The 70,785-nt window shown below is 42.7% G+C and overlaps 3 protein-coding genes across 5 annotated transcripts; 1 reads left to right on the forward strand and 2 right to left on the reverse strand.

Moving 5' to 3' along the window:
• The first annotated feature begins 4,014 nt into the window (after positions 1-4,014).
• Positions 4,015-17,435, forward strand: MEAK7 (MTOR associated protein, eak-7 homolog). Its single transcript, XM_065848416.2, has 8 exons — positions 4,015-4,102; positions 6,201-6,377; positions 9,004-9,234; positions 9,962-10,106; positions 10,721-11,161; positions 12,388-12,506; positions 13,683-13,862; positions 14,839-17,435. The coding sequence occupies exons 2-8, from the start codon at positions 6,210-6,212 to the stop codon at positions 14,965-14,967; spliced, it is 1,413 nt and encodes a 470-aa protein (XP_065704488.1). The 5' UTR covers positions 4,015-4,102; positions 6,201-6,209; the 3' UTR covers positions 14,968-17,435.
• On the reverse strand, positions 17,433-43,930 carry ATP2C2 (ATPase secretory pathway Ca2+ transporting 2). The gene is made up of 27 exons (XM_065848557.2): positions 43,409-43,930; positions 38,411-38,521; positions 37,022-37,138; positions 35,254-35,343; positions 35,136-35,171; positions 34,988-35,049; positions 33,702-33,810; positions 33,472-33,621; positions 33,308-33,376; positions 32,439-32,514; positions 31,965-32,031; positions 30,598-30,722; positions 28,523-28,620; positions 27,759-27,860; positions 26,846-26,935; positions 25,369-25,470; positions 24,625-24,781; positions 23,083-23,253; positions 22,400-22,497; positions 22,257-22,307; positions 21,387-21,553; positions 20,677-20,745; positions 20,476-20,592; positions 19,628-19,775; positions 18,988-19,083; positions 18,526-18,674; positions 17,433-17,853 (listed from the first exon to the last, which is right to left on the reverse strand). Exons 1-27 carry the CDS (start codon positions 43,505-43,507, stop codon positions 17,787-17,789), a joined length of 2,793 nt encoding a protein of 930 aa, XP_065704629.1. The 5' UTR covers positions 43,508-43,930; the 3' UTR covers positions 17,433-17,786.
• Positions 43,931-48,298: 4,368 nt separating this feature from the next.
• WFDC1 (WAP four-disulfide core domain 1) lies at positions 48,299-66,218 on the reverse strand. Of its 3 annotated transcripts, XM_065848524.2 has the most exons (8): positions 66,203-66,218; positions 63,163-63,448; positions 56,497-56,692; positions 55,839-55,922; positions 54,010-54,150; positions 52,783-52,824; positions 51,870-51,944; positions 48,299-50,963 (listed from the first exon to the last, which is right to left on the reverse strand). In XM_065848524.2, the coding sequence occupies exons 2-7, from the start codon at positions 63,307-63,309 to the stop codon at positions 51,886-51,888; spliced, it is 669 nt and encodes a 222-aa protein (XP_065704596.1). In that variant the 5' UTR covers positions 63,310-63,448; positions 66,203-66,218; the 3' UTR covers positions 48,299-50,963; positions 51,870-51,885. The 3 variants fall into 3 exon arrangements, with proteins under 3 accessions (XP_065704596.1, XP_071670277.1, XP_065704595.1); XM_071814176.1 differs by lacking the exon at positions 66,203-66,218 and having other exon boundaries at positions 51,880-51,944; positions 63,163-63,596; XM_065848523.2 differs by lacking the exon at positions 66,203-66,218 and having other exon boundaries at positions 63,163-63,596.
• Positions 66,219-70,785: the final 4,567 nt, after the last annotated feature.

Below are 70,785 nucleotides of genomic sequence, written 5' to 3' on the forward strand. Positions count from 1 at the left end.
AAAAGGCCATCACAGTGCAGGTTTGGACTATACCCTTTAAAGTCAAAGGAATTTTGTGCTGAGGTCACACTACAAGGTGATCAGTGGGCTCAGCCTACAACTAGTTTCATCAAATTACCAACATTTTTGCAGGATTTCTCTTTCTGTGACTGTAGATGGCTTGTAAAAATTCAAGTCTACAATCAAAACAGGAAACACAGAGCCTAACGGCATTAAGAAGAGGTACAATGACTTTGGTGTTTACTAGACCCTAAAATATGAACAAAGATCTTTTATAATTTAACTCTGCTGTTTTCACGAGGTCAAGTTTGACCTCTTTTGCAAAGGTCAGAATTCTGGAATATAATGTAACAAAAATGCCACAAAATTTCTCTCTGCTCTAAGTCAAGATAGGAAAAAAAAGACAGATGCGCTTGATATAAACACACAGCTGCTCAGCTCATAATTTATATTCTAGGTTGCTACCTTGCAATAATTTCCTTTAACTGAAACAGTACATTATTAGAATTACCTAGAACTAAGGCCATTTAGATTTTCTATAATCTTGGCAAACTAATAAAACAAAACCTAGTCCATTTTATGCAAGTCAAAAGTATACAGTGCTTTAAATAAAATAGTTTGGGGTTTTGTGGGTTTTTTTCTCTCTGCAAAGAAATACACATTTATCACTAGCTCACAAAATTAGCCACAATTGTTTCCAGAACCCTCTTGTGTCTTCTTCCTCTTTTTTTTATATACAAGTCTAATCTTCAATGTCCTTAAAAGGCTTCTTAATGTGCTCTCTCTTCTTACTGGCAGAAACAAAATCAGACACCAAACTAGTACAGCTAGAGCATCTCAGCACAAGGAAGTGACCAGTCATTTAAAGTGTGTTGCAAACTATTATCCTTATGGACCAGGTTTCTAGCTTGACTTTCTACACTCTCAGTGCAAAAAGGCTATGAAAGGGTGTTAGCCTGTGACCTGGAAATTCCCCCCCCAGGAGGAGCATAATCTATGCAATTTAGCTAGCATCTTGTGGCTTTAAGAGTAAATCTACCCTGCAGATTACAGCCCTGTGCTACAGGCAAGTGACAAAAGCCCATCCAGCAGCAGCAGGAAGCTCTGTTTAGATTGACAGGCAGGGGCAAATAAAGCCACAGTTTGCAGAGTCACCTCTGTTACAAATGGGCAAGACTTGAATTAAACAGGGTGAAGCAGCACACACCTTCTTCGCAAAAGTGGCTCCTTGGAGCTAAGGAAGGCTCAGTAGCTTTTGACTGGTTCTGAGCTCAATAGTTAAGAGAGGTCAGGAAGTCACCATATGTTTGTGAAGATGATACTGGGCAGCCAGTCTGCCAGTCAGTCTTAGCTGGCTGGCCGGCAGTCTTAGCGAAAGGTCAGTTAGACCAGAATCTCTACTCCTATATTTCCAGACTGAAAAACATCCTACAAAGCTACAGTATAAAATGGAAGCCTTAAAAAAAAAAAAAATAATAATCCAATTGCATGTGAAACAATACATCCACGGAAATAGTAGCCTTTAAAAATAAAGAAAACCTAACTTAAATTAAAAATCTTTGCTTTTCTTATTCTGCATGTTTCATATTTCTCCCCAAGCATCATATATTCATTAATACTGATATAAACCAAGTCATCACAGCAGACTTTTTCCAGGACCTGTTTACGTAGCCCAGGCCAGGAGCTTCACCCAGAACAGTTTTGTTCTCATGGTCCATATTATGTTTGCAGAGTTAATGGGAAAGGAATGAAACTAATTTCTCATAAGAGCTTTTACTTCTACACACATGCAGTCTATAAACATTGGAATCAAAATGCACTTTGAACAGTGTTGGAGCATCCAGGGCAGGCCCCAGATTTGACTTTCTAAACATACGATGCCATCGTGTGGACAAATAAGTCTCAAGCAGTTTCCAGCTGAGCTTTGCTGAATTTGCGTTCACACTACATGGACATCCCATTAATTTCCCCAGGTTTTACCCACCTTGTCCTGCTCCTGCTGATACAAGCTGGTTAAATTCCACGGCTCTAGTGATGCTCATAACGAATCTGAATCAGTATCTGTTTATTCAAATGTGACCATCTTGGAATTCTGGTCATTGTGTTTCTAACTCTGAGCTGGCAACAAGAAAAATATTCTACAGGTTTTTATGACGTTTTGCATATCATGAAGATTTTAAAAAATGAAAAAAGGATATTTTTGAACTTTTTCAGGATTTTTCCTTGGTGCAAAAGAACGGGAGAAAAAAAATGGGAGCTCTGCCATGGCTAGAACAGCTCATTTTCTTTCTTTTGCACATATAAAAGAACATAAATGCTTTCTGTGGAAAACAGACTGATCAGAGTATTACTGAAGGTTAAATGTCAAAGCTGCTAACCTGGTCCATGGTATCTGGTTGCAGGAACGCAAACAACATCAGCTTTTTGGGAATCTGCACATCTTCCCCTTGGCTAGAAGGAGCCTTCACACCAAGCTGTGATTGCAAACAAACCAACCGGAGTCAGACAAACCACAGAAAAACAAAGTGTCACCGCTACAAAGGCAAAGGCCTTGATGTGTTATAGAAATCAAACCCTGCAGCTGGAAGTACAAGGGGAGCGCTGCTGCAGTAACACAACTGAGATGGAAAGTTGTCGATGTGAAAATGTGAGTTCTGGGACCAGTTTTGTAACCACTGAAGCTATAATTTTCCTCCTAAGTATTTACATCTCTGACTGAAGGCACGGCCGGTCCCTCAGCACTGCCCTGTAACCCCACGTTTGTCCCTCAGCATTTTTACTTGTCTGCCTGCAGACTGGGGTGATTTTGCCAGCCACAAGACTGAAGTTTAACCTATTCATTGAGAAGCTTAACCTATTCATTGAGAATTTTAACCAATCCATTGAGAAGCTTAACCTGTTCATTGACAAGTTTAACCTATTCATTAAGGAGCTTAACCTATTCACTGAGGAGTTTAACCTGTTCTTTGACAAGTTTTTCTGTTTCCTCTCCACTCACTCCCTGTTCCCATGGAAATTCACCAGAGCCCGACTTGAAATTGACATGCATGTGCGTGTATTCATTACACACAGGCACACGTATTTTTCCTTGCCAAAAGCCAAGAGCTGTTTCCAGCACAGACCAGAGCCAGCAACGCCTTCACCCACAGACCCTTCTGGGACCTGCCTGGCACTTTTTAAAACCACTTCAGCACCGGGCACCCCGGCACTTCAGCTCTGACAAAGGCCGCTGAGGGTGGTCAGTCTGTCCCAGCTACAACTCTGAAATTTCACCACCTTTTTGAACCATGTTTTAGGGCCATGTGGTCTCAGAGAGAAAGGTTCCCTCAGGGAGAAGGGTGATAGAATGACAGAATCATTTCGGTTGGAAGGGACCCTTAAGATAAAGTCCAACCATAACCTAACTCTAGCACAAAACCATGTCCCTAACAGCCTCATCTATTCATCTTTTCAACGCTTCCAGGGATGGTGACTCCACCACTGCCCTGAGCAGCCTGTTCCCAACCTTTTCTGTGAAGAATTCTCATTTCCAACCTAAACATCCCCTGGTGCAACTTGAGGCCATTTCCTCTCATCCTATTGCTTGTTACTCAATAAAAAGACTCTGACCTCTCCTCACTACAACCTCCGTTCAGGCAGTTCAGAGATCAGAAGGTCTCCCCTCAGCTCCTGTTTTCCAGCTGAACTCCCCAGGTCCCTCAGCCGCTCCCATCACACTTGTGCTCCAGCCCCTCACCAGCTCCGTTCCCTTCTCTCAACTCAGTCCAGCACCTCAACGGCTCTCTTGGCGTGAGGGGCCCAACACTGAACACAGTCTTTGAGGTGCGGCCCCCAGCGCCGAGCACAAGGGGACGATCAGTTCCCTGCTCCTCGAGGGAGAGTTATCTTGGCCTCGGCGGGCCCCGGAGCTCGCAGGCCCCCTATTCCCCTCCCTCCACACCCGCCTCTCCTCGCCGCTCCCTCCCCAACCACCGCCCCAGGGGCGGGCACCGCTCGGCGCCATCCCCGCCGCGCTCCGCCCCCGCCGGCCGGCCCCGCAGCGCCGGGCCCGGGTGTTACAAATCCAAGTGCCGATCCAGGGGGGGCGAGAGGGGTTTTGTCGGTAAGCACCGGAGCCTCTGGCCTCACGCTCTGCCTTGTCGCCGCGATGGGGAGGGACACGCCAGGGCTGCTGCCAAGGGGATGGGGGGGGGGAGGACTGAGCATACCGGGAAATAAACCGGGCAAATGGCAAACGGCGGCCCTGGACCGAGCCCGCCTTCCCCCGCCTGTGCTTGTGCTTCCCCGGGCTGAGAGCGGCCAAGAAACCCCTTTTCTCAAGCGTTTCGCTGCTAAAATTAATGATGTCTCCACGGTTTGTCTTCCAGGTTACAGCCGTTTCTGTTAACCCTTTGGTGTTTACCCCACGACCCCCATCTTCCTTGTAGGAAACAATTACCTTGCCAATTTAATAGGCCTAGGCAGGATCACCCAGCAAAGCATATTTTATTAACCATTTTGCAAGACCGGGTGTTCTACCTAAAGGCAGGCACACGGAGTAGAGCAAAAAGCCCCTGCTTATATCCCTGAAATCCCGACCACAAATGCTCCCCCTGTTCCCCATCGGCTGGTACTTCAGGGTTTACAGACTACCTGACCATGCCTCAGTTTACCTGTCTCATTTGTCTAGCAACCCCTTCCCCTTGTTGGTTTATTTAAAATATGCATTCCTGGCTCTTTGGTTACCCTTCTCCCCAGCTGAGCTTTTTAAATAGACTAATCAGTTTGCACTCTGGGATTAGTTTGAAGAGACTTTGTTTTACATTAAGGATTCATAGTCTGATGTCTCTCAGTCCTTGCCCCCCACTGGGGTCAGGTACCAGATCAGTTGTAAAAACAACATTCCTTCGTTAAATGTTCCTTACACCTTCGGTGTTTACCCCACTATCCACATCTTGTTCATAGGTAAACAAGGTTTTTGGACCTGAACTGCTCAGTGAAGGTAAAGAAGCCCCAACTCAGCCTCTTATGCACAGTTATTTATCAAAGTCAACACCAGTTAATGATGGAAAGATTAGATTATGTTAAAAAAAGAGCCCTTCTGAAGCTGCTGGAGGGCCGTGTGACAGGCTTGGCTGCAGATGGAGATTTCTGTGCAACTGGGAATCCCAAACCAAAAGTGAGGTGCCTGAAAGGATGTGGAGTATGTGGAGAGAAAGCCACAAAAGGCTGTTTCGTTCTGCTTAAATTTTTTATATTGTCATCGCGTGGCTACCCCAGATGGATAGGAGGGTTATTTACAGGGGTGACTGTCACTGTGGTCATGGTGAAAATTTGGGATTTCAGGCCCTGCTGTGGCACTGTTACGTCCATGCTGTGCTGCTCTAGGGAGAAACCAGAGCCTGTGACCCAGACAACACTAAAAAATTATCACCACAATGCAGGTGAATGCTGAGACAGTGAGAAAAATCGTAGTTGTACCATTAAATGTGTAAAATGAACAAAAAAACAATCAAACAAAACCCCAAACTATTCCCCCACCAACCTTAATTCTGTGGATACCAGCTCTCAACAATTTATTGACTTCATATGAAGCTCTGTGTTTTTGAGACGTCTTGGTTCATCCTCCTAAAAGTTTTTGTCGCTGTGTTTCTTGGCAGCTTTTTGAATGTTTTTTTGTACTGTGTCCTTATAAAAAAACATTCTCATGTCATCTTCAGAGACTTTACAGTGATGGTGTTTTAGTGCCACATTATTGGCAGACTGAGCTTCAGTCCATTAATGCATCAGAAGGATGTAGCATAATATGTCATAAATAATCCATAATCAGCTATTCCCTTCACGTTACTGATGTATTCTGGCTGACAGACTCATGCTAACTTTGTACGAGCTAATTTAATCATTCAATCATATTGGTTTTTCCATTTGATAGGACTTGTATGAGGTTTGAACTGGTAGACAGGATGGTTTTAGCAAAGAGCCGTCGGACTGTCATTTTTTAAAGTATGGTTACTGTTCACGGATGTTCTTCAGTAATTCTCAGTGAATACAGAGACTAAACAGTAGTTTTAATAGTTTCCTTGAAGGCTGGTAATTTGCTGTTCTTGTAAAACTTCCACTGGTATGTTTGTTTGATATATTTGTCATGGCCATTGTGATACCTTTTTTGTGTTTACTGTTTTGTTGTTGTTGTTTTTTAAATTCCTTTTCCTTTGCTTCAGGTTGAAAAGATGGGGAATGCGGAAAGCAATGCCTATCAGAATCACCTTTCCCGATTTCTTCCTGAGGAGCAGTCTGACATTGATGGAGTATTTGATACCTTATCAGGATCGAGTGGCTCAGCTGGAGCAAAAAATGGCAAAGCTACAAAGAAGTCTGTCACTCTGGCAGCACTACAGGCAAGACAATTTATTATTCCTGATATATCTGGCATGTGGTGCATTAAACATAATTCCAGAAAGAATCTAAAGACGTGGCAATGGTTACTTTTGAAGGATTTAATACTTAACATTTTGGGGCAGGATGGATATTTAACTTTTTCTTACAGCTTAACATGCATGGTGACTTTCAGGATTGTGTTTATCTCCTAAATTGCACTGCTGGGTCAATTTACAGCTTTCCTGATTCTGAACTAAGTTGGCACGTGTGAAAATATTTTTACAGACACTTGAAAAATGGGAAGAATATTCTTCTCCCTGGAATCTATAGTGTGTGATTATGTACAGATTTTCTTGAGAAGCTGTCACAAAGTCGATTTGTATTTCGTTGTATCTCTCCCTCAATTGCATCACTGTCTCTAATCTTTTCACTCGCATTAAAAAGAGAGAACTCAAATTTGCTTGATTAAGCTGTAGTTCCGTGTTTTAGGCAATTAACATACATTATGCTTTCTGATTAACTTTGCATTCATTTTCTAATCAAGAAAGAAGAGGAAAATTATTTGTTGCAATGCTTGATAACTTCAGTTAGGCAGGAACCAAGCGGCCAAATTCATGTAGTATTAAAATTTAATTTTTATATATGTTACACAGTTAATGGAATCAAATTAAAACCCAAGGAAAGAAGCAGGTTATTTTAAGGTATTTAGCAATGCATCTGCATACAGACCAGCTTTAGCCTTTCTATAGCTGGGCTGTTTATGAGCTATCACCAGTTTGGAAACAGTGCTGCTGCTGCCCAGCTTAACAGCTGTAGTACATCCAAGAACCTGGTCCTTGGTGTCTGTTAGTTGATTGGGATGTGGAAGAGGTTCTCTGTCTTCGCGCCTAGATCAACGCAACATTTGAATGTTTGCCTTTTCCCTTGCTGCCTTTTTGTTTGCTAATTTAAATTAAAATCTTTTGAAAGGCTGCCTGTAGTGCAGGGACTGTTGCCTTGTAGGTGTCTATGCTCATGTCTGAGCTGGGTTGATATGAGGGAGGTTTGATCTAGCAACAGTCTGGTGATGTTAACAAGGCCCCAAATGTAACCTCATGTACTCTGCTTAGGCTCAGCGCTTTACTAGAAGGAAACCACGTGGCTTCTAGACCAGAACAGGCTGCCCTGCGTAGCTTGGAAAGCAGGTAGAGCAAGTATCTCTAGATACTTTCTTGGAGCCGTTTAAGACAAGGATTGTAAACTGTCAGAGGTGTGAGTCTGTTAGACATTTATTAAAGATTCCTTTTTTACAGTCCTTTTTTGCACCCTGTGTCTGTTGATTGAAATAGTTGTAACAAGAAGTTAGTGGTGGGTAGGGAATAGGTGGGTAATGCTGCAGTGGGAAGTAAAAAGCCCTCAAGAATAGTGTTTTTAATTGTTCCCTGCTGCTTCTCTCACTTCAGTATGATGTAGCACTTTCAGAAAGCCTAAAAGACAGCTGTACCACCTGTGACTGTCCCTCCCCCAAAATGAAGCACTCTGATGTGCAAGACGTTGGCTACTAATTCTGCTTCTACTGAAATCAATAGGAGTTTTACCACTGACGTCAACAAAAGCAGGAGAGAGCTTGGCATATTGGATCTCACCCTATATGCACCGCAACAGCCATTAACATTGAATAGGAACGGCCTCGGTGGCTCCAACAGGAGCCATGTTGAGCCAGCAATAGATCGGTAGTAGCAGCTCCACTGAGTAGAGCTGGAGTGCTTGCACGCAGGTGGAGCTCTGTTGATTTTGGCATAGTCCCCACTGGGTTACACCCCTCGATATCAGAGTCAAGTCTGGTTTTATGGACAGTGCTTGGTGCCGTGAAGATACTGTGTAATCATCTCTTAGTGTGTGGATGTATTTTAAATGATTTATTTTTAAACCATATAATTATCTTGAAGACTGTGAAAGTTTCTTGAATCCAGAGTCAGATCTTTCCCACAGCATTAGGATGTATGATGCTGTATAATATATCAGTTCAATTTCAATTCAAAGGGCCAGTAGTGCAGTTTGGATGAACAAGTTTTGATTTTGACTATCAAAATATCAGGGATGCCTTATAAAAATCAGGTGATCTCATTTTTGTTCTGTGCTTGAATGAGATGTTGCTATGCAGAGAAAAACTTCTGAGAATTGTTTCTACATGTGCATGTAGGGTTAAACACATTGCCTGCATTGTCTTGAGGCCAAAGCTGAGATATGGAAAAAACTTTCAATTTCTCTTTGTTTTTAAGTATCTGTGAGCTCCACTATCAAAAGCGGAGTTAAAACACAATTTTAAATGTTGAATTGGCAGAGTTGTAAACCTTTACAATGGAGTTATCATATGGAAATCCTTTGCTAATATTCTGCTAATGCTTTACATTTTTTTAAAATGGCATTTGTAGAAAAACAGTATCAATTTAAATCACTAAATAGTGATTGGGAAGGAGATTCTATAAAAATAGGGTTTTTTTTTCTCTTGGGAAAACTGTCCTTTGATATAAGTTTGTTGCTGATAGTAGATACTTGCTATTGAAATCCTTCATTCACAGCAGAGTATCTCAGCACAGATTAGCTGGAATATATTAGTTATTCTTAATTTGTAAAATGTGTTCTTTGCTGTTTTTCTCGTTGCAGGCCTATCTGCGGGAGCCAATACCAGAGCAAATGACTGTTCGGTTATACAGTGGAATGAAAAGTATTGACCTGACTGGGAAATCATCCGGGCTGAGTGAACGCATTGCTAAGAAGCAGTTTGTAATTTTTATGTCAAACCTCTTAAAAGGGAATGCAGATGAAAAGATTACCATAATAATGAGAATGATCTCCAAGACACAAGGGCCTGTGAAGGGCAAACAAATCCAAGAGGTAAACAGGCAGTTAAAAGTGTGTTGAGGGGACAGTGAGAGAACAGAGCTGGGTAATCTTTAGAGTGCAAGATTCAGCACAAGGATTCCTGAGTTTTGTATTTTTAAAATCTCTTTTACCACTAAATTCTGATCTGGGACAAACTGTAGGCAAACCAGGCTATATTTCAGCTGCGGGCTTTTCCCTGCTGACTCACCTGCTTTGAGAATCAGGATCTGGATTTTGTGGAGGGCACTGACTGGTTTTTGTCTGGTGGTTCACAGGCTCACTGAAGGGTGCAGAGCCTGGCTATATTTAAGAGTCAGCAATGGCTTTGGTGTGGCTGGTGCTTCTGGGAAGTGAGCAAGATGCTTTCTAGAGCTTTAGTTGGAGCAGAGATGTGTGAATCAAATACATAGCTTACAAAGTGGAAGAGTGGGTTCTCACAAAACAGTAATTTCCTGGCAGCTCCCACCACTGCAAAATTTGGATCTCCCCTCCCTCTTTGATGCCACATTTTATGGAGATGCTTTCTGAAGTAACGTGCAAAATATCTTGAAAAAGGATACCTTTCAAGACTTGTGACACTGAAATAGCATTTCTGTTACTTCTGACTCATCATGAGAAAATATGCTACTGCCATTGGAATTACAGCATCAGTACTACTTGACTTTATTCTCAGAAAATCCTTTGAAGCTCTTAGCAATTTTATTTAAGAAATGCCAAAATGATGTTTTAACCTTTTCAGTTCACAGAGGATCTGATCATGTCTGTCGTCCATGTACTGAACTACAGGAAGGAGCTGAAAGGTTGGAATTTGGAGAACACCAGGGATTCTGCAAGTGGCGTAAAGGCTCTGGCTTCTCAGCTGCTTTCAGAACTGAAGCTTGCAGGTAAGCAGCACTGATGTCGTATATCCCAGAACAGCAGAGAGCTCATGATCTCACAAGAATTTTTCTCTTCAGGTCACATCTTTGAAATTAAATGGTGAGACCAGTATTTCAAACGTAGTGCTTTGCGAATGACTGGGGAATTCTGTTTATTTTACCTTACCAACTTTCTCCTCTAAATTCAGGAGAGCTTTGGTTTGAAGTCGCAGTTTAAGCTGACATGCAAAACTATTTTTCGTACAACATGTCTATTTTACAAATACCTGGTTTGCAAACGACAGGCATTTATATGCGTGTGCATGTATTTATGACTGCATGTTCTTTTTACAAAGCACTGGTTTATCTTTGCACTGTTGTAATAATAGTTGTTACTGTCCTGGAAAGAACGCGTTGTAAGTTATAACTAGGATTTCATGTTCCTTAATTGTGACAGCCCAAACCATTCTATGATTCTAAGATCTGCTTAATACGGCTGACACTTTACTGTCACTGGCTCCTTTCATATGCGGTTTCATGTCCATTGAAATAACGGAATATTGTGTTTACACCTAAAAACCAACTGATTATTTTCCAGACTGAGAGAATTAACTACTGTTCCTGTGTATCTTATTATTTAGATGGGACAAAAGCTGCAGGTCCTCAGCTGATGGAGACAAATTTTGATCAAAGTGCCATTGAGGACTGGGTGTACCGAGTTCCACAGATCTCAGTTTTCCTCAGCGTTGTTATCAGGCAAGGCTTCCATGTTCTGCATTCTCTCCCAGATCAAACCAAAGACATTCTCAACCTGCTTCCAGTCTGCAAAGGCATCAAGAGAAGAGGACTTGTCAGTCTGTTTGACATCCCATCCATCATATACATCAACTCCCATCTGCCTGCAGAGCTACAGCACAAGTGGCAGCTTTTATTTTCTTCAAAGCTTCATGGAGAAAGCTTTTCACAGTTATGTGCGCATATAGTGAACAAAGGTCCTTGCATAGTGATCTTAAAGGACTCGGATGGTTATATCTTTGGTGGGTTTGCATCTCACTCCTGGGAGGTGAAGCCACAGTTTCAAGGTAAAACTCACTTCTCTTTTTTCTAGTATCTCATGGATCTGGTAAACATTATTTATTCTGTCCACTTAATGGATACAGTCATTTTATGTTCATGACACACAGTATTTCGTATACTTCCAAGTGTATTTTCCTGTTGCAAAAATAACACTGATTTTTGAAAAATAGACATGCCAAGTTATTTCTGCTTTGTACCCAGTGGGGCGCATTACTGTTTATAATTTCTCTGTTATTGGATAAGACTTTTAAAATTGCTGGACTTACTTATCATGGAACAAGTTTTCAGTGAAATCTTATCAACCCCTGTAGCTGCATAGGTTGAAAATGAAATGAAAATGAAGGAAATGCAGCATAGATGATGAATAAGAGTTTAAATTGATGTCCAGCAGATGGCAATCTTCCATCTCAGAACAGCTGAGCCAAGCACCAGGTTACGCCTCTTGCCATTTTTGCACTGGCTTTGTTTCACTTTTAAAATCCAGCAGTATCTTTCAATAAGATAAACTTTTTGTTGCCTTGAAGTGTCTGGGGAGAAGAGATTTTTTTTTTATATAATTCCTTGAAAAGAACTTCTGCGCTGGCTTTCTGAAAAAAAATGATGGACTCTGGATGATCTGTCCTCCTGGGAATCCTCACTTTTACTGCATTAAAAATTCAATTCCTATACTTAATTAGTACTTGATATTAGCACTCAAGTTAGTTAATATAATATTAGGTTATATTGATTACACAACACTTGCCTTGTATTTTCTCCTGCTAGAATAACACATGTAGCGTACTGGCCAATCACACCACGGGTCTCTCTAAATACCAAACTCGGCATAATGAAAATTGTGCTCTAAATAATCTAAACTGATCCATATGCCAATATAGTCAGAACTAAGGGTGTCAGTTTGTACGGGTGTAGCAGTTGGCTGGTTTTAGATGATACAACACAAGCCTGTGATGGGTGAACCCTTACACAGTATTATATTGTACTAGTAATGCCTCTGACTCTGCCCCTGGTCACAGCCATAGAATCACATTGATTTCTGTGACCTTGCACAGAGTTAACTGAGAATAAACAATAGGTCTAGATCGTGATGAGAGATAGGTATTGGCTTTCTGAGATTGCAGCTGCTGTCTTTGATTTATCCAGCTGCACTTCTTCAATATTTTTTTCCTATCCTATTTGTAGGCAAGTTTTTGCTTGGCTGGTTGTCTGACCTCAGATACTTTTCTGTTTACAGGTGACAACAGGTGCTTTCTGTTTTCCATTTTCCCCTCTGTTGCTGTATACACATACACAGGGTATAATGACCACTACATGTATTTGAACCATCACCAACAAACAATGCCAAATGGACTTGTAAGTATTAAGAAATGACAATATGGAAATGGAATTCATGGCTGGTGTTTGGAAGTGTTTTGTTTTATTTGCTTCTATTACTGTGAGCAGATTTATTCCACTTTTTATTCTCTGAGGAAGTTTTTATCTGTTCTCTGCGCTATTTGTGCCACACTTTTAGTAGGAGGAGATTTTTTTCTGTTTTTTGTGTTAAAGCATCAGTGTAAAGTGTGAACTACGAATAATCACAGAGAAGCACTTACAATAATGATTAGAATCTATACTTTTCTTTACAGTTGATATGTATAGTGAAGTACTGAATTAACTAACATAGAGTTTATTTGTGTCTGACCCTAGCAGGTGGGTTTTATGTAGATTAGATTTATGGAGGTTCAGGGGAGAAATGTTTTTGCCAAGTCTGGTTATCACAGAAGCCCTTGTGGCCGTTGTCCCTATTGTCTGACGAACTGACTGCAGGTATCCACATCACTGAAGCAGCACAAGCTGGTTGATCTGTGTAATTAAAGATCCTTCCAATGGCTATTCTCACTGCTACACTAACTGCTTTTTAAATTATGGAAGGCTGAGAAAGCCCGGCAGAATTAAAAAACTGCGTGTAGGTGGCTGCTGCTGTGTAATTACAGTGGCAGAAGCTCCTTTTACTCAAGCCCACAAATGAACTCTCCAGATGCAGAGGAGTTTCCACAGAGCTACAACACGTTGCCTGTTTTGGAAAGTGTTGTGCAGTTTTGTGGCATTATATGCCTATAACTTTGAGAATGGCAGCAGTCTGGAGTAAATTTGCTCTAAAGAAAGCAAATAGCATTATATTATTTGTTTCTGTAGGTACTTTTAAATGGAAAAGAGGCAGCAAAACTGAGCACTTTCACCCTGTTTAAAATGGAATGATTCATCAATAAACAAAAGCCAGTGAGCTAAATTTCTGGCTGAATTCCTTGCAGATACTGGTATTCCGTAAAGCACAGAGGGAGGGCAGTATCACTCAGGTAAATTCTTGTCTTCAGGAATCCTGGATTTTGGTACGGAAGCCCAGGTTCACTGAGCAAACCCTTTTCCACCTACCCATAGAAGCGTGGCATGGATATTGAAAATAGTGATTTATACTCTAGATTTCAGAACTTGCTCAGTCTGGTTTGTGTGTGCTGCAAGTGTTTAGTGTGTGGCTTTTGTTCCCAGGGGATGGGGGGACAACACGGTTACTTCGGACTCTGGATAGACAGTGACTACGGGAAGGGACACAGCAAAGCCAAACCTCGATGTACCACCTACAACAGCCCCCAGCTTGCAGCCAAAGAGGATTTTACACTGGATGCCATGGAAGTTTGGGCAGTGGGAGAGGTCCCTGAAAGTGCAGGGGTAGGTGAACAAATCTGAAACCTGTGAAATTGTGTCCTGATTGGAATGGGAAATGCAAATGCAAAACTTGCAGTGGCAGCTTTCTGATTAAACGCTATCTCTTCATTGGAATGAATAATATGTAACTGGCCTCATGATGCCATATATTTTGTAGCAAGTAAAAGGCAAAACTGGTGGAATTATTGAGGGTGCCAACAAGGAGTAACATCCAGAAGGGACCTCCTTAGAGGGGTTCATTAAAACCCAGTATTTGTAAAAAAGAATGCAAGCACTGGAAGCTCGAAAGTAAATACATAGTTCTCTATAGTTCAAGAAGAAGAAGAACCCAAAGTATTTATTTATCAGTAACTTTGAATTTACTGTAGTTTTACAGTAAATTTATGTCAATAGATTTATGCTAGTCTTTGTGCACCTGGTTTATCTCTGGGAATAAGTAGGAGACCTCTTTCCAGTGTCCTTTGTCCCTGTAATTTATTATTAAACTATCTGGTCTGCCTGTTTTAGTGGTGGTTTGTGGGTTGGCTTGTTTGTTTTTAATTTATTTCTTTTCATACTAAATTCATGTGCTCTGTCTGTTCAGAGGACACATAGCTCTACATAGAAACAGAACAAATTGTTTACAAACAAGGTTGAATTGTACTCGAATCGCTTCTTTATAAAAAAATTCACATCTGCACTTGAAGCTGAGGTCAAGTTAACCAGGATGTTCTGACTGGCTTGTAACCTGAATGGACTTGAAATAGTTCACTGTCATCTTAGGAAAATTTTATGACTATTTTGGGTAACTGCAATGAAAGTTGTTTGATGTATCGCAGTGAATCTTAAATGCTTTACTTGGAAAGTGCATATCCGTCATTGTGACGAGCTTGCAAACCAGGTTACTTGTGGACTTTTCAGTCTGTCTCTGTCTTTTAGCCTGATATTGATTCATTCATAATGACAATTTAAATTGACTATATGTTCTTCTGTTTTGAAGACAAAAGGTAAGAAGACTATCCTGGATGCAGATCCTGAGGCTCAGGCCTTATTAGAAATGACTGGAAGAAGTCGCCACAGTGAAGGTCTACGAGAACCTATTGGAGAGGATGATGATGATGACAACTGAAAGAAAACTGAAAGAATCACAGTAACATGAAAACCTTTTTTTGTTGTTTTTTCAATCCTGGGTGTTAATGTTCCTTGGACAGGGTATTTTTCCCTCTTTTTTTTATCCTTACATTTACCCATTTATCTGGGATGAAGCGTAAGCCTTATACTTATGTAATATTTAGGTGCAATACAATATTCTGGCTGAAAGGTTTTGTTTGGGGAGAACCAAAAAATTAACTTAGTACCTAATCATTAGACATCTCTAAGTTCTAGCTGAATATGAATTTGCTAGCATTCCTGATAGATCCTGTCTGCATACAGAATTAAAACCAGAAGATGTAGCTTTTCATAGTACGGCGTACTGACTTGGAGAATTTATATGTATTTATCTAAAGCCTGTTCAAGAAACTGATTAAGGTTCTTATACCTCAACTGTACATATTTATTTGTGTGCAATGAAATTAGTCAGTGAAGCTTGCAAACTGGAACGGTGTTTTACATTGCTAAACATAGAATACTCCATGTGATTCTGTACGATGGATGCTATTAATTTACATTGCTCCGGTCAAAGCATTAAATGTCATGTTTTCTAAGTCAGATTTTCAGCATGTTACTCTATATGGACTGTGAGATGTACGAAATGCTAAGCAGACAGTTTTATGATGTCACACTACACCTTAGTGCATTTCTTTTAAAAGATTTCTGCAGAAATTTGCCTATTGCTTAGAAGAACAGAGCCAGTGGGAGTCATTCAGATGTATTTATCCTAAGAATGGGCCATAACCTCCAGCAGAAGTTCTTTAGGGAATGTAACTTCTTCAGTAGCCTCACTAGAGACTGGAGTAAAAGATGAGGCTGTAAAAAAGGGTTAAGGAAGAAGCATCCACAGTTAATTTGGAACAGTATCTGCAGGCATCTTGTAAAAAAAAAAAAATCATCATGTTATGTCTGTACCATGTTTAAAGAAGGCTGCTGTACATTTTATTTCCACACAATCATTACTGTATTATGAAAAAAAATGCCCTTGATGTGAAATGTATCTGTTGGGTTTGGGGTTTGCTCTGGTTTGTTGGGTTCACCAGTCAGCACCAGTTTTGTCAGGGCTCTTGTACTCAGGGCTTTTTCTACTTTTTCTAATTACTCTCAGTAATTATTTGATGTTGCTAATCCTATGTGTAAAAAAATAACCCTAATTTCTACCAGGGACTGTCATTTCTAGCTCAGCAATTTTTGGTTATTAGTCTGTATGATTGCCAGTCTTTCTCCTCCTAAGGAGCAGGACTGTATCAAGTCCCCTTTGTCCTGACATCAGTTCGTCTTCTGTGCAGCTTAGAGCAAAAAATATGCTGTTACAGTCTATAAAATTACTGTGATTCCTCATCATGTAGCCTTCCTTCAAATTATTTATTTTTTTCTCTACATGATGTTTTTCATAGAGAACTGAATTTGAATATTCTGAATAATCTGCACTTGTGCCTTGATGTAGATCCCATTTAAAAAGAAATATTAAAGAATATGAATTTAGCCTTGAAAGGAGAGCATGAGGAAATCAATCCAGCCTGACATCCTAGAACTCAACTGTAAATTTTGTGTGCTGCATCTACTAATTATTGGGGCATATTTATGCTGTTTGTTCCAGTACAGAGTACGCTGTGAAAGGCCTGAGCTAATGTCCTTGTATTTCCTTAAATAAACCAAATAGTCTCCCAAGTTTGTAACACATAGGAAAAAAATGCAAGCATTAAAACAATTACACTGATACTTTTGTATAATTTTCTTCTCTGTGTATTGTAATAAGTATTTTAAATGGTTCAAATTAGGGAGTGCTATATAGGCAGCAAGTACCTGGTGCTCTGTAAGTGGGTGATGCTTTTGTTTTAACATTCTCAAACTCCCACCATAAGTCTCAGGGATTTTCTTCACTTAGCCACTAAGAATACTAAATATTTGAAGTGGAAGACATACAGACATGAGACAGTTGAATTTCTGCAGCTACACACAAAATAAGCAACTAGAATTTATTTTCCTTCTATTACAAGGCAGGGACTTTTCTTTGAGGGCTGAAACATTTTGCAAGGATTTTTAAAAAACAGGGCGAGCAGCCACCTTTGCAGCGTATATGTGAGGCAGGTGAATTGCACAAAGCTACTCTTCACCAAAAATATTTAAATGGCCAGGTTTTCTTTGATATAAAATAAATAAGGGTTGGCACTTCAGCTCCTCACAGTTTGTGTGACATCTCCCCACAGTTTCTGTGAGCATCTTGCTGAATCGAGGCTGGATATCTGGGAATCTAGAAATGCTATAACTGACTCTACGAAAAGAACTACTAGTGAGGTCCTTTCCATTCTGACTTAATATTAAAGGACAGGTCTAAATCAAGACTTTCGTACATACACTTGTCAGTAACATTTTAAAAATGTAGATTTTATTAGTAAAAATCATTTTGATTTAAATAAATAAAATTTGAATTTATGCACAATAGCTTTTTCTGTACAGGTGTGAAACTGCGTTATCTGGGACTGTCACAGCATTCTTGACATATAGATCAATGTTATAAAAATATACCTGATCTTGGTTTAAAACAGGAGGCACTTTGGAGGTTTCTGTAGGCAGCTCAGACAGCTTAGGTAGACTGTGTAGAAGTAGCAAACTCTACAGCGGGAAGAATTGTTGGTACAGATTCACTTGAGTGTCTTCAAAAAGGATGTGCGGCGTCAGAAAACGGTGCATTTGGATTATCCAGCATCATCGCTCCGTTCCAAGCGCATCTTTAGAGGGACTTTGCATCAGTTATGACATCACTTAGCGTGCTTTGCTCCACAGCAGCGTTTTTCACAGAGTTTGACGAGCTCGGACACGATGAAAACGGAGGAAGCCAGTCCGGTGAGAAACAGCAGGTCTGCCGAGGGGAAACAGAGCAAAGTGAGCACAGCTGGATTTTGTGCTGGGCAGGAACCCCAAGTTCAGGGTCTTGCTGCAGCAGATGTTTGTGCTGGTGTAACTCCATAGCATGGCCTGGCTGTGCTTTTGCTAGGTGTAAAATCAGGGAAATGAAGGCGGTAAACAGGCTGTTGGAATCGTCCACTTGAGTGGTAACCTCTACATCAATAACTTTGGATCAATGAGCCCTGCTTCTAACGAAGGGCCCAATGCAGATGCAACACAAAGGAGTGTGGTAGAGTTTGCTTGGATTAAAATGGTAAAACACGCATTGTGCTTCAGCTAGAGAACGTTTACCCCGCTTTTGCAAAATATACTGACTGCACAATGGTTCTACATAGATTTATGTAAAGAAATATCATCACACAGAGCTCATGGAAAACCTTGGTATGTCTGCAATTACATGCATTTATGTGCGGTAAATCAAAATTCAAAACCTAGGGCAGGATAATATAATTAAATACTAGTACTATTTGTGTATATATATATATGTATGTATGTATGTATAGGTATGGGAGCTGTTGATTGATTGTCCCTACCAGCAGTCTGCTGGGAGCTATCATATAACAGTTTGGCAATCCCATCTGCTTTTTAAAGTGGCTTTAAAGAAAAAATATATTGTTTATTTTACAACTTACCGAGCACTGCTAAGTTCTCTGTCTGGAAGATTTTTTGTAAAGGAGGGACATATATAACAGCCAGCTGTCCCAAAAATGACCCGAGCACAGAATACAAGAACATGCGGTTTCGAAAAAACCCTATTTCAAATATCAGCTTTGTCTAGAGAAGAGGAGGAAAAAAAAAAGAAATAAGAAAAATTTAAAAAAAAAAAGAGAAAGGTAACATTTCTCACCCGCCTGTTGGTACTTGAATGTCACACTGTTTCTTTGCATGTAAACTCTTCACTTTTTGAAGTTACATGAATGCTAATTTAGAGCTACATAATTGAAAGTGTAATTACAGTTGAACTATGACGGACAACTATTTATAAAGAAGATAAAAATCATGCTGCTTTAAATGACATTTAAAAAAAACTTCCCGTGCAAAATACTAGAATTCTAATGGTAGTGTTTTGCTGACAGAGCGATCTCACCTGAGAGCGGCATGTCAGGGCATTGAAGAGGTCAAAAAACACAAAACAGGTAAAAGTCATTGTTGTGGTTCGAGGAGTTATGCCACTTTTTGGATTCTGAAAGCACATGTCAAAATTCAGGGGTCAGTTAAGCCTTACAAAAATACATCAGTTCAACAGGTGACTTAAATATTCCCTTTAATGACCTCAGTCAATTTGAAGTGCAGTAAAGCAAAGGAATAAATCTATTAGAGATAGCATTAATTTCTCTCTGCTAGTTGTTGAGTTTATGATCTTATCAACCATGTTTTAAAGGGGAATATGAGGAAAGACTATTCTAAATGAAGTCACTTAAACTGTTATAGGAACAGTCCCTGTTTACAAACAGCAATCTATAGTACTAATGTATTTGGCATTTCTACTTCTATGGTGAGAGATGAAAAGTACCTTAAAGCACTGATACCGTATCAAGTAAGAGTTTTCCCATTTCAGATAGAAAATTGGAGGCAACACAAGACGCCAGAAGCAGAGGTAGGAGCTGACGCTGGTTTTTTAACCCTCTGGATGTATTTCAAAACATCCTTCCCATGCACTTCAGAAATTGCCCTTCACTTTGTTCTGCACCCTGAGGAGAACAAGATAGAACTGCAGATTTCCTCACCTCCTTCCAGAAGACAAAGAGGGTTCCACTGATGATAATTACCGCTGACATGAAGATTTTCAGGATCAACGATTTGCTGAGTATAGTGTCAGTGACACATCGGGGTGGCTGCTTGATGGTGTCTTTATCAACAGGTTCAACTCCCAAGCTGCCTCAAAGAGAAGCACAGGGACATGTTTAGACAATGCAGATCATCCTGAAATGGTACTGCTGATTGACCAGGATGCATCTGGAGGATGAAATTATTTGAAGTACAGCATGAGAGACACCAGTATTCTGGTGGGGCTACATAAGGCCCCAAATCTGCCAGCGAGACTTAAGGCAAAGCTCTTTTTTTCATGTAACAAGCTGTGAAAATGATTTATTAGACTACTATGGTGTATCATAGCGGTAGCCCATCCTAGACGGACAGCTAGCTGTGAGATCATGGCCAACAACCCTTCCATGCTTTGGAAGTAGTAATTGTAATTATCAGTATTTGTAATTAGCAGGTGGATGAGGTCCCTAAGTCTTGTGATTTTGGGGCATATGCCCCCTTAGTTACCCAGTGTTCCCTTGGCAGTCAGATCTGCAGGGCTGCTAGCCAGTGGCGCACTTAAGACAAAAGACCATTCGTTCTCAGAAACTGGAATGATTAAGGAATTCCAGCATAAAACAGGAATTAGTAAGACCTCAAGTAAACCTGAAATAAATGCTTTTGGAGGGACTGAGGGAACAAAAGTACAACTTGTCTTATCTAACCACCAAATCATGGGCACATTGATAAGAAATCATAACGGCTTGTGTTCCTAAACCAAATTCAGACATATTAAAACCAATAATATTTTGCTTATTTAACTCTTCCATACCTCTGGGCTGGTGGCCCATCCATGATGATGTTGATCCATAAAATCTGCATAGCATTGAGTGGATTTGGTAGGTTGAGCACTGTTGACAGAGTAATTAGGCTCAAAGCCGAAATGCTCCTACAAAGGACAAAAAAAGACATTATTCTGCACGGCCTCACCCAAAAGGTTCTTTCACTGGAATTGAAGGAAACAGGAGCTTACGTGCTCAACTGGAATCGGACAAAATTTTTTATGTTGTAAAATATTCCCTTTCCTTCTTCTATTGCACTCCTGAAAGGGAGAGAAGAGTTTATTAAATAACTAGCACTCGTGCTATTTTACATTGAGCTCCCTGTAACACTTAAAAGACGAGTTGTCTTCTCTAGCCCTTCTTTCAGTTGAAATTCAGACTCAGCCTGAGGAGTACATCAATGCAGCTTCTCAGTTAAAGTTACTTTATCAGGACTAGTAGATCTGAAAAGCCTGGTTTGTATGGCCAGGTCTTAGCTCACAAAGCAGGCACGTGAGCCTATATATATCCTCACTCTGCCTACTCTCTCTGTTATGAACCAACAGAGCATTGCAAATTATGTCTCTCCTCTGAGCTTCTTGGATGAAGCAGAGAGCACAAGTTATGATCTACCCAGACTTCAAGGCACTTTCAAATCCCCGATTAGCTACAGCAATGAGAAACCAGGGGTTTTAGATGAAAGGTGGCTTTGTCCCCACTGCTGGAAACAAAGAGAGTTATTCCCATGTATGCAGCTGAAAACGAGACAGACCCACACTGGGTATCTCCACTTACTGCCCGTTGGCTTCCATGTCCTGTGTCTTGTGTTATTTCTAGTCACACAGCAGACTTGTTGCAATGGACAGCCAAAAAGCAGCTGAAATGAGAAAGTGTCTGACAGCAAGAAAGTCGCTAAACTTACATTACTGTGGAGAAGTCATCGTCCACAAGGATCATGTTGGCAGCCTCTTTGCTGACGTCTGTACCAGCTTTTCCCATTGCGATCCCAATATCGGCAGATTTAAGGGCCACGGCGTCATTAACGCCGTCTCCTGTCATGGACACAACAGCACCCGTCCTCTGCAAAGCCTGTGAGAGTGGAGACATGAGAGCTCTGAAGCCAGGAGAAGATAATTAAGTTGACAGTCACAGGATTTGCACATAAAATTGAAAGAGAAGAAGTGCTACCCTCTTTCCCCAAAAATAAGCCCTAGCATGATTTTTCAGGAATTTTGAGGATGCTCAAAATATAAGCCCTACTCAAAAAATAAGCCCTAGTTACAGTCATTAAAAAATCAATTTAAATAGTTTCCAAGCAGCTATACATGTAAAAAAATAAGCATCTTTTGGAGCAAAAATTAATATAAGACCCTGTCTTATTTTCAGGGAAACAGGGTATGTGACTTTGAGGGTAAGCCAGACTCAGCAGCCCACTGAGGACAAAACTCAGACCAAGAATTAAGAGACTGGATTTTCAGGAGTGTAAAGAAATCTCACAACTCCAGCAGGAGTTAGAAGAGGGGAGTAAATCATTCCTCAGAAATCATTCTCCTGATATTATTCTTGCTAATACCTCACTAGTGTCTTCCAAATGACCCAGGCCAGATCTGCAAGAGAAATGCTAATACCTTCAGTGTAAATAGTGCCAATGCTCTAGTTTGGGTTTTACAATCCTTTAGTTTGAGTTGAGCCTGCCTTGGAAGGCCAGGTGGTCTAGAGGACTGAGCACCCACCCCTCCCCTTATGTCTTGTTTTTGTGAGGCATACAATGGATTTGAGAGGCTCTTGGTACCTTTATGATTTTCAGTTTGTGCTTTGGACTTGTTCTGAAGAAAATGGAAACCTGAAAAATAATAATAATTAAAAAAAAATACAACCTTGTATTAGAAGGATGCTATTGGAAATAGGCCTTGTTTTTGCAATCAAAACCATTACATTTTTGACAGTGGACGATAGCTCTGCCTCTGCCAATTGGTCCAGCTCTTCCCCAGACATGGCTTTCAGCTTCCCATTGCAGAGACCAATATTCTGTCCTGCAAAGAAAAGCCCAAAATGAGATCTACCCGTCAGCTCTGGAAAAAAAACAACTATTTCCTGACTCAAAAGAACAGAGGCGGCAATTAAAGAATTTACTGGGAAATATGTCTGAACCTGGAGCATCTGACAGGGCACCCAGCACTGAGCTGGGCCGGTCACCCTGTGATCCAATGCCCAGAACTGGAGCTGATACTAAATCTCTCGCTCTCCTCTTGTTCTAGGTATTGCTAATGGCAAAATATAAAAATGGGAAAAGCAGAGATACTCCCACTCCAAATATTAGTGGAGTCTATAAACCAAACAATGCCATCTGCCTCATTTAAGGGTCTTACACTGAGATTTTGCCATTTCTGGCATTAAAATAATGGAATTAAGTTACTGGAATTTGGCTCATAGTTCATAGCTGCTCTATTACTGCATTTAACATGGTTTGTTTCAATGGTAAAGCAAGAACTCAGTGGCATTTAAAACCTCTATTGCACACACAAAAAGAATGATAAAGTTGATTATTAAGTGACATAACATTTGACTGATCTGACAGATATAATATAGACCCACAGGAAAGAAGTGAAGTTTGCTACCTATGGCCACAGCAGTTTCCAGGGCATCTCCAGTGATCATCTTCACCGATACGCCAGATTCTAAAAGGATTTGAACAGCTTCTCTCACTCCCGCCCTTGGGGGATCAATTATTCCAACCAGACCTAAAAATGTTAGTTTGCCAAGTTCTGGACCTGAAGCCAAAGCAAGTACTAGAAACAGAGGGGAAAAAAAAGAAGACAAGACTAAATTATTAATAATGTGTTTCCATTCGTTAAAATGAACATTTAGAGGAGATATTAAGTTTCAGTTTTTCAGCAGAAAAAGTCACTTAAATCAGATCTTTAGTCATTATATTCAGATCTTGTATAGACACAAAAGTTTGGTCCACTCAAATAATACCAGTTTATCTAACTCGGAGCATTTCTGTTTCACACATTTCTCTTAGGGTTTATCTCTTTCTAATTTAAAGCTGCCTACCGAGTCTTTCCTAAATGCAGATGGATTAAACTGGTACAGAGCAATGTTAGACACTGTTAAACTACTATGTTAAACAATAGTGCTCCTGTAAAAACTTACAACTTTTTTTAAGTCTAAAAACGTGAAATGTAAATTCAGCTAAACCAGTGAAGCTTCCATCATGTAAACATCAAGACTCTGAACATTTTGTCTCTGTTCTTGGTACCTAACCATATCATTCAATCGTTCTTAAATCACTTGGGGATATTTTGCTTCATGTCAGTGTTGCTTTGATGATTGAATCACAAGGTCGCAGCAGCTGCCTGAACTAATCACTTTTCTTCAGAGTGCTAATTTGCCATTCACAACAACAGATGATTCAGATATGGTAAAGCAAGCTCTGTGCATGAATTACCAACCGCAAGACAGAGGGCTGGAGAATATGTATGTTAACTATACCGTCTTCCAGACCTGGCTGCCAAAACTTGTTCTCATCTCCATACAACCTGGGAACATGCAGAGGAGATGGTGTCTTTGTTATTGTGTGAAAGTCAGACATTTCTGAAAGGATGTTTGAGCGATGAAGGAAATGACATGCATATCAACACTTGTGTGGGCTGTGCACTGACATGCAGTCAGGATCAAAAGGAGATCATTAGACCTGGTTCTAATAAAGACTTGAACCAAACTTCAAATAAAAATCTCAATGCCCAAATCCATGTTCTGAATCCCTTTCAAGCTTCCCTTGCATTGCCCTTGAAACAACTTCTCCAAAAGCAAAACTTGGCAGAGCAGCCAAGAACCCTTGGATGGGTTCTGCACAAAGCTTTTCCATGCAACACTCAGACCGTATCCCAGGCAATCGCAACATTCCGTGCAAGAAAAACATTCACCATTTCCAGTGCTCCTTTCAATCTCACTTACTGAAACCCAGAAAAAAAAAAGAGATTAGCAGAAAGCAAGCAGCCAGCAGACCAAAGACATGGCCCTTGGCAAACTCTCATAAGTATTATGAAGAGATCACACGAACGATGCTGAGGACCGAGCCACTGCCCATCCTAACCAAAACAGATAAGGAAAGCATTAGGGCTTAAGCTTAAGGAACACAGACAGTAATGACTGACCACGTAGACCCGAGGAGCCCATTCGTTTTTCCTCCTGCTGGTAGAAGGCTTTCTGCTGGGGCGTGAGCGATAACGAGATGCCACCACTGTTATACAGAGTGCAATACTGGAGAACTTCTTCAAATGCTCCTTTCATAAAGTAAATATCTTCCTGGTCCTTTAAAGTAAGGAGATAACATACTTTATCAAACAACAAAAAAAAAAGAGGACATTTTAAAAATACTGATAATGCATAAGGCTTTACATCTTAGGTAAAAAAGATCTATTGTTTGCTCTTTTACCTGGTTTGTAAAATGCCCAGGTGCATGTATTATTTATCAGATGGGATATTTTTGCTCTTGCCATTTTTCTTGTTCAGCCGTCTCAGGCAGAATGGTAATGAAAATGTTGGTGAGCTTTTAAATGGAAGTACAATATCAGACAAAATGAGCTCCTTGACCACTAAGGGAAAAATGGCCAACATTTTCTTCCAGACATCGTATCTTTCTTCCCCTGCCAGTTATCTCTGAAAGGCTTTTGTTTTTCTGCTCAGACCACTACACAAAAAGTATTATCTTCTCTTGTTTAAACACAGCTTTACAAGCTAAAATTACACCCAAGTTGGGAATTTTGAGGTTTGTTCAGTTTTCTCCTGACATAGTTAACTTCTGAAAACATTATTTGCTAAAGAGATACCGTTCCATGTCCATTGTTGAGGAGCATAATTAGAAACATGAAACCAGCCAACACCACTGTTTGTTTTACCTGGTTTTTCAGTGTGCATTTCACAGCCATCCACTTTTGTTCAGAGCTAAACGGAATTTCCTTCTTTCTTACATAAATATCTTTTATGTCAGCTAATTCCATCTAAAGCAAGGTAAAAGAAAAAGAGCACTGTCATGTCCAACAATGCCAAAGCTTGTATATATTTTCCATATTACAAACATCTACTGTTGACTGTGTTCTTCCAAGTAGTCACATACCACAGAGCTCAAGAGAAAACAGGGGGAGAGTAAAACTCATACTTCAAATCCATCTTTTCCTTTTGGTGCCTGATATGGGATAAATTAAACTGGATTTTGATGCTTGATTCCTGTTGACTTTGCAAGAACTTGGGAGCTGCACTGTTGTCTCAGGGGCTTTGGACTGAAGTAGTTTCAGGTCCTTCCCTTAAACTTACGACCAAGCAATGGGCAAAGCAGATTTATTGCAGCCCAGCTCCCCCACTTTGCTTATTTCCTTGTTTCAAATTATTTCCTGATGAATTAAACTCAAGAAGCAATTCACTATAAGAAGATCCTTCAGCTATGAAGTACGACAGTCCAAATCAATTCATGCCTGCTTTAGCACCATGCGTGGGTGCTCTAGATGAAGTGGTAGTCATCAGAAGTAGCTTCTAGTCTCTTTGCCCCAGCTCCCACCAAATTAAAACAACTAAAAATTAAAAAAAAAAAAATAGAAGAGACAACCTCCCTCATATTCTGCTATGGCTTGGCTACTGAATGGTGGAGCAAAAAGAAGATTTTAATTTAGCATTTGAGGAAGTAAAATATCACTGTTTTCCAAAAAAAACCCAAACCACATGGTTTCATTGTTATAGTTACAAGCTTTACAAATAAGAGGTAAGCACAGATGTTTGCAGGTTCATCATTTCATCAGGCACCTTCTGTGCTTTACAGCCCACCTAAGATCCGTGGACCAGGCTGCGTAACATCAATTAGATGATACCTTGAGGCATTTTACAGCCTTCTGCCTGTAAGCATGAATGCAATATTCATAAAAACATCTTGGTTTACATAATCACGACTAGAAAAAAAGCAAAGGCTAGGAGATGACCCAAATTGAGAATGACCCTCTGCCTTGCTTTCTAGTATGGCCTAGTTTTGCTCATTTTTCACTCTCTTGTCTTCCTCCTGAACCCTTAATTGACATGTGCAGAAAATATGAAAAGGGCAGTCCAGTGTGAGCCCAAAATAAATCCATTATGCAGCATATTTGAGGAAATTGGTCTAACAAAACAATTATTGCTGTTAGCACAGAAGCTCAGGGAGGTGTTTGTCCATGACAAGAGGTTTGCATGGTAGAGGTACACACCTATGACCTTAGGGAGAACAGACAAGATTTAAACCAGTCTGGGGACTTTAAAGATGTCTGATCACTGCTGTCAGACCTAACAATTCCAGCTCTTCTGCTTTTTTTTTTTTTTTTTAATTTCTGGAAACTTAAATCTTAACAATCTTACCTTCATCGCAAGGGCAATGAGAGCTCCTTCTGTGGGCTGACCCATCACACTGTTTTTCCTGATAATGGCATTATTGACTACACAACCAGCCTAGAGATAGGGACATATTTACATAGTTTATTTTTTTTTCATAACTAATTTCATAGCTTTTCCATCTCTTTAAATGAAATAATGGAATATTGGAGGATGAAAGCAGTCACATTTCAAGAGATGTACTATTCCTCATAGCAGCATCCCTTGAGATCAGTCCTCATGCTTTCTAAACCCACTTAATACATATGATACAATAATATTTTGCTAAAATATTATGTTTTGGATATATTAACATAAAGCAAAAGCTTACATATATTTAACAAGCTTGATTAATCATGAAAATGAAAACAATCTCTCCTACTACTGCTGCTAACAAGCACTGTGGATGAAATCAGACTTCATCTCCATTTGAGATTCCAGCTCAGATCATTTCACTACCCAAAGACTCCGCTTTAGCTTACAGTTGAATGTGCAAGATTTTATTTAATGCTAACATGAAACCCAGAGACCATCATAGTACATTTCTAAATTGACTATGTAGCTAGCAAAAGTCTAGAATCTGTCCACATTAAAAATCTTAATGTGGTAAAATTAATTGATCTCTCCTCTGCCAGAACTATCTTTTTATCCAAAATGTCACTGACACTTTAAGCTCCTGCCTCTGGTCTCTCCCTACATGTGTTATGATCACTGCCTTTTGCCCATAAGCTTCAGGTATTATATCGCAATTACTCAGAGCTTTCCACCAGAGTTCTTAAACAAGACAGTTCATTTTAGAGTTACAGAAGTGGCTGTTTTTTCCACACTCATTACCCAAAGTGATCTGTGCAAATGAAAACTGAATATAAACAAGAAAAGTTGGTTCATAATTTATACATACCTCTACTAGTTTTCCAACTGAGACATTGGAAAATTCTTTAAGAATCTCCCTTGATGGCAGAAGATAAACATTTCCATCTCCATTGTAGCCCACCCCACTGACCTGAGGAAGGGAGAGACAGAAAAAGCAAATTTCCGAGTGCCAGCAGGACTATATTGCATCTGTATACAATGGGCTGCACTTGGGCAAAGTTCTGATTTTGAAGGTGCACTGGAATTATTCTTTCCAGCTCAAAACAATTCTTACAGGAAAGGCTGCAGATAATGAAAGTTTATATTACAATAGCTGTATAGGAACAAATAGTATCAGCTTGCCTTATAAAGAACTTGTCCGTCCCGAGTTCAGAAACCTCTTGCAGCTCAGTCAAGAGATACAGCCCTTTGGTAGCAGTGGGGTCACTGGTTTTACCCCGCTGATGACTGGCCGTGACTCCACTGCCCTGCTTTTTGCATGCTCGCATTCTTCACCCACTTTGCACACAAGTAAATGAACCAAGCGGATCAGCATCCACAATGTTTGCAGAGAACGGCAGATGATGTCAATGAACATCTTCGTTTATGGCATCTGAGCAGCTTTTGTACACTCAGCCCCACCTCTACCTGTCTCCAGCACCACAAAAGTCTCTTTAATGGAACTGGTGATGCACAAGAAACTGTTTGGTTTGGGACTGGCTCAGCAGCCCTCGTTTGGACCTCAATGAACTAAAACCAAATGGGCCTTGCTGAGCTGGAACAGGAAAGTCCGCATTATGGCCTCGGCCATACCTCTGCCTGGAACCCATCCGAGGTCACGAGCCGAGTCACCGTCATCTCGTTGGCTGTCAGAGTCCCCGTCTTATCTGAGCAGATGACATTGCAGCAACCTGATGCAGGAAAGTTTTTAATCAGAACTAATAAATAATGCAACTGAATAACGAGCTTCAGGGCCCCAGAAGAGGGAGAAAGTGTTTTCCTAATGTTACTCGAACCGCACCAGTGAGAAAAGGGAGAAAATAAAGGGAGAAAATACTGAGAAATGGATGGGTTTCCTAACAGGGCCCTGTAAGGAAAGGATGTGAGTGCACTCAGGTTATCGTGCACATAGTTTGGATGTGAGATGTGGTAGGAGACATCTGGAGAGGGCCACATTGTCTGCAGCATCATATGGTGTGCAGTCAGAGAAGGTACTGATCTCCTAGGAGCCAATCAATGTTTCCCAGCTGCAATACCACAGAATAGAACAGCTGTTGCATTCTGAAAAGACATATCAAATTCTCACTCTGCCACATGCTTCCTCAGATGGGCCATTTAACCCTTTGCTTCTCTATATCAGGAATAACAGCCCTCCCCTGCCCTGCTGAGGAATTGTGAGTGTGGATGTGTTAAAGACTTATTAAAAAAACCTTAAAAAAACTGCAGCAGGAGCTGCCCCACTTGTGCTCTGCTCTGTGACAATTCTGCTTCAGTAAAGGACATTGCTTCCAGGGCCCATTTACACCACAATACAGCAAAGGGGTGAATTGGCAGAGTCACCATATTCAGGGTGGTTTCCACTCCCAAGAAGGGGAAAAATGACCTTAATGCAGAAAGACTCCAGCTCCCTTCCATATCTGAATATCTTCCCTGGCTCTGGAGATGACCACACAGCTTGGGCACAGACCCTGTCAGCATGATGATCACCAGGAAAAAGCCTGGAGCCAATAAAGCAGATTGGGCTGCAATTAAATTAATTACAGTTTTGAAGGATTAGCACAGAGCAAAGCTATCACCTTCAATATTTTTTAGTTATTTACAATGAAAGAATCAGGTAAAAAAAGGATTATTTTCTTCCTTTTCAGAAGTTTTACAGACATGGCACATTTAATGCGTGGGAGAGAACAGGTTTTGCTGTGCTTAGGCTGTCTTGCAGAGTCCTCGAGCATCTGGCAGTTACGCCTATTTGGGCACAGCCCTACCAGAACGAAATTCTTCATGAGATAAGGCCATTTCAGATGTCCTGGGTCACAGCAGATACAATAAAATCAAGGTGATAAGATTCCTTAACCACAGAACAAACAAGGGTGGTTCAAACAATAGCAGCATTTCCAAGTTGCTTTTTAGCTGAAGGATCTGGCTGTGCAGCAGATTTGTGCAACTGCACGGGCCAGGCTTGGCATTAAATGTGTTTTTTAATGAGTGGTACTAAATGCACAACGTCTTCTCCATACAATGGCCGTACTGACCAAGGTCAGAGTAGCTAAGCCTGGATTAGAGTGACCTCAGGACGAGGGCAAACTTGAAGAAAAGGGAAGGTGGAAGAATAATTTCATTATGGTTCATTCTGCCCTGCAGATGTGAAGATGGGCTGGACACCTCCTCAAGGTCCTCTCTGTCCCTGTTTTCCATTATTCTTTGGATATTTGGGAGATGGCCACACAGGTTGCAGACAGACAAATGGTTTAGTTTATGACACCAGGCTCAACTTGAGGGGCTGCATGGTGTTTTAGGCAGACACTGAAGAAATGGATGGGATGGATCTGCAGGATGGTCCCACAGAATGGGGAGGAAGGAAAACCCAAGCCTTTCAACCCAAGAAGGACACGCATGTCTGGAGAGGGGCCCTGCTCCCCATGGGCCTGTGCCATGGGTTGGATCACACCATTACTATTACCTGCCTGTGTTAATATCAGTAAAATGGGAGAAAAGGGTGAGAAACACAGGGTAGAAAATGTATTTAAATGTGAGTGGGTTGCTCTGACCCAGTAAGCATATTCCAAATTATTATTATTTTTTTTTAAATCAGAGCAAGGCTCACTCTGCCAGCCCATTGCTATTCCATTCAGATTTTGAAGCCTGGCTGTGTGGCCCCTTTGCAGCCTTACCCAAGGTTTCTACTATGGGCAACTTCTTCACAATCACCCTCTTCTTGGCCATTCGGAGAACGCCCAGCACCAGCGTCACGGTGACCACGATGGGAAGGCCCTCTGGGATGGCGGCCACCGCCAGGCTGGGACAGCAGAGACACAACAGCTTCACCACAGGGCTCAAAACACAGGGACCGGCCAAAACGTGCCCAAGGCTTATTTCCATGGGGGCATTTTTCTGGTTTATATGTGTGTATCTGTATATTAGTGTGCAGTGCTAATCACTGGGACTCCTGGCACAGTATAAATACAAAAGCAGGATATTTATCCAATCCTCCGACCTTTTTTTGGATGATTTTGACAGAGCAATTACTTTCCTTCTTTGTGTTGCCAAAGAGCATTAATTTCTGGCTAAGGAAGGATTAGGGGTTGGATTTCTTTTCATTTATTTAACCATCTGAGGATGGAACTTGAATATCTCTTGACATCACATCTCACACCCACCCCCTTCATCTTCTCTCTTACATGTGGGTACAAACTACAGGGGGACAGAATCGGCTCCCCAGAGGTCCCCATGCTGCACACACCAAATCAGAGCAACATCAAAACCTGGAACACCTGATGTGCTAGAAAAATCCAGACACAGTCTGTACCTGTCTCTTAGTTATTGCTTGGGTAACTCTGAACACTTCTAGGAATGTGTAAAAAGAAACCAAGGACATTCTAAACCACAGGCTGCTCTCCAAAACTCAGACTTAACCACTTTTCTTTGCCACTACATCACCCCAGGAGACAGGAGGGTGGGCACCGAGGCTGTATGACTTCTCTGTTATCTCCTCAGCTGTGGTTTTATTTTCATTTCCACAGAAAACTCGTTTTCTTTTCTTTTTATTTTCTAAATAAGACAGGATTTATTTTAGAGCCATGACAACACAAAGCAATAGGTTTTATAGGTACTACTAAACCCACATGGTTTATTATGTTTGATTAAGAGGCTGTGCATGCTTTTTACACCACAGAAAATGTGCATTCCTATCTTTAGACGTAAATCTAGTAAGAACAGCAAAGGCTAATATTTGCTGTTACTACCTTCCCACTAAATTCATCGTACAGATAGGAAAGGACATCCACAGCTGGGTGACATGGAAATGCCAGTGAAGATTTTCAAAAGACCAATTTCCAAAATTGAATAAACCCTCAAACTTTTTTCTTCCTCCTATACTGTGTTGTAAAGCTCATGTTAATTTCACCAGTGCAAGATCAATATGTATTTATGAGGGTTTTACTTAAGCTCTCTTTTGTGAAATGTCTATTGTTGTGAACAGGGAATTCCCTGGGGCACATTTAATTAGAAATCAAAGAGAAAGGTGCTCTCCAGTCCTCACCTAACTCCAATTGTGAACATGCTGAGGAGATGCTTCCCTTGTAACCAACCAATGAGCATTATTAAACCTGGTGGGGGAAAAACATCTGATTAAACAAAACTTCAAGAAATTAATAAATCTCTAACCTGCTTCAGCTGTTGTTGGAGAACTGAGTATGCAATGAGGCCCACAAATATCTCCTTCAGAGGTGTTTGTGATTGCACCCCCAAGGTCCAGGTAACCCACATCAACCAGTACTTTTGAAAAAGTGGCCCTGGAGCACAGAGGGCTTTCCCACCTGACCATGCAAGCATAGAATCATAGAATCATTTTGCTTGGAAAAGACCTTTAAGATCATTCAGTCCAACCATTAACCCAACACTGTCAAGTCCACCTCTAAACCATGTCCCCAAGAACCTCATCTACACATCTTTTAAACATCTCCAGGGATGGTGACTCCACCACTGCCCTGGACAGCCACGGTGTTCAACTTACCGATTATGCCAAAGGAGAAAAGAGTCAGCTGCTTCCCCAGTCTGTCCATGCTTTTCTGGAGAGGTGTTTTGGGAGTCTGGAAACATTAGAAAATAGCTGGTTTTCTCTGCTTATTATGTGAGATGAGAAGATGATGGTCAGGTCAGAAAGAGTGACCCACACAGTCCTGGTTATCATTACCATGGTCCCTGATATACCGCCGTGCTTACCCACCCCAAATCCCCAAGGGGGTCTGCTGGGCACAGACAAGACAGGAAAAAAAGAGGGAGAAGAGACAAATTATAATTATTTACAGCTGGGGAGCCAGCATAGAGTGAGACCAAGGGCTAAATCTGGAAAGGACCTTCGAGATCAAGTCCAGGACTGGATAATGTGTGTGCAAATCTGCTGGGACAGGGATAAAAAGTCTGGATGTCCATCCCTGTCCCAGAGATTTTGCACAGACATTATCCAAAAACTCCTACTTCTGCTTTTCTGCAATTTCTTGCATTGGTGGCTCAAAAATTAACTAGTTTCTAGATTCTCATTTGCGTTAGCTCAGAGCTCTGGCCCATGAAATTTTGGCACGTATAGAAGTATAATTTTGTATATGCAGTGGAAAGTATTGGGGGGAAGGAAAAGAAGAAACCATTATGTTTAGGTGACTACCAAGTTAGACACAAGCTGAGCATCACAAATCTGGATTCAGAAGCCTAAATCCTGCTTATAACCATCTTTTTTGGATACAGCACCTTGGTTTCCCTCAGTCACACAGGGATTTTGCAGCAGAGACAGAAATGAAGCCAGTGCATTAAGTCTTGGAACTGCTCTCTCACAAACTTTCATCCAGAACATCCACCATTTCCAGAGACACATAGAGATTTCTTTACCTCTTCAGCTTGCATCATTTTGAACACCTCTCCAAACTGTGAATTTTCACCTGTCCCAATAACTACACCCTGAAAAGATGGAAAACAAGACAGAGGAAGATGAAAAAAAATCTACAGATTCTGTAACTGACATTGAGGAAAAGATCAAGGTTGACGAGACTCACTTTTCCCTTCCCATATCGCACCAGCGTCCCCATGAAAACAACATTGCTCAGTGTGGTGATGTCTCCAGCTTCCAGCAATACACTGTCAGTCTTGTTGCAAGGCTCAGCTTCTCCAGTAAAACTGGATTCATCCACTAGCAGATCTGTAACCTAATTAAAAAGATGCATTCCTGGCATTGTTGAGACAAGAAATTTCTCAAACAGGTTTTTGTATGTGTAGCTGTATTTACCTCTATGAGCCTGAGGTCTGCAGGAACCCTGTCGCCAACAGACAGACAAATGATGTCTCCAGGCACAAGCTCTCGCGCTAGAAGATGCTGCAGTTTTCCTTCCCTTAGGCTACATGAGACAAGCAGAAAAAGAAGAACGGAAACCAGCCTGTGAGGTTTTTATTCCTTCTGCAGGCTTGGGAATGTCACTGGCAAGAAAGCAAGAGCCCTGCCCCTAAGAGCTTACAATGTAAATAAGAATGTAAAATCTTCATAACAATGAGGAGAGATGCTTTTGAGCTCAGTTTTAATTCATACTCAGCTTTAATTCATAAACAGCTGGGCAAGTTATGGAAGACTTACATTTCAGCAATAAATGACATAAACAGTAATTCTATAGTAGCTAGGAGTGACAAGACTTTTTCCTGTGTCTCACGCTTTAAATAATGACATGCAGATTATTTAACCTAAAAAGCAGGTGTTTTTTAAAGCTACAATTAGCCCTGGCATTTTACTATTGTATTAAAAGTACAGCCTTTCAAGTGGTTAGATGCTTACGGTGTCATATAATAAATAAATGAATGAAGAACAAACAGTGTCATTTCTAAAATCCAAGCCTGGGTGAGCTTTGGAGCAGAAGAAAAGCCCACACTGATTTTGCAGTGCAAGGTTTCTCTGAGCCACGCAGCTTATTTGTGTTGGCCGTGACAAAACTGATTTGCAAAGACATAAATAGGGAAATGTTTTCCATAATCTAAAGCACTGATAGCAAACGTCAAAGCAGTCAGGGCAGCTGTATCTGATACCCCCTACAACTGCTCCATGGGCACCAGTATGACTGTGGCTGATCTGCACCAAAACACCTGGTGAACCCATGCCCAGATTGTACATATAGCAACAGGCAGGCGTGGGCAACAAAACCCCCCTCATGACCCGTTTTGTGCCAATTCTCAGGTGCAAAACTACCTTAAAGCTGAAAAAAATACACAGGTGAGGCTTTTCCTGCACAGGGATCAGTGACACGCAAGAAGCTGTGGGGACGCTTATGTGCAATGTGGAGTTGGACATTTCTGGGGCCCTCCTGTCTCCCAGCATTTATTCAACTCCTCTGGGTGTCTACTTTAAAAATCAGAGTTATTTCATCCTCTTTAACTGTGACTTACAGGTGCACCCATGCCTGGTGCTGACCCTCCAGAGACCCATTACGTGCAAGACAACCTGAAGCACTAAGAATTTTATTTCACTGATCAGCTCTGCCCTCCTAACCCAAACCCCGCTATAACCCACCACCGCACTCTTGCCCTCACCAGTTGCACTCAGGGGGCACCAGCTTGTTAAGTTCTTCCAGAGATTTTTCTGAGCGATATTCCTTTTAAATGAGAAAGGAGAAGAAAGCCAAGTTACACGAGAGCTCATGACAGCCCTGGCTGGGGAGCTGAGCTCTGGTTGACATACCTGGATGAAGGCCACGGTGACCACGATAAGCACGGCCTGCAGACAAAGAGATGTTACAGATGTGGGCACCTCAGGTTTTGAGAGCAAAGGGTTGGGGTGCAGGAGAGGTCCCACCTACCATAGCGATGCTCGCGGCATCCTCGTACTCTTTCGTGATGACGCTTACCAAAGCAGAAGCCAGCAACAAGAGAATGAGGGGATTTTTAAACTGAAAAAAAATAAAACCAAATTGCCATATCAAATTAAGTATGGAGTTGCTGAAGCTGAGATGGCCTCAGATCTCATCAGAAAGGATTAGACATGAGGTTTGGCTGCAGGGACCCTCCTTACTAGCGACAGAGCAGGTGCAGCACCTGAGGTTGGGCTGAAGCTGGATCTTGCACCCATACAAGGGACAGACAGCAGCAGGGGACAAATGGACGAGGCAGAGGCTCACACCAAGAGACACAAGCTTCCCCTCTGCTCGCACAAGCAAGTCTCGGCTTTGTAGACACACAGGGCAGGGCTGACTAAAAGCTCCTTGGAGGCACAATGGGAACAAACAAAAAGTTTATTGTCTTTATAGAATTTGAAACCAGAAATCCTCTTTTCTTTCTTTCTTTCTTTCTTTCTTTCTTTCTTTCTTTCTTTCTTTCTTTCTTTCTTTCTTTCTTTCTTTCTTTCTTTCTTTCTTTCTTGCCTTCTTTCCTTCTTGCCTTCTTTCCTTCTTGCCTTCTTTCCTTCTTGCCTTCTTTCCTTCTTCTTTCCTTCTTTCCTTCTTTCCTTCTTTCTTTCCTTCTTTCTTTCCTTCTTTCCTTTAATTAATCTGCTAAACCCTGCGCTGTACCCAGCACTACGGGAGTCAAATCCTCACTATTTTCTATTTTAAGCATAGATTTTAAGGACTTTTCTCCTACCTGGGAAAGGTAAAGATCTGTTTAGCTAATGTGGGAATCAATGTAAAGGAATTAAGCCAGGCAAAGACACACCTGCCTGTTTTGGGTAAAAAGAGCACGGTGATACATGGTAGGAAAGTCAAGGTTTAAATTTATTCCCTGCTGAAACCAAAGGTGAAAGTCCCCTTTGTTTCTCTTTAGAAAGACTGGGCTGAAGAGGGTGTTTTACAAAAATAGCAGCTGGAAGAAGCCACGTCAAGTGGCTGCTGAGGGACAGTGCTCAGGTGCAGGGCTGTGAATGGTGTGGGATGGCAACCAGAAAGAACAACAGGTTGGGGAAGGATCAGAGATGCACCAAAGAGTTTGTTTGGTGTCCCTGTAGGAAACAACCAACCAACCAACCAACCAAAACTTGTTAAGGATGAACAGAAAAAAAAAAAAAAAAAGAGCACGATCTCACTTTTTATTAAGAATAAAAGAATCCTTGAAGAGATTTAGTGATGACTACAAAGTATGTAAAGAATATTGATCACATGGGGAAAAGAGAGAGAACACATGAAATAAAAAGAAAGTATTTCAAAACAACTAAAATGTTCATGATCCAGCTAAGCAAGAAGAAAATCTTTTCTGCACTGGGGTAACTGAAATCAGAGTGGCTTTCAGCTACTAGTGGTTTTCCTCAAAGCTTTCCTGAGTTTATCACTTGCCCTAAAGGGAATAAATATGCTGCAGAAATCAGGTCACTGATCTGTGGCCTTTGATTTGTGGGCTGTGTAGAGATAAAAAGGTTTATTTTTTATTTTAAGGTGTTATCTTTACATTAAATGACCCCACAATCTCAATCTCACAATGGATTCCCCAGGGTAGCAGTTTCTGTATCCTGGGCACAACCTGTTCCAAGGCTGAATCTGTGGAATTAGAAACCCTGAATATTTCAATGTAGAGACACACTTGGCCAAGCCAGCCAGGGGTTTTTGCCAGGAAATGAGAATCTGTGGAAAAAATCCTTACCTGGTCTAGATATTTCTTCCATATCGGCTCTGTATTCTCTACTGAAAATTCGTTCCAGCCATGTTTTAACCTGCGCTGTAGCACAGAAAACTCAGAGAGCCCAGTTTGTAAGTCAACCTAGAGGGAAATAAAATAAAATAAATAAATAAACAAACCAAAGCAAATATTACATATTACAGAATAGCTTTAGAAAACTTCTTAAGGTAAAGTTATATTAAAAAAACAGTAAGTAGACTGGGCAAGATGTTCATCCTTCACCCCCCACAAAAACCTACAATTCTATCCACTGTTTTTCTGTTTAGGTTTTTATTTTTGTTAAACTATAAAACGTTACCACCAGCCATCACAGAAACCCATAAAGTAAGCATGAGTTAATTAAAAAGTTTCCACGAGTGAGAAACCATGTAATAGACAACAAATTAGGATTGTAAAGTAGTAAACAATTGATTTCTGGTTTCACCGTACAGTTAAAGAAAATATAAATAAGAATAGCCTGACAAAATTCAAAGGGAACAAATGGAGAAGGGATAAGATCTGTTTTGCCTGGATTTAAAAAAAAAATGGCAGGGTCAGACACCAAAATATCACTAAGCATTATAGCTTTCCCTGGTTGTGGGGACTCAGCCTTTCTTTTTTTTCATCTGTTTTTCAAACATGTGTTTGGAAAGTTTGGGTTAAGTTTGGGTTATAGTTTGGGTTATATCATCAGTTGTGTCTTTTCCCAGGGGCAAACTCCAGTGCAGACCCAGTAACTGGAGTTTCCTTCCTGACCCCCAGCATCCGTCCATCCCTCAGCTGCATCCCGGCTGGGGCTGTAGGGATGCTGGAGTGGGACTGGGGCAGACTGGTCCTGCCACCACAAATGTCCCTGTCACTGCAAACGTCCCTGCCAGGACAACGGCTACAGCTCTGCTGTTTGCTTGGGGTAGGGACAGCAAGGTGAATTAATATCTAACAATTCCAGCTGTGAGCAAGCCTTTGAGAACGCATCACATAAACATGATGAGTTTTGCCTCTGAAATGAAACCCGCTATGAAAAGCAGGGGAAAAGTGCTGTATGCAATTGCACGTTTTCATAGGAGCTGTTGATATTTGGAGGGGATGAGCTGTGCAGAGCCCTGCCAGGGCTGCGGGTTCCAGGCTGGACAATCGAGTTCTTTCACCTGCAGCTGACTTTGGTGGAATCCTCCTCTGGGACAAAGCAAAGCACAAATGCCCAAAGCTGAGTCTCAGACACAGCCAAGGCGAGTATTCATCCCACAGAACGACAGAGGAATTGGGTGCTCCAGGGCTTTGCATGTGAAACCAAAACCCAATTCACTCTCTTCCCACACTCAGGCTACACAGACTGTGTTGCTACGTTCACAAAGACCCATAAAAACCCCTTACGTTCAAAGCTTTGGCCAATTCTTCTTTATGACATTTACATGCATCCTTCGGGGGCAGAACTGTCACCTCCTTCTCCTGCTCAATTATTTTCAGCTCACACTCCTCATGGGTCTGAGTAAATGAGATAAAGCAGTTGTTAGGTGAGAGCACAGTTAATAAAACCATTCCAGCATCTCTTTGCTGCTTCCCTTAATCCCATTACCTCACCTTGTCAGCTGTTGAAAGACTTCCTAAATCACAGCCATTCACTAACTAATCCTTCTTACAGCCCCAAAGCCAGGTGCACATTCTTATAGTGGAGTAAAGGTTATTAGGAGCTGGATTACCAAAAAAGAGAAGCACACACCATTGCTGTGGTCAGGAAAGCGTACTAGGCTCTGCTATTTATAGTACCCTGCCCGAGATGAGCATTTTTCCATGCCAGTGTCTCAGAGCCCACTGCACTTAGTAAGGAAAGCCCTTTTTTCCCTTGTTAGAGACATAAAAAATGAACAAAAAAGGTGAGCTAGAAAAATCTCTGAGCCAGTGGGAGAAAGAAGAAGTCTCCTCTCATCTCCACGACTTTTTTCTTCCACCACTGGCTCTGCAAATGTCTCTGAGCAGGACAAACCCTTCCTGCCCCATCCAGGCAGCCCAAGGGCTGTGCTGAGCTCCCAGCACCCAGGGGCTCAGCACCCTGATCTCTCTTCCTTCTAAGAACCCTAATTTCCTTTTCCAGAATGCTCATTCCAGAGCAGCAGCATCACCTGAAACCTCAGCCAGGCACACGTTGAAGGAGATGTGGCTGCTATTGCAGGGTAAGTACAGAGACAGAAATCTCATTCTTCCCAAGGGACAGGAAAAATCTGTTCCCATTTGCTTTCATTCATAAAGCACAAGAGTGCATGTTCATTAAGAGAGGGATTCTGGGAGAGCTCAGCCCTGCAGTCACCTCTTGCTCAGCAAGGAATTTGGCACTGGCTCCCCGCTACCAGCACCCTGGGGTGATTGCTGGGGGAAACATTCAGGTCAGGCTCATAGCAACACCTGAGCCAGGGTTTCAAGGACTTCAGAGGTGTCTGAAGTGGTATTTGGAGAATTAGCCCTTCTATGAATATTCAGGAGGTTATTAGGAACAGCCAGTGTTTTACCATCTAAAGCCTGAGATAAATGCAGAAAACCTCTTTGGCAGAATTGGTTTCTGCCTTGTGGCTTCTGGAGAGCTTGTAGCAGATGAGATAGGAGCACCTCTAAGCCCTGCTCCATAAAAAGGCTTTTTCTACTTTCGTACATTACAGCCCCCTTTTTATCGCTGTTTACTGACCCACAGCACAGCAGGTAACACACGAGTTACCAGCATCGACCTGCTCCTGGCAGAAACACGGAAGAGTTTGCTGTGATCCCTTGGTATAAGCAGTGCTCATTTAGAATCCATTTCCCCCCAGGAACAACACAGCTTTCCAAAACCCCAGTAATTTGCCCAGGATTTCCAAGGATTTTCCTGCTTCCATGTGTCCCTCACACTGGTGACCACATTTTGCCCAAAGAACCTGCAGTATTTCTCCACTGTTTCGAGGTCTACTAGCACCAAACAGCACCCTTATTTCAGCATTTCCTTAATAGATGTCCCTAGAAGGAACAAAAATATCCTTCCACGTTTAAAACCGATGATTTATTCCTGGTTGTGCATCCTACTTGTGCAAATTCATCAGTTCCATATAACTTTGTTGACTCCCAGACCCTGCAAGACCAAAAGCCACTCATGCATCTGAGCCAGAAGGACTTGCTGGGAAGGAAATACTGGGTTGTCACATATAGAAACATGACTTACGTTCATTACTGAGCTGATTTGATTAATGAGGTTTCTACAGGCTCCTCTGTGCTGTCAATGGCACACACAGGTATCAAGGCACAGCCTTGCCTCAAAGGAGTTTAAATTTTAATTAAAGGAGCAGGAGGGCAGGAAGAGACTGGGGCACGAGGGTAACATGCCTACAGTCCCCAAGAAGCCAGGGCCCAGCTCTATTGCTAATATTTACCTTTGAAAAGGCGTGGAGGAAACAAATGACAAAAGCCTATAGATGTGCAGAGCTGTACGCAGCCAGCACCCACTACAGATCAAGAGAAATGCTGGCAGCTCTGTGCTCCTTACAGCCAGGGGCTGTCGTGAAATGAACAGCTTTATTGGGTTGAGCTAATTTGCATTGATTAGCTTACACCTGGAAGAAATTTGTCCTGGATGAACGCGGCACAGCTTTTCCTACCAGATAAACAGCTCCAGCAATGCGCAAGTTGGAAATGCATCACTGGAGCCCTGTCTCCCTCCTCTGCAAAATGCTGCCGGTACTGAGCCCCTTCTCCCCTAGACACATCCCACCCTGTGATGCCAGGTGGTCTCCTGAGCAAAGCTCTTCATAAACCAACCTCTCTTTGTGTGTTATTTCTCTATTCACATTGTAAAACAGATGTTGGCTATCAACATTTATCCGTTTACATTTTTAACCTTTGTCCCTTAGGTGTAACTCAAGCAAGAGAGTGCACAATTCCATACAGCAGGGCAAGGAGAAGTTAAAAAAAAATAAAAAATTAGTAGTTTATTTATTACTTTGCAAGATCAGGAGATAGGGGAGGGTGTAAAAAGCAGCTGGTGGTGGGTGGGAGTCGCCCTGCAGCCTGGCCCAGCACCGCAGCGCTGCCGGTACCTGTGCCGCTGCCTCCGCATCCCTCACCCCAGAACAATCTGTCAATTGTTGCTCCAAGCAGCCCATGCAGGAAAGAAGAAAGCGTGGGCCTTTCTGCAGAGTACATAGCCCTTTTTGTATACCCTGGCAAACAGCTCAAAAGATCTGTTCTCGGGATTTCCCCCCGCCTTCTGCCTTTACTGAGGTTTTGCATATTTTGTTCCCCTTGTCTTAGGTGACTTCGAACCAGCTAGTGTATCGCAATCTGGTCAAAAGTGGGCTGGGTTATTTAGCCTAACAAGAAGCCCTTTAAAACATTAAGCAGAACCCTCTTCTTGTATATTCTTCATCCTTACTAAAAAAAATAAATTGAACCATTCCCTCAAAAGCCCTTTGCAAAGAAAACCAGACGTGACCCACACAGTGCACAGGGGTTGTTTTCACTTTCAAACACACATAGACACACAGGTACATGCGTACACACACACACACACGCTTGGATGCCCAGAAGAAAAATCTTTAGATGTTCTTCAGATTGCTGCAGGAAACACACAGTTTTCATAAACTTCAAATCAATACCACAAAACTCCCCTGTGATTCTGAATGAGCCACTGTAGAAAAAGCGATGAAATTGTACACGGCAAACTCCAGACAGAGGCTGCGCTTGTGCTTTGATGTGAGAGTTCAGTGTTCTGTCCCCTCCAGGTAACACCATCGCCAGAGCCCGTGACCTGGACATCACCTCGCAGATACCAGCACAGGTTTTTCCTCCACAGTCCGCAATTTGTGTATTTATTCTGGCTCAAGTTCCATCACATCACATGCACTCACACCATTAAGGCCCAGGACAAGCCTTTGACCAAAATATTTAAGATCTATAAGACTGGAAGTGTTCTGTTTTCAAATAAAGAAGCAAAATACCATCCTTGGAGGAAATCTGAGTCATTTACCAGCCTAAACCATAAGCTGAGAATATGTTCCTGATTTATCCTGTTTCTTTTGCCATTTTGCATTACTGCCTACTTTCTACGCCTGCAACAAAACGCTGGTCATTTCCCTGCCCTGTTACAAATGTATTGCACTGCATGGACTAGAGCTAAAATTCAAGAAAATTTGGTATCATAATTTGTATCATCATTTATTTGGCACAACAGAAATGGTATTGCCAAAAAACAAGCCAGACTAATTGCCAGTGGCCTCCTGTCTCTATATGACCAGAAATCTCAGCTTCCCATCAAAGTGAGACTACGGACACTTGCTGTAATCTCATCAAGATGTTCCTTTCCTGGGACTTTGAGCTATGTTTAAATAGTCTAGAGCAGCATTGCACGACACACTGCATTGTGCACAGGGTAAGAGTTCAATATCTTGTTTTTTGTTCTCCATAGCACTGAACAACCCCCATACTGGAAAGACGAGACTCAGATGAGAGGGGAGGATTTGCTGAAACGACATCTGAGAAAAGACCTTCGTCAGACAGTCACAGAAAAGAACATGAATATTTCTAAGTGTGCGGATGGTGCTTGTTGGGATGGGACTAAGGGCTAATCCTGCAAGCTGAATGAATTCGACAAACCAGGTTTATGTGGGAGCGCACCCAACCAGTCTGTGGTGTGGGATTAAAAAATGGGGCTTGAGCAATGGAAATTCCTGTGCTGGGCAAACATGATAATAAGATAATCCCAGACCTGAAGGTTTTGTGGCAAAACCCAAAGAGAATAGCAAATGTGACACCTAAATCACCAATGGCCACTCCATTTCCACCAAGGAGAGAGGTAGGGAAGGGAAAAATCAGTGTTCATATATCAGCATTTTTCACCAAAAGAAAGCATTATTTCAAAGTGGAGTCTGCAGGTCTGAGCTAAAGCTCTTCTCAACCATTTGTTACCAGTAACGATGGCAGCAACAGGACAGACAGACAAGGGATCACAGCCCATCCACAAGCGACTGGCATTGGTGATAGTGGGTATGCTCAGGACAGGGTCAGCCTTGCTCTTTAAAGGGTGAGCCCTTCTGCTGAGACAGCGTTTGCATTTTGTGCAAGCCTCACACAGCACCCATGGCCTGCACGACAGTCGCTCTGCTATGAGTTTTGTTAATTTTGAACCTCCTCCACGCACCGGGACTTTGTCCTGAGCTATACGTCCTGGGAGTATCGCGTAGAAACATCTCACCCCGTTGCCTGGTAAACATTGTTAATGTCGTCCTCTGTTGCACAGAGAGAGGAGAGCACAGCAGAAGCAATATCAAGTTACCCGTGGGACAAAGCAGACAAATTTAACCCAAATTACACAAACTATTTCAGCAGGTCCAGGCAAGAGGCACAGGCAATCCTCACCTTCTCTTCCTGCTCGCCGCTTCCAAGGGGCTGATATTTCTGCGCCAAGCGTAAAAACGACCTTTTCTGGAAGAGTTTGGTGAAACCTCCTTCTACCATCTTCGCAGCACAGTGGTGGGAAGTGTCCCCGGGGGCCACCAGGACGGGGCCGGTGCCACCCGCTGCTGGCAGCGCTGGCTCAAATTCTCCGGGCAGCCGGGGCTGTGGTTGCAGGCAGGTTGCAGGCAGGGACAGGCAGCGTTTACCTGCCGCCAAGTCACGCCTTTGGCCACGGGTGCCAGAGAGAGGGAGGCTGTGCACCCTTGGAGCAGCGACGCGGGTGCTTCGCCCACAAAACCCAGGGAAGCCCGTCCCTGTGTACGGCAGTGGCTGATGGATGAGTGAGGTGGCCCCTACGTGTGTGCACAGCCGGCACCTGTAGAGCAGGTTGAGGTTTCGCAGCTCTGTTTTCCTCCACCCTCTGAAAAAATCATTGCGGGAGGAGCGTCAGCGAGTGCCACATCTCGGGCAGGCTCGGGGAGGGTGTTCTGCCGAGGCAGGACAGGTTACATATACTGCCCAGCCTGTGTGTAAATTTTCAGGCTGGGGAAATCCTCCTTGAGAAATGCTGCAGTCAGCATAACACCGGTATTTATAAGTATTTACATCAGGGAGAGGTGTGATGTGTGAATTTGTGACGCTCATTTATTAAAAAAAACACTAGAGGGGAGTGCTGTTCATGGTGGATCTCAATACATGGCTAAAGTTAACCAGTCACATCCTTTCTGAAGATTTACAGCCACCTGCAGGGACCACCGTGCTCTGGTTTGTACCAGGACAACCACCTGCTCCCCCAGGCATTGTGACTACAGGATCCACTTAGGCTTAAATTGTGTCTGAAGTGTAAACTATGAGATTAAGATCCTCTTTTGACAGTAAAAATTGCATTGAGGAAATAAATGTCATTCCCAGCCAGAGAAAAACATATGTGCAATTTTCTGCAGAATAGTTTTCTCCTAGGACATCCAGGTGTCAGCTTCACAGCTCTGGAACAGTGGCGGTGGTGACACCTGTGCTACGACGGGACCAAGACCCCAGATTCTCACCTGACAGCCCACGGTACCCAAAATCTGGCCAACTTCCATCAAACTGGTGTTTTCCCATGAAACACTTCAGTGTCACCTGTTCGCATCTCCCAGGTCCTACCAGCTCTAGCAAAAGGTGAGGAGCCCCATGGGACACCCCAGCAGCACCATGTGGCTACAGGTAACACCCTGTATGCCACTGGAGCGGTGGGGAGGGACGGCTTCTTTCCAGACTGAGGAGAAAACAGAGCGATTGGGAAATACCCCGCAATGAGCCAAGTTCTCGTAAAACACAGCTGGAGCTTCTTAACTCCCTCAGCTCCTGATTGAGAAATGCTCTCTTAATGACCCAAACTGGATGCGTCAGGCAGATGAAGGAAGTTCCTGCATCACTGCAACATCCCTCCTTCTCCTGGGAAAACAGCCAGGGGTGATGCTGGGCACTGCTTTCCAGGCAGCTCCCATCCAGGCCCTGCCCAGGGTTTAAATAAGGGGCTTAGCCAGGGCTCAAAGGCAGCCGAGGCTCCAAGAGGTATAGAGGGATTTACACCTTATCGAAACGTATGGGGATTACGTGGTAAAACACCTCCGAGCTCACACATGCTGTTGTAAGGACCTGGAGCGTGGCCAGCTGGCTCTGCCACATCCTGATCTGGCAAAGCAGGTGCTGCCTGGCAGGGAAACACATTCCTCTGTTCACCTGAGCATGTTTCTAACAGTCACAGCCTTGGGAACGTGCTGAATTGTTGTTCATGTCTCTGGTAGAAGAGTGGTGAAAAACATCTTCCCCCTCTCTAGGTAGGCAGGAAAATAATTTCTTTGGTTTTGTTGCTGTTTTTCTCATCCCACAACCTCACCAAGGGGAGATGCTGCCAGCAAGGAGCCCGGGCATCCTTCTGAGGCTCTGTTGTCTGCAACGTGGATGTACACGCCATCCCCAGTGCAGCTCTCGTTAGCCAAGTGCCGCTGACAGTCCAGCTAATTGAGCAATAGGCTCTCGCTGACGGATTCTTAATTTAACTTCTTCCTCTTGGCACAAAGCCGCTGCTTGTGGAAACGCATGTACACGCTGTGTACACAGCCTGGAGAAGGGCAAAATCCAGAATCTATGTGATGTGGAGATGGGCCAAGGTGCCACATCCTGGGCTGGGGTGGAGAGACTCCCTCCCAGCCTTAGTTAGGGCTCAGTGAGGGGTACAATAAAAATACCAAGACAAACAAGACGTAGAAAGGGATAAATAGGGGTTGATGAGCATAATGCACCACAGTAATTGGTGTGTTGTGGTTCATTATCCAGCAGACCTGCAGCTCGGCAGAAACAGTCTTGCTCGGGCTCAGGACCATGGTCCCCGTCTGTCATCCTCCTGTTCATTCAGTCCTGTAATGTGGAATTACATTTGAGCACCAATGAAATTGAATAAATGCAGAAAGAAAACACAGTTGTTGCTGACTATTCGCCACACATTCTGCAAAACTGCTGAATGGACTGAAGTTTCATTTTCTTGCTGATTTTTATTTCTGCCTGTTAAGAAATATAATGGAAAATTCAAGTATACTGCAATCTCGTGGCTCAGAAAATGCTGGGAATAAACTGAATTAAAGCTATAATGTAAACAACAGTAATACAAGTTATATTTCTACGTTCTGGTATAAGACATAATTTTCACACTATAAAAACATAACACACAGCCCAATTATGGTACCTTTATAGTATTTCCTATATAATTGGCTAATAAAGATCAGGGTCAGACTCCAGTTTTAAGTAAGTTATTTGGGAAACTATTTTTTTAAATAGAAAATAGCTCATATGAAGAAGAATACAGCAAAGCACTCACAGCTCCTTCACCTTCTTCCCTCGCCACAACCAGGGCTCGTCACACTTCTGTTCCTCTTGTGCCACCTTGAGGGAAAAAACCTCTGGTGCATGGGTAGAAATTAGTGAATTTGCTGCTATCCAAAAACCCAAATACTCTGCTTTCAGGTCAGGTTTTTCACAGGCCCCTGGGTGGAACATCCTCTGCTCCTGGTTATAAAAGCAAAGAACAAAGATTTGGGACATAGTTTGTCTTGTCAATGCTACAGGTAACGGGCAGGTAAAATCCTTAGGTCTGTCACCAGTTGTCCCGTGGTTCTCACTACTTTGCTTACAAAGAAAGGTGACAAGAAGGAGAAAATAATGGAAAGAAATAGGACTAACCTCTGTAGACTCACCAGCAAAATATGGCTTTTTTATTCATCTTTACAGGACGCTTGATGGTGCTGTAAATCCTTTTGCCATGGACAGATAACCGATGTTCACCTGACAACAGCAGCGGAGAACAATCTAGTCTGCATAGATCATGTGAGATGGGAGAAGTAACCACCCCCCTGCATGAACAAATCCCTGCTCTGCAGTGGGCAAAGAGGCACTGTCAGTCTCCAAAGACTCTTCAATGGATTGTCTCAGTCTCGTGGGTTTCTTCAGTGCTCATGGAACTAAGGAACAGCTTCTTGAAGGTGACCAAAATACTTCTGCACCATAAAGCTTAATGAAGCTCTGAACTAGGCATGCCAAAAATCACAGTTTTGTTTTTTTTAATTATTATTCTCATCTTTACAACTACCGCAGATTGCTGACCTAGAGATGCAGGCTGTGGTTTTAATGCAGCCCCCTGACTTCTTGAAGATCTGTTCCGTTTGTCCATCTGTTGGTTCCAGGTCGTGGATGCACTGATAGCATTTCAGTGTCACCTGCATATGATGCCTTAGCTCACACAATGCTTTTTTCCACAAAAAACATTAGCCAGCTGCATCAGCAGAAACTATATTTGATTGTGTTAACATGGAAACAACTTGAAATCAAAACATAATTTTGTGGTGTTCACCAAACAGATCCTTCTCTTGAAAGCCAAGGTACTTGGTCCACCTGCCACTTCACAGCAGGAGGGACGAGTTATGTACACACATCCCATGATCTCCCCATCCAAACAGGCCAGATGAGAAGTTCAAGAGATGCCAAGGATAACTTCACCACTTCACCGTGAAACTGAAGAGCCACCCTGGCACTCAGTGCTTGCTGGTGTCATACCCCAGAGAAAACCCTTCCAAAGCAACAAACCCCCCTGCTATCCTCTCCTTGGCTAAATTACAGATAGTCTCTCTCTCTGCAATGACTCTGTTGCGGTTCCAAGGCAGAAAGGGAAGCAAAGCAGAAGGTCTCCTGCCCACTCGTGACAAGCAGGTAGAGCAAGGCCAATGTGGGTGGAGCTGGTGGGATGGCGAAATCTCATCTGTTCCTGGAAATGTGGTGCTCAGCAGCCCAATCTCCCAGCCTCGGGCTCTTCTTTCAGCTCCAGTATCCTGCAGTGGACACAGCCCAACGCTGCCCTCTGACTTGCTTTATTTGTCCACCCTTTGTGCAAGCCTTGGCCTCCTGGAAAGCCACCTGAGCAGCGTCATGTGCAGCACAAACCACCTGAGCTGGCAGCTGAAACCACTCAACCAGCAGCAAAAACCAGCTCTGAATCAACAGGGAAAATGCCTGGTCAAATAGAAGGGTCACCTTCTACTCAGGTCACCATCCCTATCCTCTTTACAGCACTGTCCATCTGCTCCTCTTTAGGCAACAGAAATGAAGGTGTCACGAACTGAGCAAGCATCTGACCCACAAAGGTGGCCCCTCTGAAAGTGAACACTGGTGGCAGATGTGTTTTGTTGTCTGATTCTTGCCTCCCTGTGCCTATGTTTTCTGAGCTCTCCTGACAACTAAAATTAAAAAGACTTGTCCTGTTTTTCACAATTTGAAGCCAAGCATATGTCAAGAACACACAACTGAAACCAGGCAGAGTTGAAAAATATACTGGTCACTTTTTATTGAGCACCGAAGTGGCAGAACCTGTATATGTCCAAGCACCAGGGGCACAAACCGGGACGGGGCTGCCTGGGGCAGCGCTCAAGAATCCGGAAGGCCGTGAGCATCGCTAGCACACAGTGATACATGGAAAACTTATTATAGCACCAAACATGCTTTAAAGTGTACACAGGAATTTTAAAACCAACCAACATTAGTGATTTCCTACTGCGCTTCACAAGACCGTTGTTAAGCTGTTTGTCTTTGGAGAGGAGACAACTTCTTTGGTCTGTGTTTTCCTTTCAAGGTGTGATGGATGTCAGGGTTGAAACCAGCATTTGGCTGAGTCTTTCCCGTGGATTTTGTCTCCGAGTTTGACAATTAATAACTTGAAAAGAATTAACTTAAAAAAAACCCCAAGCATTATAGCACCATGAGGAAGGGTGATGTCTTTGATAACACAAAGTAAACAGAAATCCAGCAACAAATTATTAATTTGTCAGTTTTCTTTTTAAAAAAATTCCTTTTGGAAGTAGAATATATCTTTAGCATCCCATCCAGCAAGGTGGGCAGGTATGTGCTTTATTAGCTACAAAAAAGCAGCCACTGAAGTGAACGTGTCCACTCACATTAAGCATATTTTTGGATGCTTTGCAAGATTAGGTTGTGATCTGAAGTTTTAATCTTGTAAATTTGTTAATGCCCAACACAAATGTTTCAGCTAGATCCTCACAGGTTTTTAGGCACAGAATCTTTTATTTTAAAGTAGAACAATTTGGAATTTACTCTTTGAGGCTTAGCAGTCATCACTGAAGGGCTTTGCTCATTTAATCGGAAGTTGATTTTTTCTGCAAAAAGTAATGCTGTAAAAACCCAGACCATCTCACTGAGCAGCACCAAGGAGCAAGGCTGCATTTAGACTTTCATTATGAGCTTTGTTGCTCTAAGTTGTCAAGTAACATCAGCAGCAAAGCAGCAAGTTTCTGGCCTAAACTGAGATTGGAAGGATAAAATACAGATGGACTACTTTCTCTCATCAGGAATTAAGATATCATTGCATAAAGTCATATATGATAAAATTGTAGAAATAGATCTGTCCAAACATGGTGCTGCATTTCATACCTGGAACTTGGAACAAAGGCACAAAGAAGTAAATGGAGTTAAACAAATGAAGATATTTAGGAAAATGTTCATCTGTTCCTTTGCTTGGTGAAGCATCAAGGAGTGTCCCTGTTTATCATAGGAAACAGAAGAGCAGTTTGGCATCTTTCATCTCTCCAGCTGCAAATGTCATACACAAAGTATCAAGTGTTCTATAGGTATCTTAGCTCTGGCTTAAGCCATTTGGTGAGTGGAAAAAAATCCCATAGTTTGTGGGTGGAAGCAGGCACTTGTATTTGTGAATTGGGTATTTATATGCACCGCTACTACTCTGCGTATTAAAATGCTAATTTTATGCATGTAGATGGGGACATGTACTAAACAAGGGAGCAAACGCGGCTTCTTTTGCCTAGCAATTCTGGCAGATTTGTCAAAATGAAATGCAACTGTCCCTTTAGGACTGCCACAGAAGAGGAAAACATTAATTGAAAATGCGTTTTCCATTTTATAATGCTAAACAGGCAAAAGAAGCTGTAAGGCTCAAATACAAATAACTTGACCTTAGGGATTTATAGAAGCCAACATAAAGGTATGGGACTTCTTAAGAGCAGTTGTCCATCTGCCAGACAAGCCTTTTAATCACACAAATTTATCCTCCTTTTGCTTTTCTCTTATGTTCAACAAATAATCCAGACTTCAGTCCCCTTGCTGAGGTTTTGCAGGTACAGAAACACAGATTTACATTCTGTGAGTATTAACTGTGCTGGCTAAAAGCAACAACTTAAAAAGACTGGCATGCATGTGCGTCTGCTTAGATATTGCAGAAAGAAATCTATTCCATCATTAGCTCTCAATCTGCAGCTCACCAGACTGAGAACCTAAAGGAAAGTAACTTAAAAAAATAAACAAAATTTCTAAAACCTGTTTTGCTCCTCAATCTGAGTTCCTCAAATTCTTAAGATTTCAGGTTTAGGCTTGTAGACTGGATGTCAAACTTGGTGAACCCTAGGTATAAACAGAAAAAGAAGAAACATTTGGGCTTCTTCAAACTTATGAAAAGGCATATTTAAAGTAGTTTTTTGAGATAGGCAGGCACTGGATTTGATCCAGAGACCCCCTTTAGTCTTACAGTCTTGCCTATTTTAACGCAACTGAGATGTGATATTTAGGTACAACTCTGACGTCACTTCATTTTTATAATACTGAGTTATGTTCACGGTCATGAAATTTGAACAGGTCACGTAATACGCACATAAAGGGTGCGCTGTTTCAGCAGCCTGAGAAAGGGGCTGTGGCTTCTAGAGATCTGCTTGGAGGTATTTGCATTTCACTTGTCAGAGGGCAGCTCATCAGTGGTGTGGTTTCTTCCAGGGACTGCATTTCTGCCCCTCCTGATAGGCTTAAAATCTGAACTCATCCTGTTCCTGGAATAGCAAAGTCTTTTATCACCGATGGGCAGGGATCAGGGCAACGCTGGAGACGTGGGTGTGGAGATTTGGGACCAGAGATCTTCCAAAAGAGAAAACTGTTGGGTAAAGCATTCTTTGACAGAGTGGTCCAGCTGGGTGAAAATCAAACAAAAAAAAGAGGAATTAAAATATTTATCCTTCCTGGGATGTTTGCACAGAACTTGTCCTTATGTAGCTGTGTAATGTGAGCAGTCAGCCTGACGTAGATACACAAAAGACATTGAACTGCTTTGTTTTTCTAACTGCCAGTTAAGCTCAAGTGAAGCTGAAAGTGCTGAGAAAACCATCTCGGGACAGAACCTTTGGTATAATAAACATTTTCATTCTTGCCTAATTCAAAACCTGATAAAACGATTGGAGCTTTTTCAGTTGGCTTTGCTCTGGCCACATACACGTACTCACATAAGTGAGTCACAGTGTTCAACTTTTCACACACATAAAGTTATCCCACACAATCACCCATGTGCCCAAGCATTTGCAAGACTGACCCGTATTTCGCTCAGTCCAGCTTTTTAATTTGTCTTGCAGGAGCAGCTACACCTGAGTTAGAAGAAGCCCCTCAACAGAAAGTTTAAAGTCCTAAGGCACACCAAGTTTTGCAGCATTTATTCTTCATCCTGAAAAATAAATTCATCCTCTAAACACCCGCAAGGCAAAGGTTCCTCAAAGAAATCAGGTGCATCTTGTCGTATCAGAATAAAACGTGGGAGAGGGAGAATAAGAGTTGGGAAAGACATCAGCTTCTCCACGGACAGTTTGCAGAACTCAATCTCCAGTGCCCCAGGTTCTCAGGATATTTTTACAGTACTGTCTGTTTGTCAGCAAAATGCATTTTGCAGAGCCTGAGGTATGCACCTGAACATAGTTTTAAGGTGCTTCATTATACTGACATCTTGACGAGACATAATTTCACCCTCAAACAACCATTTCCTTAAATAATTGCATTCTAAGCACCAACTATTTTCACCCACCTTTCCCTTCCTCCACAGCATACTTACCCAGACACACCTTCAATTAGCCTAAATGCTTCTGCTGGTTTTTCACGTAGCCGACCACATTGTTGGAATTGCTCCCTGTAAAACAAATATTAGCAAAGTTAGATTTTAAGTTAGTCCGTGGCACAGGTTTTCTCAAGATTTTCTAAGTGGCACAGTTTTACTTGTCTCATTATTTAGCAGTTCTCTGGGAGAGCTGTGACAGCCCACTGGGTGGAGGAAAGGAAATATTTTACAGTTTTATCAGATAAACTGGCCAAATTTGGCTGTTCTTAAACCTTATAATATCGAAGATGTTGTCTAGTTATATCTGAATATCATTTCCAATCAGATATGACTGTCCTCCTCTACATCCAAGAGTCAGCAGAAACCAGGAGCTTTGAAGCCACAAAAAAGAGGTTTTCTGGAAGGTCCTCCTGCTCTCTTTGAGACACATATCTATCAATTTGTGCAAGGGACCTGACAACTCTTGTGGTTGCAGATAAAAACAAGGGAGTGATGCATCTCTTATCACATACCACAATACAAGCTCGTGGCAAAAGACCCTGCGCTTTTGACAGAGTTCTGTGTTCATCTGCAAGGAGTCCTGGGCCATGAGTAAAGCTCCAAAAATATACTTCAAAATAACAAAAGGTTATCGGATTGGGCGTTTCTCAGGCCTTGTGTGGGAACCCCCGGAAAAAGGCTCCACCACTGAACACACTGTGTCACAGCTGGAGACGCTGATTCTCAAGAGTCCACAGTCATGGCACTGCAAACCTTAAAATAAGATTTTTGACCAACGCACAGAGAGTTGAGGTTGAAGAATCTCTTTTTGCCACATACAAACCTTAATTTCCAACTCAGCAAATTTCTTGTAAGCAATGCAATAACTATAAACCTTCATAGAAGCAAACACTTTACACCAGTGGCTTACCAAAATACTCCTTGTAATACTTATGCCTCAGGTTGCGTCCATCTGAAAAAGAAGGCACATAATGAGAACATAACCAGTCAGCCTTTATTCTTTGTGTTAAACTCCAGCCCTCTGTGTACAACACAGAGAAATTATAGATATGGGAATAATAACCTCACAAAGAGGAGCATAAAAGATCTCTGTAGCTGAAGTAGTGTAGGCTGCTATAAACCTCTTATAAAACTGTTTAAATTACTGAACTACATGGATACAACTCGCTTTCCCTGAGATTGGTTAACTGCTGGCCACTAGCATGTTGTTATTTTCAGTGGCTATGAGGCAAGGAATCACAGACTTTCTCAAATGAGAGAAAATTTGGTTAAAATTTCATACCATCTATTAGTGTTTTAAATAACTCAGGTTCCAGTTAGGTTTTTCTTTTAACAATTATATAATTATTTAAGCTCTTAGAAATACCTCATGTCAGAGCCATATAGCTATACATTACATTAGTTGCTACAGATGTCATTAAAGACATATATGAAGAATACGAGAGATGATTAAAAAGCCCTGGAAAGAAAATCTTAGCATTTTATGGGAGCAGTTCAGAGATCTGGTTTGCTGCTGCCCCCGGCTTTTACAGTGACTAAGTGGAAAAACAGATGTCTCACGTCTCTACACTGAGATGACTTGTAGCCCAGTACAGACATACATGTCCTGCTATTCAGTGGAGTTTCACCTACCTAGACATGTTATGAGTTTTCCTGAAAAATAGCTAGGTGTACACAAATTCCTTTATTGGGCAAATGTGTCTTCAGAACAAAGTGAACACGTTTTGGATGCAGAAATCAAAATTAGAAGTCAGGCCTGGAATTTGAAACTCATATTCCTTAGTTAACTGTGTAGTAGTATGTAAATATTTCTATTTTTTGTGCTGCGTAATAATGACATATGCAGGTTACTACCTGCTCTGCTTACACAATCCCAGAGGATAGAGAGCAAACAAGAAGTGTGTTCCATGGTTTGGGGACATAGCTCAGCCAACATCAAGGACATTAGAGACTTGAGAGTGCTGCAGGGTGGGGACTGTAACACACCACCTGGGCCTTGGGCTGCCCAGAAAACCCAGGAAGCCACTGGGAGCGGATGTACCACCAGATCTCCTTCAAAGTCCGTGAGAATGCATTGTCCCTTCCTGGTGTTTGCATGACAGAACAAGAAAGGAAGGGAGATCTCCAGTCAACTGACCTGGATTTCCACGGAGCTTGATGCACTGGCCCCGGTTGGGGATTCCTTCAGCCGTGTTGCCCGGGTTGATGATGTGGCATTCATAGCCTGTGGGGCAATGCAGAGGCTCGTCTCCATCCTCTGTGGTACTACAGGCCTCAGCTGCAAAAGAAGCCCGCAGGTCATAAATCATGGCTTCAACACCCACAGGTAACCCAAACACAACCACATGGCCACCTCTTGCATCTCCTCCCAGGAAGGATCTCAGACTACTTCCCATGCAAGAAGCTGACACCTCCAAAGAAGCCTGGCAAAGCAGGTGATCCCGCTCACATCTGACACAAACACTGATGTGTCCAGGCCAATATAAGGAGTGCAGGTTGGCCTGATCGCCTGGAACAACACCATCCCCATGGGCTGTTGTGCAGGGTCTGAGCGAGGGCTGGAGAGCGGTGAGGACACACCACCACTGCCACCATGCTCACCATGATGGGTGGTCCCTCCACATGGCTTTTCCCTCCAAGCAGCTGTAGGTCTGTTCCAGCCAGTGTTTGGGGCTGGGTGAGGAATCAGGGAACGTGATCGGGAAGCTGGCAGTTTGCTGCTTTGTTCTTTGCTCCACACCCATTAATTACTGATGAATTTAAAGCTCAGCTGTGACTCACTGTGGAGTAAGGCAGAACCACCCCCTGTTACAAACGGAGGCTTTTATCGCCATGACCCTGGACAGCCAGCAAGCACGGAGCAGAATGAGAAAGTAAAGCAGGACCCACAGGCAGTGTTTGTGTCCATTAAATGTACAGACTATGCAGGGACACTCCACCCTTTCATTTGCCAGGATTTTAGTTTCAGGGACCTCTGCTGTAATTCTTATGTCATGACTGATGACTATTATTTCACTAATTACTCCCTCAAGCTGAGATGAAGGTGTTAAGATAAGAAGAAATAATATAAGTATGACAAGGATGGATGAGGAGGAACCTATTTTATCTTATTTCTAGCAGTGCAACTGCAATGAGCTGGAGGCAGAATTTTCTCTTGAAGAACTAGGAGTTTCCATAATAGATGAGAGTCAAGGTTTGGTGAGTTTGATACCATCTGTGTAAGACCAAAGAGGGTAATTTATTGGCACTACCTGTGTCTGACTAAAGCTGATCAAAAGCTGGAATAGCCTTTCCATGAAGAAATAAGGAACTTCAGGCATGCATACACCTGGGAATGCCTTATAGAAGAAAACTTCTCTTCCCACCTCCCCATGCCCTCCTTGTTTCAATGTGAGGTACTGGAAAAAAATAATTAAAAGACCTTTCCTCATGGAATTAACCTGAGAAGCCCAATCTCATTAGCAGTCTCCAAGCTTAGATGTTCCAAGCTCCACGTCAGCTTGACAACTCTGCAGCAGTTTGCCAGGGCTCTTGTTCAAAGCCGCCCCAGCCCCAGCCCAAGGCATTTGGGTGATGAGGCCACTTTGGATTTAAAAAGCTCCTAATCCGAGTCCACCCACAGTCTATCAGGAAGCTGGCAGAAAATATGTGTATACTGACAAAGCCTTTTTCTAAAAAAAAAAAATTTGTATATTTCTACCTATTCCAAGAATGGATACAAATCCAATTCCTTGGAGTATTCCTAGTGCTCTGCTGGATAAGACATATCCATAAAAATAAACTGATTTACTGCACCAGAAACTAGCCCCCAGCACCAGACAGTGTTATTCCTATGGAAACTCTAGACACATACCAGCAGCCCCAGCACCCCTACATCCCTGGCAAGCCCTTTGTATGATGAAAATATTATTTAGTGCCTTTGTATAATTCCTGGTACAGCAGAGAAGACAGCAAAACATACTGTACCTTGTAGGACTTCCTCTGGGCCATCCAAAAGCCACCCATTTCCTCCCAGCCAGCGGGGTTTGGGCTGAACCAACCAGTCTAAAACTGTAAAAGACAGAAACAAGAAACCACGGAGTCAAAGTGGAACAGTGACAGGGCACACAGTTATGGAACATTACCGATTTCCTCTAACAGCCAGTGATGAGGGTGCCAGGCTCCCAAATGATGGATTTGAATTTTCAGGAAGATACTTACGTTCATGCTCTTGTTGTCCCACTGGCGAGAGAGCCATGGGTGTTACCCAGGGCCCCAGGAACTTGGTGCCATAAAGGCCAAAGACACTGTTTTTTCCCACCCCATGGCATGGATCAGATGAGACAGCTGCCTGGCTTCTCTGAGCACTAATTCAGACTGTGAATACTTCTTTTCCTGCATATATAATCCCAAGAAAAGAACTGGCCTTGAGTGATTTCTGCCATTGGTACTGGTGAAAATCTTGCAACACCAGCTGGCCTTAGGTAATTTTTTGATTCAGCAACCCAAAGTGTGGAACCAAAGCTTTATCCTCACCTCATACTCAACCCGTGCCTCCCACCCGAGACCCAAAGCACATGGGGATAACCACCATCATTTCTGCGTGCTTCTCTCCACCACAATTTGATCGCTGGGTCCACTCTACCTGGCGGTGGCTGCACAGACTCCAGGCAGGCGTAGATGCACCCGTTGTAGCAGCAGCGCTTGTGCCTTTCGCACTCGGAGTCCGAGCGGCAGCTGGGCACCTCGCAGGCTCGGTCCGGCAAAGTCTGGGGGGGCGGGGGGCAGCGGTCGTTCTTCTGGTAGTGGGAACTGTGAGAATGAAGAGGGTACTCATAATCCTTGCAAAGAAAAGAAAAGGAAACAAAGGTTTGGCATAAGGTGGATACCAAACATCAGTTGAAACAGAAAAGGGATTTTCAAAGCGGTTTTCAAGTATTCGTGAGGCAGGACAGTGAACTGTTCAGCTCACTGAAGACAGAGCTATGTGATCACCTTAGCACACTGCTTTGGAAACACTAAACCACCAAGTTATCATGTGCAGCTCATTTTATAATTAACGTTATTGTAATGACTGTGAGAAGGTAAAAAAATCCCTTAAAGTCTTTTATACTTGTCTAGGAAACAAAGACTCCAGGTATCATTGTGATGAGCACAGCAAAACACTTCGATAGTAGAGCAGTGGAAATTATGACCTTGGATTGCTTTAAGGTTATGTCCCCAAAGGGACCTGGAACTAATGTCCCAGGTAGCATCTGCCTCCTTAATAGGCTCCTTCTATCTTCACCACCTTCTTCTGGACCAGAACTTCTAGGGGAGTGGTACAAAGTCTTCTGATCTTACCCCCTGTGGGATCCTGAGTTCTTAACTTAGAGACCATTTCTAGAACATGAGATGATCTGGGTGAGACCTGTGTGGGTGATGGCAGCTTAATCCCAAAGAAAATGAGGCTGTGTTTGACTACAGCAGCAAGGAGCCCAGCTGCTCATTGCACACCGAAGGGACAGGGGAGATTTAAAGTGGATTAACAGGCACAGGATTTTACCAGAAACGTTTATAAGAGGCGGCATTTAGATATTATTCACGCTGGCAGCATTTTAGCAAGAAGCCAACTCCCTCTGGAGAGGTGAATCACCCAAGCCCACTCCTTTCTCACCTGTGGCTAAATTATTCATCTCTGGGCTTGAGCTCAGCTCCCCAGAGCAGCATAAAGTACCCAGAAAGGGCACACGGTTCTCAGATTAATTAACACACATTAATAAGCTCTAGTCAAATGAAAAAATGGATTCTGGATTTGTAGTTTTAAAAGAGCTCAGCATCTAGGCAAACGTATGAGGTGAGTACTGCCATGCACTAGCTAGCCGGCTTTTGAGTTTAAAAGTCCTGTATATACACATCGCTGTTGTGTTTCGAAATCAGTGCTGAACAACTGGAGTTGTTATTCCAAGAAACAACAGGGTGCAACTATCCCTGAGGGGTCTCCAGGAAATTTCACCATCAAGCCATGGAGAAATTTGGGGTGAGACTAAATATCCCTCGTTATCTCCACGCTGCTACATCCTCCTTGCTGAAACCTTCCAACAGCTTCTGTGCAGCACGTGTAACTTTGCGAAATAGCATGTCCCCAGATGTACCGACCAAAAAATGTCCCAGCAGAGGCCCCAGGAGATCCATTGCCCTGGGGACTCTGCTGTGACGTGTGACCGAACAGCAATTCATTATCACTAATTGTGAAAACAACGTCATCTTCACTCCCTTGGGACAATTTGCAATGCTGAGAATGAAGGCAACCTCAAGGGACACCAAAAGAAATAACGCACTACTGATGCGAGAAGTTTTAATTCTATGTTCTGCCATGTGTAGAATCGTATTGATAAAGTGGTGTTTTCTACCACTTTTGTCTGTTCCTTGAACCATAGGTAGGTGGAAACAGAGAGCAGCAAAGTTTCTCTCTGCCTGGTTGTGTGGAGATGGAATTTCAGTCAATGCAGAAGCATAAAGAAAAGTCAGGATGATTAAAGGTTTTAATTTCTGGTACAAGGTGAGTATTAAGGAAAATCCACATCCTGGTTATATCTATACCTAGTTAAATAACATGGGTGTGTGTCTCTGTGTGAAAGACTGAGAATTCCTAATATTTCCATAAACAACAGCCTCCTGCCATGTTCCCAGTATGAGCCTGCCCTCGTCTGAATATCAAGAAACAAGTTTCTTTTGCTTTTTCCTTAGTTATTTCTATCCAGTAAACAAGAAACTCCTCAAAACCACTTCCATGAGCTTGTTTTCCCATGAATTGATGAGCTATTTGAACTACAAGATAGGTTTGGAAGAAAAAAAACCCAACAATAATAATAATTTTGATGATGTTTTCCATGTTGAAGGGTGTAAGTTTAATACATCATCCCACTCCTGAAAAAAGCTGAAAAAACACCATCTTTGAAATAATGTGCTTTTGAACTGAATATAGTTAAAATTCAACTCTTTTTTTTGCTGCTGTTGGATTTTAAATAGACATAATGCTTGGATCAAGTAAATTTTGGGATATAAGATGGCATCTAACAGTAAATCTACACAGTTCCAAACACTTAACAGGTCTCCTTGTTTGAGGGAGCATTTATCCTGGATGCTCACAGTTTACTATTCTATTATGTGAAATGTTAGCTGCAGACTGAAATGTAGTGACCAAAATAATACTGGCAAATAATGAACACATGAAAAAACCCACACTGAACAATTACTGCAGTTGCTTCACAGATGATTCAGAAACCAAAAAGCCAAAATTACAATGAACAGTTGGCTCAATGACTGAGATTTCCGTTTGGGAACAATATGACATTTTTAGCTGAATAGCTTTGTACCTCATGACCTCCCTGCCCATTTTCTTTCTTCACCTATTTCTCTGAACCCCTTCCTTTCAAAACCTCATGGTCAAAAATATTTTCTGCCAAATTTGATCTGATAAAACCATCGCCACTGGTTTATGTATGTTAAAATCCTGGTGGGAAACAGGATTCCCTCATTCACAAAATAGCCTGGTTAAGGATGTCTCCAGGTATGGGTTACATGGTCTATTTAAAAACTCTCCTAGGATTTACAGTTTGTCTCTGAACATAGCTCAGATTTATTATTTTTACAGATTGTGCTGTTTCCCATGGAGGCTTATTAAATCATTTTAATGACAATATTTTCCTTAGAGATACACAGAATCAAAGTAAGGGGAAAAGTTCAGAGTTCAGCTGAGCAACCCTGGAGGTCAGTAAAGATGACGAGGAAAAACCTGAAAGCAATCACCCACTCCCAAGCCATATTTTCCATAGGAACTGTGGGATGCAGTCTGCCTCCAACAAAAACCTAGATCTGTTGTAATATTTGTGTCTAAAACTGGACCCTGGGCTTGTGTCAAAGCACAATTCCCTGCCAGTTCATACTGAGCACAGCCACCTCCAAGACCACACGTGAGGTTTATTCTCAGCCTCTGGTCACTAGGTCTTGTCCCTGGCAGGTATTTCCAGACACTGACCATAAAACACCTTTCCTCTGAAAAGTGGCAAATATCGGACTGAAGGAGGGTTGAATAATCTGAATGATAAGACAAGAAAAACAGGAATAATATTCTCCTGCTATTTACCCTGTATTAGTAGTTCTAGTGTCTGCAGTACTGGAAGACTGTGGCAAAAGTAGAGTGGGCTCAACGAAGATGCACGACAGCTATTAGAGGGCTAGAAAGCTGCTCTGAGACAGACACAAGGGACAGAACTCCCATGGGAGATGTGCTCATCTGGGAGAAAAAAAGGGTATCTCAGTGTTGATTTATGACACCTAGCTGGAGAGTATGTACGTTGTTGGAAGAATATTACAGCAGCTGAGAGGAATTCTCCATTTCTGGAATTCTTTACAAGAAGGCTGTTTTTTTTTTTTTTTTTTCTAAAATGCTTCCAGCAGTTGATGCTGGAATAACATCAGGGCTGCCCCAGGTTTTTTCAATAGACATGTGGGTGTCTTGCTAATGAACTGAAGAGCATCCCCAGGTAGCTCCCTCCTTCTGATTCTGGGGAACGGTCCCAGCCTGTAAAGGGGCTGCAGAATCATGAAACAGTTTGGGTTGGAAGGGACCTTCAAAGATCATTCAGTGCCACCCCTGCCATGAGCAGGGACATCTTCACCAGCTCAGGTTGCTCAGAGTCCTGTCCAGCCTGGCGTGGGATGTCTCCAGGGATGGGGCATCCACCACCTCTTTAGGAACCTGGGCCAGGCCCACTGTTAAAAATTTCCTCCTCATGTCTGGCCTGAATCTCCCCTCTTTTAGTTTAAAACCATCAGCCCTTGCCCTGTCCTAACAGGCCCTGCTAAAACGGCTGCAAATCATTAAACCTGAGGAGCGTCCCTCTGGCTGTGAAACATATGGATTTGCCAAGAGCTGGACGCTCAGCTCCTCCATCCCACTGTGCTGCCAGTTTTTTCTTCTCACTGTATTTCTTCTCCTCTTTCTCCCTTCTCCATTCCCACTTGACCCCTCCTTGCCAACCAACATCCTTCTTCAGAGTCCTGAATGGAAAAACTCCTGGACAGAGCTCAACCCAGCTCCTCACAAACACCTGCTCGTCAATTCTGCAACCGGCAGTTGGGTGGATGCACTGCTCCTACTGTGGACTCAAGATTTTTTGGACTCAAACAACATCTCACTTGGTCAACTCCCTCCTCCTCACCACCTTTTCCTCCAACAGACCTTGCCTGTGTCCTTCTGGGGGTCCCACAGGGATGTCTCTGGCCCGTCTCCTGTAGGGCTGCACATTGCTGTGAGCATCTCCATCTGTCACCCCTCTTTCCAAGTGACTCACAAATCAGCTGTTCCACCCACAGCCTCTGATTTTCAAACTGCAAGGAACATACAGCATTTGGTAGACAAGAAAGCCTCTCTCTGGGAAACAAGAGGAGCTGACAAAACAGACCTTGGGTGGATAAGAGGATGGAGAGCGGACACCTTTCTCCTTACGAGGCTTTGCGAAGAAAAAAGAAAAGCATTTTCTGTTTTCCCTAGATAAGATGTTTCTGTCAATATGAGAAATTCTAGCTGAGCTTGCCAGATCGGTAGCACCTGGATTCACGAATGCCAGGAAAAACAGTTCTTTGAAGAACTGCAGGTTGAAAGAAGAGGATATATCTTCAGGGAATGGGCTCTGAGCCTCTGCAGAGCATGTTATCTGAAGATCAACATGTAAATTCCTGTTCTACTCCTGTCCTATCTCTCTGGGTCACTTATTTCATAGCTCCTATTAAATTTGAGCTTTGTATTGGAATATGACAAAAGAACATACTAATAAATACACTTTCCAGTGAGTGATTTCACAGGAAGAACAGCTCTTCGTGTCACCATTTTCCAATTAAAGTGCAAACTAAATGATACCCTGTCCTAAGGGAGGTTACAATGAAGAAAATTTCTTGTAAAATACTGGGGTGCCTTTCAAATATGAGCAAAATGTTTTCTGCAAACTTTCAAGGAGACAAGAATATTTCAGTTCACTCAGCACAAGCAACAGAAGTGTCACACTTCTGAGTCAGCAATCGCACAAACCAAACGGCACTGTCCCCAAACATCACTCTAGATGTCAGGGGGCAAAAAAGCATCCATTTTATATTAAAAGCTTTTAAATGTGGCTGCAGTAAACAGGTGGAGGGATCCCTCCCTGACACCAAGGAGCTGCTTATGCACATGCATTGTCTGGAAGATGCAATCAAACCTGAGCATGAGAGAACAGGGGCTTCCACACAAGAGATTCAGGGGGCAGAAACCTTGGGTCAGTGCTGGCTTCTAAGGGGACTTTAATGGAATAAGGTAAAATTTCAAATTCTTTTTTTTTTTTTTTCTTTCTAAACACCAGGTCCTGAAAGTCAAGCTATCAAATTATTTTCCTTTTATTTTAATAAAAAAAAAATTCCTCCATGGCTGTCTCTAGCACAGAGTGGTGTGTGGCTCAGACACCAGAACAAGACCCAGCACCATTCTTTTCTCCACTCACAGTAACTTTCTGCTGCTCCAGTTTCAATTCCAGTGCTCCCATAAGTAGCACTGCAGATTTGGAAATGTTGGTTGCACTCAGTACCCCACTAGTGAATAACCACATGTTTTTTTTCCCCTCTAACACACTGGGCAGGCACAGCAAGTGCTCCCTGGGCACACAGGGAACAATCTGCAGCTCTGTGCTGTTTTCTTGCAAGTCTCCTGCCCTTCTCTGGTTTGTTCTTACTTGCGATGGCTTGAGGATAAGAAAGTGACTTAAAGTGCGATGGGCACGTTACTCCGATCTGGAGGTCTCTGCTCCAGTGATTTACAAAACCCAAGGCAACGCCACCATCCCTCTAGCACACATTATCACTAGGAGTTGAAGACATTTACCCAAAATTACCCCAAAAGGCAGTGGAGGAACTGGGCAGGGAACCCTCCTCCCTGCTGTAAGCAATGAATAACGTTATCTTCAGTATGTTTGTCCTCAGACACATAGGTTTTGCACTCCCTTTTCCTTATTCACGCTTCCCTTGCTGCCCTGTGAAGCTTCTAGGACAGGCAGTGACCGCTGCCGTCCCCATGTCCCCTTACCGACCCCAGCGTGCTTTACACACTTCCCATCGCAGCAGCTAGGTGGCAAAAGTTTAGTACAGCCTGGGAAACTTAATGCAACCCTTTTATAAAGAGACAGCCAGCGGATTCAAATACTTCTTATTCTAAAAACAATACACACACGTAAAGAAAACTCCCCTTTCACGGTGAGCAGACCCAGCTCCCCCCCAAATCACCTCACCACACTTTACTCACATCATATTTCTCCGTCATTTTCAGATGTAGAGCACGCTTCCAGAGAGTCCTTGCACAGCCCAAATCTGGCAGCAAAACTAAGACACACAAGGCTGCGGTGAAGATCTTTTTACAGAAACGCATCTCTGACAGTGCCCTGGGTTCCATTATCCCAAGGAGAGATGAAACAAGGAGCCCGGCTTTTGGGATCCGGACGATTCAGAGTCTTGGCAGGGTGGGAGTGAGCCGGGGAGGAGGGAGAGCGAGGGCTGATCGCCGGTGAGAGCCGCTTTTCGCCGCGCAGTGTCTGGGAAAGGAAAGGGGGAAAAAAATAAAAAAGAGCCCACAAGCAGGAGCCAGGAGCTGCCGTTGAACTTCTTTACTCAAAGTTAGAGCAGGTTCTCAGCTCACATGTTCACACAAAGCACATGTTCTCATTGAATTATAGATGGGAAGATTACTTGGAAAGATTATTTTTAGACCTTTGTTCCCAACATCTGGCATCCTCAGAGAGCCTCATTCAAAGCCAAAGCGTGGGATCAGATGACAGCTGCCGCAGGGGGAAATGAAGGTCTAGGAGGGGTGGGCTTGGCAGCTTCCAGCAAACAGCTCACCCAAACTCCCCAAACTACTCAGCTCCCCCCTTGTGTGCTTCCCACTGTGCCCTGAGCTGTGGTTTTGGATCACGTTTTGACAAAGTGATAACTTCATACGAAGATTGCTCGAAGGAAATGATTTAAAGACGTGATAAACACGCAGGGGATTTAGTTCAACCATGTTGATGTTATCTTTCTGCAAATGATTTCGAGGAAGACGTGGCCATTGAGGAAAAATGAATTCATACACATGGGTGGGGAATAGGGAAGGAAGGTGGTTTAGAAATTACAAGACCAAACGGAAAGTGAGGAAGGGGACGTGAGTCAGCCTGTGCCTCACAATGGGAGAGACAGAGAGGTTAGATGTGGGGTATGAAACACCTACATGGACATGCCTGAAGGACAAGAATGGACTTCTGAGATCAGGCTGAAAGCAGCCCAGCATCCTGCCTGGGATGGGATGGAGGCAGGTGCCAAAGAAAAACAACGAGAACAAGGCAGCTGTTCCATATAGATGAGTATAGATACCTGTACATGTATATGTATGCATGCATACAGTTTCACAGCCTTCAGTAATATTGTTCAGGGCTTCCTGAGCCAAATGTGAGGGCTGTTTATTTTATAATCCTCCATGTATACCTCCTCCAGCAACTTATACAGCCTACACGTGGAATGAAGGAGAAAATGGAACCGCAAAGTTGGTTGAGATACAAACACTGAGCCCTGCTTGCCTTCCATTTACACAGACCATCGGATTTATTGTATATCTGCTGTAAAATGTGTCTGCACAGGAGCGTAAGACCTTGAGGACAAATACAAAAAAGTATTTTAATTCTTCCTTATATCAGAAAGCTGTGGCAAGTCACTTTGATCCATGCCTAAGTGTCAATAGCCACATGTAGGTGGTAGCCAAAGGATTTCACCTCCAAGCTTGCCAGAATATGGTGATGTGAACCTGAAGAATGAACGAGGTGTGGGTTTTAGAAGCCCTGTATTGAACTGAATGCATTTAATTTATTTAGAGATGAGGTTTATAGGGCTTCTAGCAGTAACTGTGCTTTGGGACAGACCCGTCTATGTTTCTACTGCTGTGGAAAGCCCTTAGCCACACAACATATTTGGTTCATGCCAGGGAATTCAGCTGGTAAGAAAAGCCAAGCAGGGGCTACTGCTGTGGGGGAAAAGTAGGGGAAAAAGGGTGAGGAAAGAAAATGGAGAGTTAAACTGGGAAGGGTCGCCTCCCTCACAGCTGCAATGATATAAGGAGCTGCCTTGAGTCTCTGGACTCCTAAAGAGCTCTGATTGCAAACGTCTTGAAGAGGATCTCGAGGGAGATGCAATGACCATATATTGCTCTGTCTTTGTAGAACTTTCAGCACAGCTTGATCCATAGGTTATCGCTCCTGCAACAACAGGAGCTGAATATAACGTCAGCTGAAATCAGCAGCTGTGCCGGAGTTAATGAAAAGCATGCTCAGCCGCCTTCAGTACATCCAGAGAGGAATATATCACTACCATAAGACTTCTGCTTGTGGCTTTATTTGTTATTGCTCAGAGTGCTTTTTCTGACACAAGAGGATGCTTCTAATTCCTTTTAAAAACAAATCTCCTGTTTGTTGCAATATTAATACCTGCGCCTTGATAAAACACCTTTCAGGCACAACCAGGAGCTCCCACAAATGTCCTGACTCCAGTGTCATAAGGTGACAAATGACATGGCTGGCTGCTCAGAATAAACAAGATTTTTTCTTAGAGTATTCCTACATAATTTATGTCTTTGTGCTGATATTTCACTTGTCTGTCCTCTTGCTGAAACCCAAACCAGCGTGAAACAACAACTGTTCACGATAAATCTCCCTAATTTAATTTCATTTTTGTTGTTTGCTTCGTATACTTGCAATCCGGACTTGGAGCGACTAATTCTAAAGATTAATAGCTACCTCAGACACCATTCACTTGCCCTTCTTTCGGCAGATATACAGCTTTGATGTTTACCCGGGAGAAAGTAGGGTCTGTGCATTACAGTTCATGGACTACATACCAAAGAAATGAGAATTCTCCTGCAGGACCAAACCTCGACAGCTGGTCATGGTCTTCACATAAAAAGGAATGTTGGTGTTATAACACTTAGGCCACCTGCACACAACCATCTCACCTTAACTTCCCAAAGTACTGCACGCAATGCCTGGGCTGGGTTACTCCTACTACCAACTGGGGAAACTGAGGCACGGGGTGGGTGATTTGCCGAAATTAGACCTTCTTCCATCTGCTAGAGTTAGAACAGCTCAGCCTCAGCCAGGGCTCTGTACTCACACTCAATAGGGAATTCTTGATGCCACTCATTTCCATTCCTCACATGCTTCTACCTCCAGTCTGTCTTGGAAATAGGCAAGGGATTTTACATTTTAATAACATTAAGAAAAACAGCTTTAGATGGCAACATTGGAAAGAATGTTATTTCTCACCTTTTCTGGATAGTCTTCTTCTTGGTAATCCCTGGCAGGGCTGTGTCATCACAGGACAAGTGTAGGACCCCATTTCATATCCGTGTTCTCCTTCCACTTGGATCTCAGTGCACAACTAAACCAAGAGAGACTTTAGTCCACTCAGTTATGGAGGTTCCTTGCTCCTGCTACAAAGCAGTACGTGTCTTATCAAGGACAGTTTTGAACGGCCCATTCAGAAAAGGAAAAAAAAGATAAAAAAGAAAAAAAAGGGCAAAAAAAGAAGAGAAAAATCCAAGAGAAGCAGTTTTGACTTTCTGAAGAATTTCTTGTTTAACAAAGCAGTTCTTGGCAAGTTTGTGGCTCCAGCTATTAGTATAAGGCATTCTTAGCAGCTTGTGAAGTAATTATAGGAATCACGCACAAATCTTCAGCAAACACAGCCACCAGCAATAATTAGAAATTTAAAATTCACTGCTAAGCAGATTTCTGAGTGACTTTAAATGCTAGGTATTTGATGATGTATGATGTTTTAAAAACTATTATTACAAGAAAGCGAGAAAATTAACTGCCACTTTCTCTTAAACTACGTCTTATCTAGACATAACAGTTGGACCACAGTCATTTACACTAAGTGGAGCAACTCCCTCTGGTGCTGGCTACATCTGGATCAAGTTGCCATATGGATATTCTATGCAAAGTGGAATTAGCGATGCTGGTATAAGACATTCTTGTATTATTATAATGTCTTGGCTAAATTTGGTTTCAGCTTGTCTGAAATCTTGGGCATTGAGCAGGCAGTTAGACTGACAGCTGGAGAAAAGCGACAACTATAGAAACGTATATAATTATATCCACACTGAGCAATCAGCCCAGGGAAAGTGTTAAAGGGAAAAGCCACATGCCAACCAGCACATCTGGCCAGGTGCAAAACATGCATGAACCAAGCAGCAAGCAAATTTTCTGCTAGTGGAAGTTCACAGTGTGCACAGTTGTGGCACTCATAATAAAATGATTCTTTTCTCTGTGCTTGTCCAGGGAATACACAGTACATCACTAAGTCAAGATCCTTCTGCTTCAAGATCTGTGGTACAGTTTCTCACACAAAATTCCTGCTGCCTTCAAGGATGTTAAATGAGATCGCTCCATATATCATCGCTAAGCAAAGAGTCATCTTCTGTGCACGAATCTGTGTGAATTTCCATTCCACAAATGGTTTCAATAAGGCAAATTCTGCAGTAACATAAATTGCTGTCAGATGATAGTGAGAGAATGTGGTTGAGACTTGAGCATCTCCCCAGGACCTGTGAAACCTTTAGCATCATTTGTTACAGCAAGGAAGATGTATCTGAATAAAAGGATGGGCATTTTGTTGGGCTAGGAGAAAAAAATCACTTCTGGAACCAGGATTCTTGCTGCCTGATTAGAATGAATTAAATAATGTTCTTAAAAAATGTTCTTGGGGAGGTTCTGAGTGAAAGTCACGGGGTGTTTGTACAGCCAAGGAAAAATGTCTTGCTCCAGCCAAAACCAAGTGAGGTAGGTCAGCCTAAGCCAAGACTTCCCCTTTCCCAGACGAAAGATCTGACTTTTAAGGAAAGATTATGTCAAAGAGAGAATTTCCTCAGAGCACATGACTCCAGCAGCACAAGGTGACTCATTTTAGCTTGATATAATCACAGTACCTTCATGCCAGGGGTTGCTGCAACTCCTTATCTGTGGCACTTACCAGCCTGCTCTTTCCTCTCCATGTTCTGCTGCCAATAGCAAAGGGTGATGGTTTTCTGGGGTCAAGCAGGGTGGAGATCATTGAGATTATATTTTCCAGCTGGAAGGCAAGGTTACAGCTGCTCTGCCTTCTGCATCTCCTGCACACCCAGGTGCTGGTGGCCCCTTCCGGGGGTCCTGCCTGATGTACCACTGGGGGAACAGGGGTTTTTGTGGCTTGGGGGAGACCTGCAGATGTGTGCTGGGATCAGAAAAGGGTGACAGACACTTCCCAGGGCTTCTTAGGTGTCAGGTCCATCAGGAGAACAACTCCACTGATCACAGTGACAAATAAAACAAGACCAAGCTCATCCCTGCTGCTCACAGCTGCCTTGTCAATGCTCAGCACTGGGCACTTACCAGTCAGATTTAGACTCAGGTTTAGGAAACCAGCAAAAACAAGTAAATCCAGAGTGGTTTTGTTGTGAATATGAGCACAGAAGAACTATAGCCCTGATTTAGCTTCCCTCAGCTATATGTGTCACATGAAATTCACAGAAACCTATAGGAAGCTCTGGGCTCCCCAGCAATGACCGATTACACCACTTTTACCTGTATGGTCACCCCTCTAACCTGTGCTTTGTGTAGGATATCCTAAAGCAGCAATATTATATTTTTTCCTTTTTTTTTTCTTGCCTCAGAGCCCAGTCAGTGACTGGGATTGCTCACTGCATGGACCAGCAGGAAAAGGAGTCCCTTACGCATGCCCACTCATGTGATAATCAAAAATAACCTGCAGCATCTCTTCAGGGATGACACAGTGCAGATGATACATCCCCTCACCCAGGGGGTTATTTTATGGCCAGCCCTATTGGAAGACACCAAATCTGGGTTTCCAGTATGGATTCATTCCTTCTCTGAGCAGGAAAAGCTGGCTGTGGTATCTGTGCCAGATGTTTGCTACCAATGATCTCCACTGGGAATTTATAGGATGAAATAAAAGATCAAAAGCAATTCGAAACACAGACAGGTGATTCTCTTTAAGCATCTGGCCTCAAGCCCTCGCAAAGCCTGGCAGAGGTCAATGTTAAGTGGCCCTTGACCATTTGGAAAGGCATATAAAAAGAATATGAAGTGTCTCTACTTTTAACTAGCTTTATTGCATATGAGATATAAATTAAGCAGATGAATGTTATTAGAGAAGCACTCTTATGAATGCTGCATCCCGCTAAAAATATTAGCAGGAAGTCTTCAAATATACAATCAAAATGTATTAATTAGGAGGCAGAACGGTACTTAGTCTGGGGGGGAGGTTTGCCTTTGGGGTGCAGCATGCAGCTGTGTATCCACTGTGACTCTGTGTGCTCCAGGGAAACAACCAGGAATCCCAAATAATTCCTCTGAGCGGGACCACCCGAGCTGTGGTCCTTGCCCACATGCTGCCTTGTGCCAGTTCTCTCCAGGGCATTCTTGTCCCTAAGTCTTTTGTCTGCTAAGAGGCCTCTGTGAGCAGCTGGTATCCCGCAGGGAGGTGGAGAGGAGGTTGGAGGGGCTGGGTTGGAGTGAGGACCTTTTCCCTCTCAAGTCAGTGGGGACTGCTGCATGTTTTGGATGCAGGGGGATATACTGTGAAGCTCTTACACTGTGACTGTTGAGGGAAGCCGAGTCATGGGCTGGAAACCTCAGAGGAATCTCCCCAGAGGACAGATTTCACCCTGAAATTAAAGACATGGGGAGTTAAGTCTGTGGATTCACAGGGATTTTACAGCAAATCTGCAGCCCTTTACCATGTTCTGTACCACATAGCCAGATTTAATTCCCTGGGGGCATCAACACTACACTCAGGGAGTACTGGCCCTAAAAAAAGCAGAGTTGTGCTCTGGGGGGGGTCTGAAGAAGCATGGAACACACAATATCTTTCTCGTACAATGGTAAGGCATGAGTCAGAGCAAGGGACCATGCAGTCACGTCAGCACAGACACTAATAAAATAATGTAAAAGGCACATACTGCTGGAAAATTCACAATTTTACATGTGACACTGAAACGGGTTATTCAGTGGCAGACTCCCTGCACAGACCCACAAAGACTTGGCCAGGGCCAAGCTGTTTGGTTTGGGGGTTGCACCCCTCCAAGTTTGAAATCCCCCTGCCTGTAGCTGCAGAGACAGACGGTTTCCCATAACAAAGTGTCCTGCCTACATCCAGAAATAGCAGCTTAATAAATAAAGTGCCTGTCAGTGGCACCTGCAAACACTGAACAAGGCAGATGAAGGGCCAGATATCCATCAGCATTGTGCTCGCATATGATTTCCTTTATGAAACCTTTAACCTCCGCTTCCCACACACTATTACACGGGAACTCTCCCAGTCTTTGCTGTGGCAATGGGAACTTTGGCAAGGACACAGAGTGATTTCCCAGCTCCAAGCACAAGGCAAAACGTCTTCAGAGCTCTGAAAAAATACAGCTCCTGACATCAGCTCTGAGGATGTCAGTGCTGTCCAGAACAGCAGGTAATGCGCACCTGGAGCTGTGCTTGTACCCCAGCACAGTCTCAGCACCCTGCAGATCCAGCAGCCGGGCAGTGACCTGGCAGGACAGGGAGCATCTTTAGGGATATTAAGACTTGCAGTCAGTAATGTTGTGTCAGAATTTCTTAGAAGAGATCCAAAGATTTTGGAGCCTGAGAGTGACATTTACTGTATCATCCCATTGCTCTTAAGCAGTTTGCTGAGAAGGTAGATAGTTTTTTCTTCTCTTATCCAAGCACCAGGGTTAAACATGCTATAGAAAATCCCACTTGCCTTTGACCTCTTGATAAAAGTCTTATCTGAAGCTGGGTGAAGATAGACAGCAGTATTTTGAGCTGTTGCAGACTGGGCTTATCTGGGAGCGTTC

Source organism: Patagioenas fasciata, chromosome 13 (assembly GCF_037038585.1).
Source record: "Patagioenas fasciata isolate bPatFas1 chromosome 13, bPatFas1.hap1, whole genome shotgun sequence".
In the NCBI taxonomy this organism is placed as follows: domain Eukaryota; kingdom Metazoa; phylum Chordata; class Aves; order Columbiformes; family Columbidae; genus Patagioenas; species Patagioenas fasciata.

Bases quoted from the DNA above. Each gene is read 5' to 3' on its own strand.
- MEAK7 (XM_065848416.2), top strand. From the start codon at position 6,210: ATGGGGAATGCGGAAAGCAATGCCTATCAGAATCACCTTTCCCGATTT. The intron at 9,235-9,961 runs GTAAACAGGCAG...TAACCTTTTCAG, and splicing joins AGGGCAAACAAATCCAAGAG to TTCACAGAGGATCTGATCAT. The intron at 13,863-14,838 runs GTAGGTGAACAA...TCTGTTTTGAAG, and splicing joins AGGTCCCTGAAAGTGCAGGG to ACAAAAGGTAAGAAGACTAT.
- ATP2C2 (XM_065848557.2), bottom strand. From the start codon at position 43,507: ATGGTAGAAGGAGGTTTCACCAAACTCTTCCAGAAAAGGTCGTTTTTA. The intron at 30,723-31,964 runs GTGAGGACTGGA...CTGCTGTCCCAG, and splicing joins ATGTTCACAATTGGAGTTAG to CCTGGCGGTGGCCGCCATCC. The intron at 19,084-19,627 runs GTGAGGAAATCT...ATGTGCTTTCAG, and splicing joins TCTTTGTCTTCTGGAAGGAG to AATCCAAAAAGTGGCATAAC.
- WFDC1 (XM_065848524.2), bottom strand. From the start codon at position 63,309: ATGGAACCCAGGGCACTGTCAGAGATGCGTTTCTGTAAAAAGATCTTC. The intron at 52,825-54,009 runs GTCAGTTGACTG...CTTCTTTTTCAG, and splicing joins CAAGCTCCGTGGAAATCCAG to ATGGACGCAACCTGAGGCAT. The intron at 51,945-52,782 runs GTAAGCCACTGG...TTTGTTTTACAG, and splicing joins GTATTACAAGGAGTATTTTG to GGAGCAATTCCAACAATGTG.